The 55,350-nt window shown below is 42.3% G+C and overlaps 1 protein-coding gene across 1 annotated transcript; it reads right to left on the bottom strand.

Moving 5' to 3' along the window:
• Window positions 1–11,989: 11,989 nt before the first annotated feature.
• On the bottom strand, window positions 11,990–26,061 carry LOC123994978 (zinc finger protein 664-like). Its single transcript, XM_046298150.1, has 2 exons — window positions 25,398–26,061; window positions 11,990–14,615 (listed from the first exon to the last, which is right to left on the bottom strand). The coding sequence occupies exons 1-2, from the start codon at window positions 25,753–25,755 to the stop codon at window positions 13,738–13,740; spliced, it is 1,236 nt and encodes a 411-aa protein (XP_046154106.1). The 5' UTR covers window positions 25,756–26,061; the 3' UTR covers window positions 11,990–13,737.
• Between the last annotated feature and the right edge of the window lie 29,289 nt (window positions 26,062–55,350).

Below are 55,350 nucleotides of genomic sequence, written 5' to 3'. Positions count from 1 at the left end.
CAGGGGCAGTCAAGAAATGGAACGGCAAGGCCACAGAGCATGACATAAGCAGAGCTGTGGGAGACCACCTCAAGGCCTTGGTAGAGCTGGGGGTGGTGTATACCACGCCACCACATCTTCAGCAGGCTGGAAAAGTGGGATTGATACTGTTTTTCATACTAAGAGGGACCAAGAGTCTGTTGATTGGTCAGTCGTTGGGTTCATTTGTTGAAATCAAATCAAGCTTTATTTATACAGCACATTTCAGACATGGATGAAACACAATGGCTTCACAGGAAAAAAACTAAATGAAAATAAACAAAAATATTTAGTACACAACAAACAGAAGATTATCAACTGAAAGACTAATGAACATTAAGGAAATTCCATTGATTGAAATATTAATGCAATATGCAATATCCAACCCAAAATATTAGCTTGTTTTTTAGGAGGGCTCTGAAAGACACTATGGGGGTGTTCAATGGAAGTTGAATAGTAACAACAACTGGGTCATGAAAGACACCTACCATGAGACCCACTAAATCTGCCCACAACAAACTTAAAGACAGGAAGTAAACCAAAAAGGTGGATAAAATAATTTATTTACAATCAATACCATTCACACTTTACAAAATCATATCTCTCATTCATTCTTAATTACTTATATTTACAAAACCAAATGACCAAACACCAAACAAAAACAAACCTCAGGGGAGCATCGTCCCTCCCCGTCATACCTAACCAATACCTAACCCTTTCCCTATCTCCCCTTCCCTAATCTATCCCCTTACCAAACTCACTCTAACACTCCCAGCCCTAAACCCCCTTTCCACCTCTCCCGTGGCCGCATGCTTCCCCCACTTCCTCTCCTCCCTCTTCATCCTCCCCCTCAAATCACCTTCCACCCTTCTCACTATCCCTTCCACCCCCCAATCTCTCCCTGTCTTGACTAAATTCTTCCTGGCTTCCCACAGTCACTTTTTAAAGAGACTCATGAGAAGCCAGAGCAGAAACCTGTCCCTATCCGTTCCCTTTGCTCTCCCTACGCCTCTCTCTAGCCTATGTCAAAACAAAATCACTCCTAACCACACCTAGCATCACCCGTGCCCTAGCCCAGACTAGTCCGGCAAAGGCACAGTCCCAGAAGGCATGGCGCACAGTCTCCTCCCTGCCACAAGAGGATCTTGGACAGGTGGGGGATTGCACCAAACTATACCGGTACAAGATGGAAAGTACCGGCAAACGCTTATGAAGGCTCAACCAATTTAGGTCCTTGAGCCCGTTGTCCAGGCCCCGCGCCTGCACTCCCTCCCAGACCACTGACGAGATGCCCGCTACGGGCGCAGGACTCCCTGCCTGCCTGACCTCCTCGTACAGGTGCCTGTGGTCTAAACCTACTCGGGCAACTTCAACCTCGGGGTGCGCACGCAGCCACTTGGCCACATGACCAAAGTGCCACGGCAGCTGTTCCGCCCGAGGACCCGTGTTAGACCACACCATTACGCTTCTCGCCTGATACGAGAAGAACACCCGCAGGAGGTAACCATACGGGTGTATCACTGGCTGAGCAAGCTCCGCTAACAAGAAAGAAACAAAAATTGAGTCCAGCTTGAGGGGGAAATATGGTACCCCCCCTACCTCCCTCCCCGATGGGACAGATCATGCGTTCCCTGGCGACCCACTCGCACCAGCCACTCCACAGAAACTGAAACACAAGCCTCACTAGAGGCCTCCTCAGACAAGCCGGCAATGGGTAGATGTATGCCAAATACAAAAGAGACAGCAACACATCCACCTTTAGGACCAGGACTTTGCCCATAAAAGACAAATACCTAGCCTTCCACATTGCTAGCTTCCTCTGTACCACTGCGATACGCATGTTCCACCTCCCTCCTTTCCTCCCTTTTTTTCCTTCTACAATATCCTATTATAAAAGCCCTTATCCTCCCCTTAACTAAATCCCACCACTCTAACACCCCCTCGCACATAGACCGGAGGCCGTCAAGCCTCCGAAAGAAACAAAAAAATGCGTCAACGAAAGCCTGCTCCTCCAGTATATCCCGATCTAACTTCCAGTACCCCCTACCGAAGAGGCAGACTGGCGACCCCACCTGCAGGAACACCCCGTCGTGATCCGTGAAGAAAACAGGCAACAGCCGCCCAGACAACTGACCCAAAGACCTGGATACAAAAATGTAGTCGAGCCTCCGCGCAACCCCCCTGGAGTTGCGCCATGTAGGACCGACTATTGCCGGAGTAGTGTGCAGGCCACCATCAACCAGACCATGGCAAGCCATTAGCAAGCCATTAGCCCAGTGATGGCACCTGCACTGCTATCACCACCTACCCCTAAATCTATATTAAAGTCTCCTCCTATCACCAAGTGTAACACACAGGGGCGCCAGACAGTCCACCATCTCCCTCCTGTCTGCCGCCACCTGTGGCCCATACACCCCAATTAACCTATATCTAGCTTCTCTAAACTTAACATCTATCCCCAAAACTCTACCCTGCATTATTACAAAAGTGTTCTCTATTTTAACCTCTCTATGCCCACACAAAATCCCTACTCCTGTTGAGTGCACCCCTCCTATGCCCCAAAAAGATTCCCCCTTATCCCACTCCCTCTTAAATCTACACACATCCCCACCATCCCTCAGGTGAACCTCCTGTAAAAAAACAGAAATCAAACCCCACACCCTCTAAATAACAAAAAACCACCCTCCTTTTAACATTATTCCTTATCCCCCTAACATTTAGACTAAAAAAAGAAACAGAACTATTCATTTAATTATTAACAACAAATAAAAAATAAAAAACCAAAGAAAAAACAGGAGACTCACCCGATGCTCCCCTGGTCCATCTCCACCGGCGGGGACGTCCTCTCCACTCCTGACGCCCCCCCGTCCTCCATCCCAACCCATGACCCAGGCAGTGTGTTGGGTCCTCCCTCCCCACCCACCATCCCCCTCCCTGTTTGCCTCGGGGCTGCATGTAAGGGACCCCATCTCCTCTAACAGGAGTTGGGATCCCTCTAGCAAACAGCCCACCGACCCCTCACTGGAGTCATCCACTAAAATGCAAGGGGCTGAGGCAAACCGGGAGGACAAATTACCCCCCGCCACTCTCTTAGCCCCCCTCCACAACCCCCTCCCTCTCACTTCCTGCCAAGCTCCCCCTCTTCATCCCTTTCTTCTTTGGTGAAGGAGGTAGCGGGGAGACAACGTCCCATCCCCGCTAAATCCTCCACCAAATCCCTATTTCGACCTCGAGGAAGCCTGGCAGGCTGTCCCCCACTCCTTTCCCCCATCTCCCCTCCCCTCCCATCTCCACAACTCCCTCCGTCCCAGTCACTGTCACCGCTCCCTCTTCCACTCCTTCTCGCACCACTGTCCCACTCTCCCTCTTCTCCGCTCCTCCCCGTTCTTCCGCCTTCTTTTTCTTCTCTCCTTCTTTTTCCTTCTTTCCATCTTCACTCCGCTTTCTTTTCGCCTCTTCCTTCTTCCCTTCTTCGTCCTTCTCCGTCCTTTCCCCTGTGCCATCCGCACACGTCCTTTCTTTTCTCCCCCATCCCCCGCTCCCCCCCAGCTGCAGACGCGTATGACCTGTGACGAGCCAGGCAATCACGCCAGAGGTGTTCTCTGGAGCCACACCCGTGGCAAGCCTTGGGCTCGTCACACTCCCTGGCCTCGTGCTCTTCCGACCCACAAAACCGACACCTCTTGGCGCTGCACGAGGCCAGGGTATGGCCGTATGCCATACAACGCCTGCAGAACGGGGGCTGACGTGCATAGTAGAGTGTTCCCCTGTCAGCCCCCAGGGAGAACATCGCCGGAGGATGGAGGTAGCCATCCACACTCTTCGGGGACTCCCTGAGTAACGCCTGGAAACCTCTCTTTCCATTCCAGAAACCCAGGGAGTCCCTGAGGTACCTCAATGAGGAGACATTGTCCATATATCTCCCCAGAAAGGCCCTCACCTCTTCATCCTTCACATGCGGATTGTACATGGTTACGGTGACCACCCTGAAGTTGTTCCTTGCCAGGCTGGTCACCGTGTAATGGCACAGGGGTTTCGCTCCTTTTCCTTCTCTCACCTTCTTCATAACTTCGTCGTGTTTTTCTTCCACTTGTAACGTCACATCATATCCTTTCTCGATGGGATTCCCTTGAAGGCATAATACATCTTTTACTTCCAGCTGTAGGCATCCCATCAGAACATTTCTCCCGAATGTCTCTCTCCCCCAGGGCTCCTTCTCCTTATCTGTCCAAGAGAACCTCACGGTATTAACCAGACCAATCCCAGGTACCCCTATGTGGGGATTTGTCTGTGCCATCTTCTCAAAAAACGCTCTCTTTTACACAGAAGCCAATAGAAACAAAAAATGAAATATCCGATAAAAATCAGATTTTTAAAATGGAAAAACTCTCCCTCCTATCCTACCTTCGACCTGAAATGAAGACATCTTTAATAGGAAACGGTGGAGCAACTAAAGGTGTTGACTCTCCACATCTATCAAGACAACTGGAGCACTGGGCCAGACACTCTTAAATAGATCCTGGACCAGCTCAGGTGAAACACCTTCCCACTAACGAGATGGACAAGCCAGGACAGGTGTAACACATACTGACTAACGAGGTGACACCAATCAGTGCTAATGCGCTACATGTGCTAAAGTCCAACATCAAAACATAAATGAAAAACCAAAGCCTGGAACACCTTCCCCCTAAAGACAACAAATATATCCTATATTTTTGTTGGACAAGTTTGCTCACCACCAACAGAAAACAACTTCCATTTCACATTATAATCAACTACAATGCTTCACCAATATAAACAAGAAAAAACACCTATTCCTAAATAATAATAAGCAATCGTATTATTTTTTTCTCATTTAACTTTCTATAGAATTCTAAAACTCACTAGCTTCTAGAACTCTCGTCCCCTTGGAACGAGCCCAAAGAAAACTCAAATCAAATTGCATTAGTCACATGCGCCTAATACAACAGTGAAATGCTTCCTTACGAGCCCCTAACCAACAGTGCAGTTTCAATACGGAAAAAATAAGAGACAAAACTCCAAATAAATTGTGATCATGGTAACACACTAGTTAAACGCAAAACACAAATCTTTTTGACTGCCTACCCCAGAGATAATCAGCAACCAAGTTTTCCTTACCACAGACATGTCTGATTTCAAGAGGAAACTCCTGCGATATCCGTGGTAACTTTCCACCTCACTGCAGAGCTTCTCTCTCTTTTCAGGCATGTTGTTGGATCGGGGCCTAGTCCCCAATATCATGCTCAAGTACATTTGGTTTGGCACATGTGAGAATTAACCCTGATATTCTAAAAACAGGGCAACAATGTCAAGATAATTGTACCAAAACATTGTCAGTTGGTTGCATGAATAAATATCACTACCAAATGTTACATGAAATGTAAATATGAAATATTTGATTGCATAGTCTTATTTTCAACATCTTTTCAATTACGTTTTGCTTGGTGGGATAGCCCAATGTCAAAACAGTTTTAACGTGTCCAAATCAATAACCAATATGCAGAAACAGTTTGGGATAAATTGAAAACCTAACATGTGCTATATACACAAACATCTGCCACAATAATCACATTACTTGTATTTTTTAAAAGAAGCTCTTTATAAACTGCACACGCACCAGAAACACTGTTGTTTTGACAAGTAGCAATAAAACACTGATATTGATTAGGGGGGAAATTGGGTTGTATGTGCTGTTGAAACTCACACAACATAAAAAACACATGGAAATGGGAGATATTTTACCTCACTGGTTAGAGGACAACGTACAGAAGACAGTCAGCTGCAGTTGGAGTGATGCATTTAAATTTAGGGGTCGCTAAACAAGGGAATGCAACACTTATTTGTCATCACTCATCGATATCATGCTAAAATCATTTGTGCGAGAGGAGAGAGATTATGTTGCATGTCGTGTTAAAACGAACAGCTCAAAAACCACACGGAATCTGGGAGTAATGTGTACATCCCTGGTTAGAGGACAATTTGTAGAAAACAACTAGGTACATTTTGATTCAAGTGGGTCGCCAACGTGGTAAGTGTAACACAACTCCTAATTGTCCCAAGAATTTATAAGCAAACAGCTGGAGGCAGGGCTTTCTCCTATAGAGCTAAATTTTTATGGAATGGTCTGCCTACTCATGTGAGACGCAGACTCGGTCTCAACCTTTTAAGTCTTTAGTGAAGACTCATCTCTTCAGTAGGTCCTATGATTGAGTGTAGTCTGGCCCAGGAGTGTGAAGGCGAACGGAAAGGCTCTGGAGCAACGAACCGTCCTTGCTGTCTCTGCCTGGCCGGTTCCCCTCTCGCCACTGGGATTCTCGGCCTCTAACCCTATTACCGGGGCTGAGTCACTGGCTTACTGGTGCTCTTTCATGCTGTCCCTAGGAGGGGTGCGTCACTTGAGTGTGTTGAGTCACTGATATGATCTTCCTGTCTGGGTTGCCACCCGGCACAGCCAGAAGAGGACTGGCCACCAATCTTAGCCTGGTTCCTCTCTAGGTTTCTTCCTAGGTTTTGGCCTTTCTAGGGAGTTTTTCCTAGCCACTGTGCTTCTACACCTCCATTGCTTGCTGTTTGGGGTTTTAGGCTGGGTTTCTGAACAGCACTTTGAGATATCAGCTGATGTAAGATGGGCTATATAAATACATTTGATTTGATCTCTTATTTTGTTTGTCAATTTTTGTTAAATCACATAAATAGTACTCTTCCATTTCAGAGCCGGGATTTTTCGCCTGGATTTCCCCCGGGGCAAACGTTTAGGCTTCTAAATTGTGACATCATTAAAATACTTTTACTACATTGTTAAAACATTCTACATTGTGACATGAAATCATGAATCAACTCCTTCATGTATGTCTTTTCTAATATTCAATCAGAGATCCTTTATCAGATTATCTCTGGTCACAGCTATGAGATTTCTCTCCTGTGTGTATTCTCTGGTGCACGGTCAGCTCTCCAGATTGACGAAAACTATTCCCACAATGACCACAGATGTAAGGTTTCTCTCCTGTGTGTATTCTCTGGTGCACTGTCAGATGGTTAGATGTAGCAAAACTCTTTCCACAATGATCACAGTTATAAGCTTTTTCTCCTGTGTGTATTCTCTGGTGCACGGTCAGCTCTCCAGATTGACCAAAGCTCTTCCCACAATGACCACAGCTATAAGCTTTCTCTCCTGTGTGTATTATCTGGTGCACTGTCAGACGGTGAGATGTACCAAAGCTCTTCCCACAATGACCACAGCTATAAGATTTCTCTCCTGTGTGTATTCTCTGGTGCACGGTCAGCTCTCCAGATTGACCAAAGCTCTTCCCACAATGACCACAGCTATAAGCTTTCTCTCCTGTGTGTATTATCTGGTGTTGACTCAGACTGCCAGATAAAGCTAATCTCTTCCCACATTGATCACAGCTATAAGGTTTCTCATTTAAAATATGATCAATACAGGTTGATGATGTGGTATCAGACTTAGTGAACATTGTGGTTGGTTGTGTCACCTTGGGTTATGTTACAACCATTGGCCACAGAAAGAAGCTTATTCCTCAGTGGACAGTTGGTGGTAAACCAGTCAATGTTCAAATCACCCTAAAAATACATTACCCTGTTTTCATCAGATACTTTATCCAACATTTGACAGATTCCATCAAGATATTTCCCATCAGCACAAGGAGGCCTGTAGCAGCAGCCAACTAGTATATGTTTCATATGTGGTAAATGTACCTGGAACCTCTATTTCATTCAGCACTAAAGGTGCAACGTTTGTGGAAGTTAGATGAACTACAACTAGTCTGCATTCCAAACTCCCCCATCACACTTCCCTGTAACATGGTGAACTGCAACAACTAGTCTGCATTCCGAACTCCCCCCCATCACACTTCCCTGTAACATGGTGGAGAGGTCAGTGGGGTAGGGAAGTATGAAGGTTCTCGGATAGCATGGACTATAGTGGAGACTATTTTACTTTCAGTTTCATCCACCAACTTCAAACAGCCAGAAAAACTTTTTTTTTAATTGAAAATATATTTCACAGCGATTTAGATGGTACAATGATTCCCTACACTATTCAGTACTTGTTTTCTCACAAAAAAAAACTGAAATTGATTGAAGAGTATAGATTTCTACATTGGCTGCTTGCCCCAGCCTGCCATTGTTGGTTGAGAAGGAGATGACCACGTCTTTTAGTGACACCATGTCAGAGAGGGAGGGTTTTCCCATCTTGACAACAGAAGCCAGTCTGGCATTTGCTGTCAAAGAGAAAGAGATTTTGACACAAAATAAAATAAGAATGTGAAGGAATATTGTGAAACATGATCATTCCACTATTCATGTTAATATTATGGAAATTTTATTTATAACATTTAATTAAATTATAATTGATGCTCCTTTAATTTAGACCCAAAATGTATTTGCTATAATGTGGGCCATTGCCCGGCTATTAAAAGGGACAGGCGACTATTTGAGACAGCCTTTAAATGAAGTTTTATGGAATGTTAACTTTGATTGTCTTCAATGAAAATGATAGACCTTTCAAACATGGAATGCTGTATGCAGCATTATTGTCAACTGACTTGATGTCTACGTGTCAAAGAGATTTATAGTTGGGAGTTCGATCCTGGGCTGTACCACAACCTTGCCGTGGTCGGGAGTCCAATAGGGCGGCACACAATTGGCCAAGCGTCGCCCAGTGTTTTCTCCTACACATTGGTGCAGCTGGCTTCCGGGTTAAGCGGGCATGTGTTTAAGAAGCGCAGTTTGGCGGGTCATGTTTCAGAGGACGCATGACTCGACTTTCGCCTCCTGAGGCCGTTGGGGAGTTGCAGCGATGAGACAAGATTGAAATTGGGGAGAAAAAACGGGGAGAAATTATAAAACATGTATTAAAAAAAAGGACAACGAACAAAGGTTGCATCCCGAAGTGTCAATATACAGAAGGCAAAGTGACCGTGACATGACAAAATTAACTCAAACGTTTTACCATTGGAACACTTGATGTAATTGAATCAAACGTTTTACCATTGGAACACTTGATATAGCCTCCATTCACATTCTCCATGGTTGTCTCTAGCATGCTAAAGCGTTCACAGCTGGCAATCCCTCATTGTGATTGGTTATTCCCCACCTTTTACAACATCGTCACTGAGCACCATCACTATCTTTCCTTCATGGATCTCCTGCATGTTTACATATCTGGCATTACTCATCTCATATGTATATACTGTATTCTATACTATTCTACTGTATCTTAGTCTATGCATTACTCATCTTATATGTATATACTGTATTCTATACTATTCTACTGTATCTTAGTCTATGTATTACTAATCTCATATGTATATACTGTAGTCTATCCTATTCTACTGTATCTTCGTCTATGATGCACTGACATCACTCGTCCAAATATGTATATATTCTTAATTCCCTTCCTTTAGATTGTGTATTGTTAGATATTATTTGTTAGATATTACTGGACTGTTGGAATTAGCAACACAAGCATTTAGCTACACCTGCAATAACATCTGCTAAACATGTGTATGTGACAAATAAAACGTGATTTGATGTATATACAGTTGAAGTCGGAAGTTTACATACACCTCAGCCAAATACATTTAAACTCAGTTTTTCACAATTCCTGACATGTATTCCTCGTAAAAATTCCCTGTCTTAGGTTAGTTAGGATCACTACTTTATTTTAAGAATGTGAAATGTCAGAATAATAGTAGAGAAATGATTTATTTCAGCTTTTATTTCTGTCATCACATTCCCAGTGGGTCAGAAGTTTACATACACTCAATTAGTATTTGGTAGCATTGTCTTTAAATTGTTTAACTTGGGTCAAACGTTTCGGGTAGCCTTCCACAAGCTTCCCACAATAAGTTGACAGACTTTTGGCCCATTCCTCCTGACAGAGCTGGTATAACTGAGTCAGGTTTGTAGGCCTCCTTGCTCACACACGCTTTTTCAGTTCTGCCCACAAATTTTCTATAGGATTGAGGTCAGGGCTTTGTGATGGCCACTCCAATACCTTGACTTTGTTGTCCTTAAGCCATTTTGCCACAACTTTGGAAGTATGCTCGGGGTCATTGTTCATTTGGAAGACCCGTTTGCCACTAAGCTTTAACTTCCTGACTGATGTCTTGAGATGTTGCTTCAAAATATCCACATCATTTTGCTCCCTCATGATGCCATCTATTTTGTGAAGTGCACCAGTTCATCCTGCAGCAAAGCACCCCCACAACATGATGCTGCCACCGCCGTGCTTCACGGTTGGGATGGTGTTCTTCGGCTTGCAAGCATCCCCCTTTTTCCTCCAAACATAACGATGGTCATTATGACCAAACAGTTTTATATTTGTTTCATTAGACCAGATGACATTTCACCAAAAGGTATGAACTATGTCCACATGTGCAGTTGCAAACCGTAGTCTGGCTTTTTTAAGGAGGTTTTGGAGCAGTGGCTTCTTCCTTGCTGAGCAGCCTTTCAGGTTATGTCGATATAGGACTAATTTTACTGTGGATATAGCATCTTCACACGGTCATTTGCTGTTGTTCTGGGATTAATTTGCACTTCTTGCACCGAAGTACATTCATCTCTAGGATACAGAACGCATCTCCTTCCTGAGCGGTATGACAGCTGCGTGGTCCCATGGTGTTTATACTTGCGTACTATTCTTTACGGTCAGATGAACGTGGTACATTCAGGCATTTGGAAATTGCTCCCGAGGATGAACCAGACTTGTGGATTTCTTTTGATTTTCCCATGATGTCAAGCAAAGACGCACTGAGTTTGAAGGTAGGCCTTGAAATATACCCACAGGTACACCTCCAATTGACTCAAATGATGTCAATTAGCATATCAGAAGCTTCTAAAGCCATGACATAATTTTCTGGAATTTTCCTCTGACCCACTGGAATTGGGATACAGTGAATTATAAGTGAAATAATCTGTCTGTAAGCAATCGTTAGAAAAATTACTTGTGTCATGCACAAAGTAGATGTCCTAACCGACTTGCCAAAACTATAGTTTGTTAACAAGAAATGTGTGGTGTGGTTTAAAAACAAGTTTTAATGACTCCATTCTAAGTGTATGTAAACTTCCAACTTCAACTGTATTCTATACTATCTACTGTATCAGTCTTTGCTGCTCTGACATTGCTCGTCCATATATTCTTATTCCATTACTTAGATTTGTGTGTATTAGGTATTTGTTGTGAAATTGTTAGATATTACTGCATTTCGCTACACCCGCAATAACATGTATGTGACAAATAACATTTGATTTGATTTATTATGAAGGTCACTTGTGTCAAATGTACTTTTCCCCACTCATGTCTTTACATTGCTTATGCATATTTGGTGGCCTGACTGCATCCAGACTATGTCAAAGACCCATCCTGGAAGATCTGAACCTAATGCAGCTTGGTGTGATCAGATGACAGAAGTCCCATTTAGGTGCAACTGAGGCCATAGATTATCCATTACTTTGAGTGTTTTATCAAATATAAATAAATGTGTTTACTTCTGTGTTGCAGGGGCAGTCAAGAAATGGAATGGCAAGACCACAGAACATGACATAAGCAGAGCTGCGGGAGACCACCTCAAGCCCCTGGTAGAGCCGGGGGTGGTGTTTACCACTCTACCACGCCTTCAGCAGGCTGGAAAAGTGGGATTGATCTGTTTGATCCATTTGTTTATTTCAGTTCTCAGTAGTTGAAACCTTCGACATATTGTTGATTTCAAAGATTTTCATTTTCAACAAATGCACTGGGTTGGTTGAAAAGTGATATGAAACGTACATACCATGCACTATATTGATATAGTGGAACATATACTGAATTTATACTGTTTTTCATACTAAGATGGACCAGGATATGTGTTGCTTTTGCACATATTTGTTAATTGGTTTTGCAAGAGTCTGTTGATTGGTCAGTCATTGGGTCCATTTGTTTTGCAATATGTTCAAATCAAAACAAGCTTTATTTATACAGCACATTTCAGACATGGATGCAACACAATGGCTTCACAGGGGGAAAAACCTATGAAAATAAAAAAAAACTATTTAGTACACAACATACATAAGGGGATAAAAAACAGAAAATTAACAACTTAAAGACTAATGAGCATCCTAAGGAAAATGCCATTTGATTATAATATTATCAGAACAGGTGTAACACATACTGACTAACGAGGTGACACCAATCAGTGCTCCCTACGTGCTAACGAGCTATACGTGCTAACGTTCAACCTCAAAACATAAATGCAAAAACCAAATATTTTTGTTGGACAAGTTTACTCACCACCAACAGAAAACAACTTCCATTTCACATGATAATCAACTACAATGATTCACATTCTACAATATGGCTGTCAACAATTAAAAACACAACACAAAAAGTGTTTTTTGAAAAACTCACTAGCTTCAAGAGCTCTCAGTCAGTTGGTTGCATAAATAATTAGGATTAAATGTTACATGAATTGTAAATATGAAGTATCAAAACCAAATGTACACCCCTTTGTTAATATGTATTGGCTATAATTCACTTAATGGTGAGGCATGGAATAATACAAATGTACATTTTGTCGGGCTGAATATTTTTGATTTGAGTCATGCTTCTTCAGTAGTGGAATAAAGACAATTAGCATTTGAATGTTGTCAAGAAATACTGGAGTGATGTAGGGTTGTTAATAAAATTGATTACAGACCAATTCTTTACACTGTGTCCATGTGTATAAGCTGCAAGTACTTTGAAATTAATTTAAAGTCATTGACAAAAATCATCTTTTCATCTTTTACTTTCAACTACAACCGAACCGAATATTGGACATCAGGCATAGTCTTAATTTCAATTACATTTTGCTAGGTGGAATAACCCCAATGTCAAAACACTGTTTTAACATGTACAAATCAATAAACAAAATGCATAAACAGTTTGGGATATATTCAAAACCTAAACGTAAAATGTGCTATATACACAACATCTGCCACAATAATCATATTACTTGTATTTTTTAAGCAAGCTCCTTAGACTGCACAAGCACCAAAAACACTGTTGTTTTGACAAATAGCAATAAATCACTGATATCGATTAATTGGGAAATCAGGAAACTAACGCAACAAATAAAAAAACAAACATGAAAGACAGTCAGCTACATTTGAGTGATGCATTTAAATGTAGGGGTCACTACACAAAGGAACGCAACACTTATTTGTCATCACTCATCGATATCATGTTAAAATGATTTGTGCGAGAGGAGGGAGATTATATTGCATGTCCTGTTAAAACGAACAGCTCAAAAATCACACGGAATCTGGGAATAATGAATACATCACTGGTTAGAGGACAATTTGTAGAAAACAGCTAGCTACATTTTGATTCGTGGGTCACCAACACTAAGTGCAACACAACTAATTTTTTGTTAGTCACTTTTTGTTATACCACATAAATAGTACTCTTTCAATTCAGAGCCTGGATTATTCCCCTGAGGCTAATATCCATATCATGTTGAAATCAATAGAACAGGGGACAAATATTTAGGGTTCTACATTATGACATCATTAAAATACTGCTACTACAATGTTAAAACATTCTACATTGTGACATTAATTCACTGATATCATGAAACAACTCCTTCATGCATGTACTTTCTGATATTTGATCAGAGATCTTTAATCAGATTATCTTTGTTCACAACTAAGAGGTTTCCCTCATGTGTGTGTTCTCTTGTGTACAGTCAGCTGCCCAGATCGACCAAAACTCTTCCCACATTGATCACAGCTATAAGGTTTCTCTCCTGTGTGTGTTCTCTGGTGCACTGTCAGATCGCTAGATTGACCAAAACTCTTCCCACAATGACCACAGCTATAAGGTTTCTCTCCTGTGTGCGTTCTCTGGTGTAGAGTCAGATTGCTAGATGCAGTAAAACTCTTCCCACATTGATCACAGCTATAAGGTTTCTCTCCTGTGTGTGTTCTCTGGTGCACTGTCAGATCACTAGACTGACCAAAATTCTTCCCACAATGACCACAGCTATACGGTTTCTCTCCTGTGTGAGTTCTCTGGTGTAGAGTCAGATTGCTAGAATCAGTAAAACTCTTCCCACAGTGACCACAGCTATAGGGTTTCTCTCCTGTGTGTATTCTCTGGTGCACTGTCAGATAGCTAGATTGACCAAAACTCTTCCCACATTGACCACAGCTGTAAGGTTTCTCTCCTGTGTGTGTTCTCTGGTGTACAATTAGATAGCTAGATGTAGTAAAACCCTTCCTACATTGATTACAGCTATAAGGTTTCTCTCCAGTGTGTGTTCTCTGGTGTGATATCAGGCTGGTTGAACGAGTAAAACTCATCCCACATTGAGTACAGCTAAAAGATTTCTCTCCTGTGTGGATCCTCTGATGAATTTTAATGCCTGATGAGGAGGGGAATCTCTTCCCACAGTCAGAGCAGCAGTGAGTTCTCTTCCCTGTGGATCTCTGCAGGTCTTTCTTGAGGTGTTCTGATCTGGAGAAACTCTTCTCTGCCTCTTCAGCATCATGAGGTTGTTGAGGCTCCCCAGAGGATCCATGATAGTCACATCTCTCTCCTGTGTGAACAACAAGTCAGACAGATGGTTAAAGGCCCACAACAGCGGAAATCCACTGTAAAAGGTGATGCCAGCAGCGTAGCCATGATGTTGTATAACAATTGAATGTAAAAATGATTTGTCTTAAAATTAGCAAGAAAAGTCATATTTTAGTAGTAACATCGATGATTGTAGGCTAGAAATAAGTTATTCATGTTGTTGAAACTCTAAGCAGTGTGCCAGACGACTTTTGGTCTCCAATATAGGCCCCTTTCTGTGTTTAATAAAATTGTCACGAGGGCGATGCACAAGCAATTTGGTTGTAGAAACTCCTTCCTGCTGATGAGGAAACCGATGGTTATGGATGTAGTATATCTGCCTGGAGCAAAAAATGGTGAGCAAAATGTTTGGTTTTCACAATGTATTCGGAATATGTATAGGGGAATACTCAGGGGAGTAACCTCCATTTCCAGGTTGCTTATGAGTACATTTCACACTACTTTGGATTATAATTGTAAGGCTCATTTGAATGTCCTGCTTAATATAATGTTTGTGTCATCCTCGCAAATCAACTGCTTTATACTTAAAATAACATTTCAACCAGTAAAATGCTCTTTGGCTAGCTTTGCCATCAGCCTGACAATGAGGGTTTGTAAACTAAGTGTTTGCCAAATTGGCCCATAACTTCACCTACCAATAACATAGACCTACTGTAGAACCCATAATTTCACTTAACAACAAATGTCATGTTGTTTGCCATTTGACTGGCATTCAGAAAACAATTTCCTGGATCAGCTGATGATAGTTGAACACGTGACTAACTAAACAGCTACAGTATTAAGAATTATATGTAATTATTGAAGAACCACGTTAATGACAGTATCCATTTGGGTGTTGTCAATCAACTTATGACTCAGTTAAAACCATTGGATTTAGCAAACTGAAATTATTTCGGATTTCTGTGCCCACGAAAACTGTTTTCCCAGTGTAACAAAAGAAGCCACTAAATGTTATAGTTCGAGTGCATTTCAGAATACAAAAAAAAAACTGTCCGACAGCAAGATCCCGTATTTAAGTTGAAGCTTATCATATGACAAGCGTAACGTTATGACTATAACTAATGTTCCCTGAAGGAGGGAAACTAGGTACAACATACAATTAAATCCGCGCCTCACGGGAAGCTCCACCTTCCACAGGTGGATGAGCGTGTGGTATGGACTTATTCCTTAAATTTAATACCGCTTTTCCCTGACCCAGGAAGGGGTGGGGCCAAACAGATGTTGTACCTCATTTCCCTCCTTCAGGGAACAGCAATTATAGTCAAAGTTACACTCCCTTTCAGTCGGTCAACATTGGTATAACATACTATGGGGAAATAGAATCAAACGGACACTAAATGAAACGGCCCCTGGCAGACCACGCAGACCATGCAAGATGGGGCTGACAGAGATGGTCGCCTCGCTTCAGGTCCTTAAACTATGCAGTTATTTGTTGTTTTATGTATTATTATCGCAGGAGAGGCAGACGGAGCGGCCCACTGGTCAGACTCAGAAGGTGAGCACACCATCCACCGCTTCAGAGCATATTATTCGCCAATGTCCAATCTCTAGACAACAAGGTGGACGAAAGTAGGGCATGAGTTGACTTCCAGAGAGACAGAGATTGTAACATTCTCTGTTTCACGGAAACATGGCTCACTCGGGATACGTTGTCAGAGTTGGTACAGCCACCCGGATTCTTCATGCATTGCGCCAACAGAAACAAAAATTTCTCCAGCAAGAAGGGAGGGGATGTATGCCTTTTGATTAACGACTCGTGGTGTAATCATAACAACATACAGGAACTCAAGTCCTTTTGTTCACCGGACCTTGAATTCCTTACAATCAAATGCCGACCGCATTATCTTCCAAGAGAATTCTCTTCGATTACAGTCACAGCCGTGTATATCCCTCCCAAGCAGATACGTTGTCAGCCCTGAAAGAACTTCACTGGACTCTATGGAAACTGGAAACCATACATCCCGAGGCTGCGTTTATTGTAGCTGGGGATTTTAACAAAGTTAACCTGAGAACAAGCGTTCCTAAATCCTATCATCATATCAACTGCGCGACTCGAGCTGCTAGCATTCTGGATCACTGCTACTCTAACTTCCGCGATGCATAGAAAGTCCTCCCCTGACCTGCCTTCGGAAAACCTGACCATGACTCCATCTTGTTGCTCCCAGCTTATAAACAGAAACTCAAACAGGAAACGCCCAGTCAGGTCTATTCAACCCTGATCTGACCAATCAGATTCCATGCTTCAAGATTGCTTCGATCACGTGGACTGGGATATGTTCCGGATAGCATCGGACAACAACATTGATGTATACGCTGACTCGGTGAGCGAGTTTATTAGCAAGTGCATCAGAGCTGTCGTACCCACTGTGACTATTAAAACGTTTCCTAATCAGAAACCGTGGATTGATGGCAGCATTCGCGCAAAACTGAGAGCGCAAACCACCGCTTTTAACCATGGCAAGGCGACCGGAAATATGACCGAATACAAACACTGCAGCTATTCCCTCAACAAGGCAATCAAACAAGCAAAGCATCAAACAAGCAAAGCGTCAAACAAGCAAAGTATAGGGACAAAGTAGAGTCTCAATTCAACGGCTCGAACACGAGACATATGTGGCAGGGTCTAGAGTCAATCACTGATTACAAAAATAAAACCAGCCCCGTCACAGACATTGATGTCTTGCTACCACACAAATTAAACAACTTCTTTGCTTGCTTTGAGGACAAAACAGTGCTACCGCCACGGCACGCTACCATAGACTGTAGGCTCTCCTCCGTGGCTGACTTAAAACATTTAAACGTGTCAACCCTCGCAAGGCTGCCGGCCCAGACGGCATCCCTCGCCGCGTCCTCAGAGAATTCACAGACCAGCTGGCTGGTGTGTTTACAGACATATTCAATCAATCCCTATCCCAGTCTGCTGTCCCCACATGCTTCAAGATGGCAACCATTATTCCAGTTCCCAAGAAAGCTAAGAACTAAATGACTATTGCCCCATTGCACTCACTTTCATCATCATGAAGTGCTTTGAGAGACTAGTCAAGGAGCATATCACCTCCACCCTACCCGATACCCTAGACCCACTCCAATTTGCTTACCGCCCCAATAGGTCCACTGATGATGCAATCGCCATCGCACTGCACACTGCCCTCTCATCTAGACAAGAGAAATACCTATGTAAGAATGCTGTCCATTGACTACAGCTCAGGATCTGACACCATAGTACCCTCCAAACTCATCATTAAGCTCAAGACCCTGGGTCTTGACCCCGCCTTGTGCAACTGGCTCCTGGACTTTCTGACCGGCCATTCCCAGGTGGCGAAGGTAGGAAACAATATCTCCACCCCGCTGATCCTCAACACTGGGTCCCCATAAGGGTGCATTCTCAGCCCTCTCCTGTACTCCCTGTTCACCCATGACTGCGTGGCCATGCACACCTCCAACTCAATCATCTACTTTGCAGATAACGCTACAGTGGTCGGCTTGATTACCAACAACGACGTGACAGCCTACAGGGAAGAGGCGAGGGCCCTCGGAGTCTGGACTTCAGGAAACTGCAGAGTGAGCACCCCCCCCCCCCATCCACATCGACGGGACAGTAGTGGAGAAGGTGGAAAGTTTTAAGTTCCTCGGCGTACACGTCACACAAGCTGAAATGGTCCACCCACACAGACAGTGTGGTGAAGAAGGCGCAACAGTGCCTCTTCAACCTCAGGAGGCTAAAGAAATTTGGCTTCTCACCTAAAACAATCACAAACTTTTACAGATGCACAATTCGAGAGAATCCTGTCGGGCTGTATCACCACCTGGTATGGCAATTGCACCTCCCTCAACCGCAAGGCTCTCCAGAGGGTGGTCCGGTCTGCACAACGCATCAACCGGGCAAACTACCTGCCCTCCAGGACACCTACACCACCCAATGTCACAGGAAGGCCAAAAAGATCATCAAGGACAACAACCAGCCAAGCCACTGCCTGTTCACACTGCTATCATCCAGAAGGCGAGGTCAGTACAGTTGCATCAAAGCTGGAACCGAGAGACTGAAAAACAGGTTTCTATCTCAAGGCCATCAGACTATTCAACAGCCATCACTAACATAGAGAGTACACCGCTAAGTGAAATAGTACACCGCTAAGCTCTGTTCTAGGCCCTCTCCTATTCTCGCTATACACCAAGTCACTTGGCTCTGTCATAACCTCACATGGTCTCTCCTATCATTGCTATGCAGACGACACACAACTAATCTTCTCCTTTCCCCCTTCTGATGACCAGGTGGCGAATCGCATCTGGCAGACATATCAGTGTGGATGACGGATCACCACCTCAAGCTGAACCTCGGCAAGACGGAGCTGCTCTTCCTCCAGGGGAAGGACTGCCCGTTCCATGATCTCGCCATCACGGTTGACAACTCCATTGTGTCCTCCTCCCAGAGCGCTAAGAACCTTGGTGTGATCCTGGACAACACCCTGTCGTTCTCAACCAACATCAAGGCGGTGGCCCGTTCCTGTAGGTTCATGCTCTACAACATCCGCAGAGTACGACCCTGCCTCACACAGGAAGCGGCGCATGTCCTAATCCAAGCACTTGTCATCTCCCGTCTGGATTACTGCAACTCGCTGTTGGCTGGGCTCCCTGCCTGTGCCATTAAACCCCTTCAACTCATCCAGAACGCCGCAGCCCGTCTGGTGTTCAACCTTCCCAAGTTCTCTCACGTCACCCCGCTCCTCCGTTCTCTCCACTGGCTTCCAGTTGAAGCTCGCATCCGCTACAAGACCATGGTGCTTGCCTACGGAGCTGTGAGGGGAACGGCACCTCAGTACCTCCAGGCTCTGATCAGGCCCTACACCCAAACAAGGGCACTGCGTTCATCCACCTCTGGCCTGCTCGCCTCCCTACCACTGAGGAAGTACAGCTCCCGCTCAGCCCAGTCAAAACTGTTCGCTGCTCTGGCCCCCCAATGGTGGAACAAACTCCCTCACGACGCCAGGACAGCGGAGTCAATCACCACCTTCCGGAGACACCTGAAACCCCACCTCTTTAAGGAATACCTAGGATAGGATAAGTAAGATGTAGATGCACTATTGTAAAGTGACTGTTCCACTGGATGTCATAAGGTGAATGCACCAATTTGTAAGTCGCTCTGGATAAGAGCGTCTGCTAAATGACTTAAATGTAAATAGGGCTCAATTAGCCATTTTCCCTCCAAAGTGTCAAGTGATTCGTTATTGTTATAAAGGTCTCAGGTGTGAATGGGGAGCAGATGTGTTAAATTTGGTGTCATCGCTCTCACACTCCCTCATACTGACTGGTCACTGGAAGTTCAACATGGCACCTCATGGCAAAAAACTCTGAGGATCTTAAAAAAATAATTGTTGCTCTACATAAAGATGGCCTGGGCTATAAGAAGATTGCCAAGACCCTGAAAATGAGCTGCAGCACGGTGGCCAAGACCATACAGCGGTTTAACTGGACAGATTCCACTCAGAACAGGCCTCGCCATGGTCGACCAAAGAAGTCGTGCTCAGCGTCATATCCATAGGTTGTCTTTGGGAAATAGACGTATGAGTGCTGCCAGCATTGCTGCAGAGGTTGAAGGGGTGGGGGGGGGTCAGCCTATCAGTGCTCAAACCATACGCCGTACACTGCATCAAATTGGTCTGCATGGCTATGGTCCCAGAAGGAAGCCTCTTCTAAAGATGATGCACAAGAAAGCCCGCAAACAGTTTGCTGAAGACAAGCAGACTAGCGACATGGATTACTGAAACCATGTCCTGTGGTCTGATGAGACCAAGATAAACGTATTTGGTTCAGATGGTGTCAAGTGTGTGTGGCGGCAACCAGGTGAGGAGTACAAAGACAAGTGTGTCTTGCCTACAGTCAAGCATGGTGGTGGGAGTGTCATGGTCTGGGGCTGCATGAGTGCTGCTGGCCCTGGGGAGCTACAGTTCATTGAGGGAACCATGAATGCCAACATGTACTGTGACATACTGAAGCAGAGCATGATCCCCTCCCTTCAGAGACTGGGCCGCAGGGCAGTATTCCAATATGATAACGACCCCAAACACACCGCCAAGACGACCACTGCCTTGCTAAAGAAGCTGAGGGTAAAGGTGATGGACTGGCCAAGCATGTCTCCAGATCTAAACCCTATTGAGCATATGTGGGGCATCCTCAAACTGAAGGTGGAGTGCAAGGTCTCTAACATCCACCAGCTCCGTGATGTCGTCATGGAGGAGTGGAAGAGGACTCCAGTGGCAACCTGTGAAGCTCTGGTGAACTCCATGCCCAAGAGGGTTAAGGCAGTGCTGGGAAATGGTGGCCACACAAAATATTGACACTTTGGGCCCAATTTTGACATTTTCACTTGGGGGTGTACTCACTTTTGTTGCCAGCGGTTTAGACATTAATAGCTGTGGGTTGAGTTATTTTGAGGGGACAGCTAATGTACACTGTTATACAAGCTGTACACTCACTACTTTACATTCTAGCAAAGTGTCATTTCTTCAGTGTTGTCACATGAAGAGATATACTCAAATATTTACAAAAATGTGAGGGGTGTACTCACTTTTATGATATACTGTATCCTACATAACTCATCTCATATGTATATACTGTATTCTATACCATTTCTGCATCTTGCCTATGATGCACGGCCATTGCTCATCCATGTATTGATATGTACATATTCCTTACATTTGTGTGTATAAGGTAGTTGATGTGAATTTATTAGATTACTTGTTAGATATTACTGCATTGTCGGAACTAGAAGCACAAGCATTTCTCTACACTTGCATTAACATCTGCTAACCATGTGTATGTGACCAATAACATTTGATTTGACCCCGCAAGATTTGTCAGTTTTGTCAATTTATTCATTATCTTTTGTTTGAAACCCTCCTGTCAATGTTGAGTAAGGATACACACCCGATTACCCATTTAGAAGTAGGATTAGTCTACCGGACAATAGTTCCTCAAATTATTTTAGTAAAATATTTCCAGCTCTCACCCTTTTGATAACCACTCAGCATTGAAAGGGGAAAATGTATTGCTCTGATCCAGTGGAAATATCATAAAATACCTGATTACTTCTTATTCTTTGCACAAATAGCCGACAGCTGTGTCTGTCTCGAAGTCACTGGCGCGGGAAACTGAGGGCACAGAATATTTTATACAATGTTGCAAGCTTGCTATCTCCTTTCGGGCTGACCCAGTTGATAGTTGATACAATGTTTCCAGTTTGTTGTAGACAGGTCATTCGCAGCCAATGTGATTTAGAGGATATTTATTTTTATCCGGATATTTTCTACCTGCTGGCTGCAATGTTTATTTGTTGGCTTTATTTAGGCTATTTTTTACAATAGTTGGCAAAGGCAATAAAAGTTACTTTTAGGTTTGTATAATTCTTTATGTAGATTTAGAATGTAGCTTAGTCACAGACAATGATTTTGAGATACTATTTTAAATTAAATTAAACTGTTCCAAGAAAATGTGCATATGAAAATCATAACTGGCACACAGATTGGTAGAAATTGTCAGATAAATTGGCACTCCAACTGGAAAAGGTTGCAGTTGCTGTAGTCTATTACTGAAAACTAAATTAAACTGTTTTCTATTACTGAAAACTTCAGGAGCAAAACGGCAGAATTGACAAAGTCAGGCAGCGGGAAGAGGGGGGGGTGGGGTTTCCTTCTAGTTAGTTTATATTGATGACTGGAACCCTCTAGTTATGACTTCGAGTCATTTGTGTGTCTTAATTATTTAATCAAACAGCATGCAAACAGTATCAATTAAAATGTATTTATAAAGCCCTTCTTACATCAGCTGATATCTCAAAGTGCTGTACAGAAACCCAGCCTAAAACCCCAACAGCAAGCAATGCAGGAGTAGAAGCATTGTGGCTAGGAAAAACTCCCTAGAAAGGCCAGACCTAGGAAGAAACCAGGTTGTGAGGGGTGGCCAGTCCTCTTCTGGCTGTGCCGGGTGGAGATGATAATAGAACATGGTGTTCAAATGTTCATAGGTGACCAGCAGGGTCAAATAATAATAATCACAGTGGATGTCGAGGTAGCAACAGGTCAGCACCTCAGGAGTAAATGCCAGTTGGCTTTTCATAGCAAGATCAGACAAGATCAGTACATATAGTTGATTTTATAAAAACACATGGGGCGATTGGTAGAAAGAACAGATGACTCTTGTTTTTTTTAGTTGGGGACAGCACTAGAACATGATTTTGGGGCACCAGAGTGGCACAGCAGACACTGCATCTCAGGGCTTGAGGCGTCACTACAAAGACCCTGGATCAAATCCAGGCTGTATCACAACCGGCCGTGATTGAGAGTTCCATAGGGCGGCGAAACAATTGGCCCAGCGTCATCCGGGGTAGGCAGTCATTGTAAATAAGAATTTGTTCTTAACTGACTTGCCTAGTTAAATAAAGGTTACATTTAAATAAATAAAAGTGTTTTATGACAAACCATTTTTTACAAATCCGTCAAGGCACCAACTTTAAGAAGAGTTTAAAACAAAGGTTTCAAACCAATTCATGAATGTAACTGAATCTAGGTATGTCTTGCCTTTAATGTAAGGGCATGAAATATATATATAGAATATATTTTTTATATATACACTGCTCAAATAAAATAAAGCGAACACTAAAATAACACATCCTAGATCTGAATGAATGAAATATTCTTATTAAATACTTTTTTCTTTACATAGTTGAATGTGCTGACAACAAAATCACACAAAAATGATCAATGGAAATCAAATTTATCAACCCATGGAGGTCTGGATTTGGAGTCACACTCAAAATTAAAGTGGAAAACCACACTACAGGCTGATTTAACTTTGATGTAATGTCCTTAAAACAAGTCAAAATGAGGCTCAGTAGTGTGTGGCCTCCACGTGCCTGTATGACCTCCCTACAATGCCTGGGCATGCTCCTGATGAGGTAGCGGATGGTCTCCTGAGGGATCTCCTCCCAGACCTGGACTAAAGCATCCGCCAACTCTTGGACAGTCTGTGGTGCAAAGTGGCGTTGGTGGATGGAGCGAGACATGATGTCCCAGATGTGCTCAATTGGATTCAGGTCTGGGGAACGGGCGGGCCAGTCCATAGCATCAATGCCTTCCTCTTGCAGGAACTGCTGACACACTCCAGCCACATGAGGTCTAGCATTGTCTTGCATTAGGACCAGGGCCAAAGGCACCAGCATCTGGTCTCACAAGAGGTCTGAGGATCTCATCTCGGTACCTAATGGCAGTCAGGCTACCTATGGCGAGCACATGGAGGGCTGTGCGGCCCCCCCAAAGAAATGCCACCCCACACCATGACTGACCCACCGCCAAACCGGTCATGCTGGAGGATGTTGCAGGCAGCAGAACGTTCTCCAAGGCGTCTCCAGACTGTCACGTCTGTCACATGTGCTCAGTGTGAACCTGCTTTCATCTGTGAAGAGCACAGGGCGCCAGTGGCGAATTCGCCAATATTGGTGTTATCTCGCAAATGCCAAACGTCCTGCACGGTGTTGCCCCCCCCCCCCCCGTGGATGCCGGGCCCTCATACCACCCTCACGGAGTCTGTTTGAGCAGACACATGCACATTTGTGGCCTGCTGGAGGTCATTTTGCAGGGCTCTGGCAGTGCTCCTCCTGCTCCTCCTTGCACAAAGGCGGAGGTAGCGGTCCTGCTGCTGGGTTGTTGCCCTCCAAGGCCTCCTCCACGTCTCCTGATGTACTGGCCTGTCGCCTGGTAGTGCCTCCATGGTATGGACACTACGCTGACAGACACAGCAAACCTTCTTGCCACAGCTCACATTGATGTGCCATCCTGGATGAGCTGGGTTGTAGACTCCGTCTCATGCTACCACTAGAGTGAAAGCACCGCCAGCATTCAAAAGTGACTAAAACATCAGCCAGGAAGCATAGGAACTGAGAAGTGGTCTGTTGTTATCACCTTATTGGGGGGTGTCTTGCTAATTGCCTATAATTTCCACCTGTCGTCTATCCCATTTGCACAACAGCATGTGAAATTTATTGTCAATCAGTGTAACTTCCTAAGTGGACAGTTTGATTTCACAGAAGTGTGATTGACTTGGAGTTACATTGTGTTGTTTAAGTGTTCCCTTTATTTTTTTGAGCAGTGTATATATATATATATATATATATATATCCTAGAAACCTGGTTAAACTATCATTATGACACCATGGATGAATTCTATAATATACTATATATCCTAGAAACCTGGTTAAACTATCATTATGACATAATGGATGAATTCTACAATATACTATATATCCTAGAACCTGGTTAAAGTATCATTATGACATCATGGATGAATTCTACAATATACTATATGGGCTAGAAACCTTGTTAAACTATCATTGTGACATCATGGCTGAATTCTAGAATATACTATATGGCCTAGAAACCTGGTTAAATTATCATTATGACATCATGGGTGGCCAGTCCTTGTATTCACAGTGTAGTGAATTCAGGGGGTAGCCCTGAGCTGAACTCAAACCTGGGTCCAGCGACTGTCAAGCCAAAACCTTATAACTGTTACGTTACATTTCTCCAGCCCCCATCCTTCAGCTGTTTACCAAACCAAGACTCTGGCCAGCCATTTTGTTGCTGTTTAACAACTAGGTTTCCCCTTTAAAAACCCACACATCAATCAACCAACCACACATCAGTTAAACAACTGCAGAGTTTGTGCCTCTGTATTTAATTAAGACAGTACTTACTAGTGTTAATCAGGGCCTGGTTTCTCAAAACTATCTTACGGCTAAGTTCATCATTAGAACCATTGGATGCCTTAAGATGCGTTTGAGAAACAGGGACCAGAAATCTAGTTTCCTCCTTTTTGCATGTGACAGTCATCTCCCCATCCTCCTCCTCTTTCACTCGGAACGCGTCCTCCTCTTCTTTCACTGAAACATCTTTCTCTTCTTCTTTCACTGTAATAGCCTCACCCTCTACTTGTTTTACTGCGACATCCTCTTCTTCCTCCTCTTCTTTCACAATAACGTTCAACCAAAGACCTTTCTCCGTCCAGCAGACCTCCTCTTCTGTAGCAGGAGGAGAGAACCTTAGTGAGCTCATGGTAAGGAATGTTAGCTAGCTAGGCTAATACTACCCTTAACCAGCACGCTAGTTGACTAACAGCAGCAACACCGTAAATATGAAATGAAATCGGATAACTAACTAGACGACAGAATTGGATTTAAAACACAGTGGCTAATATACACGAAAGTGTCTAAAGAGCTTTATTGGTTCGGCTATTTTGTCTAGCAAGCTACCGAGGTGGCTGACTAAGTGTTGCTTGCTGTTTAAAGAAGCGTTCCGTCCACTAGAATACACGTCACACTAGCATCATTGCCTTAAAGTCGCACATGGTCATCTGCTGACTGGAGTGGGTAACGCAGTTGAGTAAACATGTTTATTTTATCTTCAGACAAGTTAAAGTGTAGGAAGCATGAGTTTTTTTCTCTCACCAGAGTAACAATACAGTGTGGTTAAAGACTTATTAACTGAGTTGTAATAACGATATGATTACCTATAAGCACAAATAGTTATGTTTTTGCATGATTTCATATTTATTCACTCATTTCCAGATATCTGCTAAACTACTAATGCACTATTTCTCAACGTAATATGGAGGATCTACTCTGTGCTACGGAGTTTGTATGCTAGCTCAAACTTGCAAAAGTTAGCCACACCTCATGCTTTCATATACTGCATGGTTGTGATATCTAGTGGGAACGCATTAGAACGGTAGGCCCCGGTGACTTCTTGCCTGTAGGGATGTTACTTTTGATACCGGAGCTACGAGACATGCGTCGAAATCGCTTAGCAGTATATTTCAAAGCTGTGTGCTGATGCCTGTATCACTTTATCAGCAGCACGTGATCAATGACGTCTGAAGCTTCATTTCATCGAACAACCACCAGATTGGTTTGGTATTGGACTTGTTCGACACTGCAGGCGACTGCCAACTGACTACATGACTGTAAGTCGCTTTGGATAAAAGCGTCTGCTAAATGGGATATATTATTATTATATTATTATTTATAAATCAGTCAGCCAGTGACCATTTACCCACAATGCAGCATGGATTTGATGCTCTCGAACATGGCCAGTGGTTTAGTAGATGACATAAAGGCGATGCTGCGCACGTGCTACGGTGTGGGACGTCATCTATAATAATGACATAAAGGCTATGCTGCGCACGTGCTACGGTGTGGAATGTCATCTATAATAATGACATGAAAGCTATGCTGCTACGTGCTACGGTGTGGGTTGTCATCTATAATAATGACATGAAAGCTATGCTGCTACGTGCTACGGTGTGGGTTGTCATCTATAATAATGATATAAAGGCTATGCTGCTACGGTGTGGGATGTCATCTATAATAATGACATAAAGGCTATGCTGCTACGGTGTGGGATGTCATCTATGTGGTTGTTATAAATTCTATGTTTCTCAAAGCCTTGAGTAATGAACCTATTTTTGACACAATTGCCTGGAAAGCGTCAATGCTTTAGGAATCTTTGTTCCCCCATCACTACTTTTCAGAAAATTCTCTGTGAAGTAGACTATGGGAGTTTTGTAACTTTTACAACCGTGGCTTACTGCTAGAGCACTAGCTGACTCACATCTGGAATCTATTTTGGATTTGGGGGACTTTCCCTGCCATCAATCTGTGTCTGCTCTTTTGATCTGCAGTCATGTTTTAGTTTGGTTTTGTTAATCGGGTTCTAACTGGTCTCCGGTAGTTGCTGACCATAGCTAGTTGGCTATATAGCTAATGTTAGCTGGCTGACTAAGATAACTGCATATACAGTGGGGCAAAAATGTATTGACTCAGCCACCAATTGTGCAAGTTCTCCCACTTAAAAGAATGAGAGAGGCCTGTAATTTTCATCATAGGTACACTTCAACTATGAAACACAAAATGAAAAAAAAATCCAGAAAATCACATTGTAGGATTTTTTATGAATTTATTTGCAAATTATGGTGGAAAATAAGTACTTGATCACCTACAAACAAGCAATATTTCTGGCTCTCACAGACCTGTAACTTCTTTAAGAGGCTCCTCTGTCCTCCACTCGTTACCTGTATTAATGACACCTGTTTGAACTTGTTATCAGTATAAAAGACACATGTCCACAACCTCAAACAGTCACACTCCAAACTCCACTATGGCCAAAGACCAAAGAGCTGTCAAAGGACACCAGAAACAAAATTGTAGACCTGCTCCAGGCTGGGAAGACTGAATCTGCAATAGGTAAGCAGCTTTGTTGGAAGAAATCAACTGTGGGAGCAATTATTAGGAAATGGAAGACATACAAGACCACTGATAATCTCCCTCGATCTGGGGCTCCACGCAAGATCTCACCCCGTGGGGTCAAAATGATCACAAGAACAGTGAGCAAAAATCCCAGAACCACACGGGGGGACCTAGTGAATGACCTGCAGAGAGCTGGGAGCAAAGTAACAAAGCCTACCATCAGTAACACACTATGCCGCCAGGGACTCAAATCCTGCAGTGCCAGACATGTCCCCCTGCTTAAGCCAGTACATGTCCAGGCCCATCTGAAGTTTGCTAGAGAGCATTTGGATGATCCAAGAGAAGATTGGGAGAATGTCATATGGTCAGATCAAACCAAAATATAACTTTTTGGTAAAAACTCAACTCGTCGTGTTTGGAGGACAAAGAATGCTGAGTTGCATCCAAAGAACACCATATGTACTGTGAAGCATGGGGGTGGAAACATCATGCTTTGGGGCTGTTTTTCTGCAAAGGGACGACTGATCCGTGTAAAGGAAAGAATGAATGGGGCCATGTATCGTGAGATTTTGAGTGAAAAGCCTCCTTCCATCAGCAAGGGCATTGAAGATGAAACGTGGCTGGGTCTTTCAGCATGACAATGATCCCAAACACACCGCCCGGGCAAAGAAGGAGTGGCTTCGTAAGAAGCATTTCAAGGTCCTGGAGTGGCCTAGCCAGTCTCTAGATCTCAACCCCATAGAAAATCTTTGGAGGGAGTTGAAAGTCTGTGTTGCCCAGCAACAGCCCCAAAACATCACTGCTCTAGAGGAGATCTGCATGGAGGAATGGGCCAAAATACAAGCAGCAGTGTGTGAAAACCTTGTGAAGACTTACAGAAAACGTTTGATTTCTGTCATTGTCAACAAAGGGTATATAACAAAGTATTGAGATAAACTTTTGTTATTGACCAAATACTTATTTTCTACCTTCATTTGCAAATAAATTCATTAAAAATCCTACAATGTGATTTTCTGGATTTTTCCCCCCTCATTTTGTCTGTCATAGTTGAAGTGTGGGTGAACTTGCACAATTGGTGGCTGACTAAATACTCTTTTGCCCCACTGTAGCTAACCCCTAACCTTAACCCCTACCGTAACCATTTTAAATGTCAACTTCAATGGGCAAGGGATGTCCCAAGGATGTATCTCTACCTGAAAATGCATGATCTAAGTGATGGATAGTTGGTATTCAGCAGTCATAAAGCCTTATTTACTTTAATGAACTATTAAAGTTGTGTTTTGTCAGACAGCAACTCTACACTTTATTGACTGACTGATCCATCCCTCCTCAACCTTCCTCTCTTCTGAAGACCCAGTGAGGTTTGAGCTCAGTCACAGAGCTGTTGAGGGACTGGTTAGGAAGAACACTTCTACAGCCAGAGAGGTGAGAGGTCACACATGGTTTAGATGGTAAATATTTATGCCCCCTTAGCGGTTCATCACATAAGCAAAAGGGAATATGTTCCCTTATTTACTTTAATGAACTATTAAAGTTGTGTTTTGTCAGACAGCAACTCTACACTTTATTGACTGACTGATCCATCCCTCCTCAACCTTCCTCTCTTCTGAAGACCCAGTGAGGGTTGAGCTCAGTCACAGAGCTGTTGAGGGACTGGTTAGGAAGAACACTTCTACAGCCAGAGAGGTGAGAGGTCACACATGGTTTAGATGGTAAATATTTATGCCCCCTTAGCGGTTCATCACATAAGCAAAAGGGAATATGTTCCATCTATGTTTATTTACATTAGTGCAGATTCCCCCCAGGCACACACATATTTGTTCTTTGTTATTACCTGAGCCACTGCCTGTTCACCCCGCTATCATTCAGAAGTCATCCTTTTTCGTTGTCTGTTTGTTTTGTCTTATAAGTTTCACCTGTGTCCTGTTGTATGTGCTTAATGGGCTTCCTTATTTAAAGTACGTGTACCCGCCCTTGTTTTGTGCGGGATTGTATTCATGTTACGTGTGTGTGTTAGGTAGAGGTGTTCTTGTTTCTGGACGTGGCACCCTGTGTTTTGGGTAGTCCACATTATTGTCCGCGCCTTGTTTTTTGGGCTTGGTATTTTGGTGCCGCATTAAAGTGCACCTTTTTCCCAGTGGAACTCTCTGCGCCTGATTCCTTCCTCACCCACCTAGTCCCGCGTGACAAATGTTTTGTTTTCGAAATGATCGTTTACGGATTTTACCATATTAATGACCGAAGGCTCGTATTTCTGTGTGTTATTATGTAATAATTAAGTCTATGATTTGATATTTGATAGAGCAGCCTGACTGAGTGGTGGTTGGCAGCAGCAGGTTCGTAAGCATTCATTCAAACAGCACTTTTGTGGGTTTTCCAGCAGATCTTCGCTGTGCTTCAAGCATTGAGCTGTTTATGACTGTTTGTGCCTATCAACTCCCGAGATTAGGCTGGTGTAACAGATGTGAAATGGCTAGTTAGTTAGCGGGGTGCACGCTAATAGAATTTCACTCGGTGACGTCACTCGCTCTGAGACCTTGATGTAGTTGTTCCCCTTGCTCTGCAAGGGCCGCAGCTTTTTTGGAGAGATGGGTAACAATGCTTCGAGGGTGGCTGTTGTTGATGTATGCAGAGGGTCCCTGGTTCAAGCCCAGGTAGGGGCGAGGAGAGGGACGGAAGCTACTGTTACATTAGCACAGCTGAAAACTGTTGTTCTGATTAAAGAAGCAATACAACTGGCCTTCTTTAGACTAGTTGAGTATCTGGAGCATCAGCATTTGTGGGTTCGATTACAGGCTCAAAATGTCCAGAAACAAATAACTTTCTTCTGAAAATCGTTAGTCTATTCTTGAAATTGCCAAGAAACTGAAGACCTCGTACAACACTGTGTACTACTCCCTTCACAGAACAGCGCAAACTGGCTCTAACCAGAATAGTAGGAGGCCCCAGTGCACAACTGAGCAAGAGGACAGGTACATTAGTGTCTAATTTGAGAAACGGACGCCTCACAAGTTTTCAACTGGCAGCTTTATCAAATAATACCCGCAAAACACCAGTCTCAACGTCAACAGTGAAGAGGCAACTCCGGATGTTGGCCTTCTAGGCAGAGTTGCAAAGAAAAATCCATAACTCAGACCGTTTTTATATATATATTTTTTAATAACACAGACATTGGGCAGAGGAAGATTGGAAAAAAGTGTTATGAACAGACATTCGTGAGATGCAGAAAAAATGAAAAGATGCTGGAGGAGTGCTTGACGCCTTCTATCAAGCATGGTGGCTGATAATGTGATGGTTTAAGGGTGGTAAAGTAAGAGATTTATACAGGGTAAAAGGAATCTTGAAGAAGGAAGGCTATCACTCCATTTTGCAACACCATGCCATACCCTGTGGACGGCGCTTAATTGGAGCCAATTTCCTCCTACAACAGGACAATGATCCACAGCACATCTCCAAACTATGCAAGAACTATTTAGGGAAGAAGCAGTCAGCTGGTATTATGTATATAATGGAGTGGCCAGCACAGTCACCGGATCTCAACCCTATTGAGCTATTGTGGGAGCAGCTTGACTGTATGGTATGTAAGAAGTGCCCATCAAGCCAATCCAACTTGTGGGAGGTGCTTCAGGAAAAATGGGGTGAAATCTCTTCAGATTACCTCAACAAATTGACAAGTAGAATGCCAAAAGTCTGCAAGGCTGTAATTGGTTTAAATGGAGGATTCTTTGACGAAAGCAAAGTTTGAAGGACACAATTATTATAGAAATTATAAATAATTATTTATAACCTTGTCAACGTCTTGACTATATTTCCTATTCATTTTGTAACTCATTTCATGTCTGTTTTCATGGAAAACAAGGACATTTCTAATTGACCCCAAACGTTTGAACGGTAATGAAGGTTCAACAGGTTTGAGCAACACGGAATTTAGAACAGTCACATTATTATAGATGACGTCCCACATGCCCTAGAGCGTGCACAGCATCGCCTTTTTGTCATCTACTAAACCACTGGCCATGTTCGAGAGCATGAAATCCATGCTGAATTGTGGGTGACTGGCTGACTGATTTATAAATAATAATGAGTAGTTATTTATGATGCAAGGTGATCTGTAGATAAGTCAGTTGGCAGTCGCCTGCAGTGTCGAACAAACCCAATACCAAACCAATCAGGTGGTTGTTCGACGAAATGAAGCTTCAGACATCATTGATCACGTGCTGCTGATAAAGTGATACATGCATCAGCACACTGCTTTGAAGTTTACTGTTTAGCAATTTCGACGGATGCCTCGTAGCTCCGGGATCAAATGTAACATCCCTACCGAAAAGTTGACAAAACAAAAAGGAGCAAATGGGTATGATTTTCTCTTTCCTTTTGAGCCCACGGCAAGAAGGCACCAGAGCCTACCATGCTAACGAGTTCCCACTAGATAACACAACCACACAGTTCATGAAATGTATGAGGTGGGGCTAATGTTTGCAAGCTTGAGCTAGCTACCGACCGAGCTAGCATACAAACTGTAGCACAGAGTAGATCCTTCATATGACGTTGAGAAGTAGTGCATTGTGGGTAGTTTAAAAGATATCTGGAAATAAGTGAATAAATATGTAATAACGCAAAAACATAAATGTTTGTGCTTATAAGTAACCAGATCTTGAATACAACTAAGTTACTAAGTCTTTAACCACACTGTTTTGTTACACTGGTGAGTAAAAACTCATGCTTCCTACACTTTAACTTTTCGTCTGAAAATTAAATATACATTTTACTCAACTGCGTTACCGACTCCAGTCAGCAGACGGCGGTGTAGGAATTTAAGACAATGCTGTTGGTGTGAAGTTTAATCTAGTGGACGGAACGCTTCTTTCAACAACAGCAACAGTTAGTCAGCCACCTCGGTAGCTTGCCATCCAAAATAGCTGAACCAATAAACCTCTTTACACGATTTAGTGTATATTAGATACTGTTTTAAACCAACTTCTGTCGTCTAGTTAATTATCCTATTTAATTTCATATTTACGGTGTTGTTGTTATTATTCAGCTAGCGGGCTGGTTAAGTTAGCATTAGCCTAGCAAATATCCCCGATCATGCAGTTACTAAGCTACTCTCCTGCTAAAGAAGATGAGGTCTGCTGGACGAGAAAGAGGGTCTGTGGCTAAACGTTGTTGTGAAAGAGGAAGAGGAGGCTGTTACAATACAAAAACAATGAAAGAATGAAACTGGATATCTGGGCTCGGTTTCCCAAAGGCATGTTAAGGCATCCAATTGTTCTAACGATGCATTTAGCTATAAAGTGCTATTGGGACACCGGGCCTGATTAACACTAGTAAGTACTGTCTTAAATACAGAGGCAGTTGTTGAACGGATGTGTGGTGTTAAAGTGAATATATGCAATTGCTACATCCATATTTAGACTTTTAAAATGATTTATTCATAGCCATTGATTCTTGAAGAATATTACACATGCCTCCTGAGCTTAGTTCAACTGTTGTATCCTATCAGAACCCCAAATAAGCTTTTTTTACTCCAATGTTTAGAAACAATGTAAAGCAACAATGTTTGCCTCAACATGGTTAAAACTACAATGTTGATATCATGGATGGTCAGTCCTTGCATCCGTAGGTCTGTCTATGAATTTCTTATTACCAAACTAGTGGTGGAATGACAGTGTTATTGTATGAACTGCAGATTGGTTACCACAAGGACAAGTTATAAAGTAAATAACTGCCTTAGTGGAGCACGTAATAACACCTTTGATTGGGATCGATTTCCCTGTTTGTGGGTGTTTGAAGGATCTACATTTATAAGTGCCATTGCATTGAGCACAGCCATTACATTTGTAATTTCCATCCAGTAGGGGCGCAAATAGACGTTGTTCAGGAATATCTTGGGGTGGTAAAACAGAGTTTACCAATTGGTCTCTGAGGTTTCTGCCTCGCGAGAATACGACCAAGGGAAGGTCCGAAAACACATTACCGAGACTATCATCGGATTTTAGGATGTGCCAATGTTTGTGAACAATTCCCTTAATTTCTTCAGAGCACTTTGAGTAGCGGGTAGTTAGAACGCAAGAATGCGTATTTTTGCGAGACTGTCATTGAAAAAGGTCATGTCTCGTTTTGTCTTGAATTTTCTCAATGGCAATATTAATCTGATCATTCTTGTAGCCCCTCTCCTTGAACTTTCTTTGCGTCTCAGCCATATTTCTGACGAAATCATATTTCTGACGAAATCTGCATATTCTTTTGATTCGACAGAATTGGCTGTAGGGCAAACTATTTTTAAAGGGAAGTGGGTGACAACTATCAGCCCTCAACAAACTGTTATGATCAGTAGGCTTCCTGTAAAGATCAGTGTATAGAACATTATCTTCACACAAGATCAGAAGATCTAGAAAACTGATTTGATGTGTATCAGATTGCATAGGAAATCTCAGATGCTCAGAACGGGAGTTAAGAAAAGCATGGAACGCTTGGAGCTGTTTTGCATCACCCCTCCATAGAACAAAAATATCATCAATATACCATTTCCAAATAATGATGTGAGGCAAGAAATAATTTTTGAGAGGATTGAAAATAGACTGTTTCTCCATGTAACCCACATACAAATGAGCATAGTTAGGAGCCATGGGGGATCCCATAGCAGTACCTTTCTTCTGAATAAAGAAATCATTTAGAAACATGAAATAGTTATGCGTGAGTACTATTTCAGCCAATTTTACAATGCATGCACTGGAAGGTAGTTCATTAGGGTCACATTGCAGAAGAAAATGTTCCATAGCTTCAATACCGTCCTCGTGTGGAATATTAGTGTATAATGACTCACCATCAAAAGTAACTAACAAGGTATTCTCAGGGAGAGGATCAAGAGATTCAATGATAGAGATCATACTGCTGGTGTCCTTTACAAAGGAGGGGAGCTGTTCTGTGAGTGGTCTAATAAAAAAGTAAACAAAAGTAGATAGAGGGGCCGTTACTGCATCAATGCCCGCTACAATACGGCGCCCTGGAGGTTGTGTAACATTCTTGTGTAATTTCGGCAAAGTATAGAAAGTGGCAATTTTAGGGTGTTGAATAGCCAAAAAAGCATGTTCTTTTGACACTATAAACAAGTCATCCCACAGTGTTTGCGACTATACCCTGATGAAGACAGCTTGGCTGTCGAAACATTGATAATTCAATTATTGCATCTGAGCTCCTAGAGTGTGCGGCTCTCTTTTATTTTCAAGTGATGGCTGTTTAACAGTCTGATGGCCTTAAGACAGAAGCTGCTTTTCAGTCTCTCGGTCCCAGCATTGATGCACCTGTACTGCGTTGTTGCGCCTGTGTGAGTCTGTGTGAGTGGACCATTTCAGTTTGTCTGTGATGTGAACGCAGAGGAACTTAAAACTTTCCACCTTCTCCACTACTGTCCCGTTGATGTGGATAGGGGGGTGCTCCCTCTGCTGTTTCCACTATCATCTCCTTTGTTTTGTTGACGTTGAGTGTGATGAAATTTTCCTGACACCACACTCCGAGGGCCCTCGCCTCCTCCCTGTAGGCCGTCTCGTCGTTGTTGGTAATCAAGCCTACCACTGTAGTGTCGTCTGCAAAGTTGATGATCGAGTTGGAGGCATGCATGGCCACGCAGTCATGGGTGAACAGGCGAGTACAGGAGAGCGCTGAGAACGCACCCTTGTTTGGAGGATACTATGGTGTTAAATGCTGAGCTGTAGTCGATGAACAGTATTCTGACATAGGTATTCCTCTTGTCCAGATGGGTTAGGGCAGTGTGATTGCGATTGCTTCGTCTGTGAACCTATTGGGATGGTAAGCAAATTGGAGTGGGTCTAGGGTGTCAGGTAGGGTGGAGGAGATATGATCCTTGACTAGTCTCTCAAAGCACTTCATGATAACAGAAGTGAGTGCTACGGTGCAATAGTCATTTAGCTCAGTTACCTTAGCTTTCTTGGGAACAAGAACAGTGGTGGCCCTCTTGAAGCATGTGGGAACAATAGACTGGGATAGGGATGGATTGAATATGTCCGTAAACACACCAGCCAGCTGGTTTGCGTATGCTCTGAGGATGCGGCTAGGATGAGGTTTGGGCCGGCAGCCTTGCGAGGGTTGACACATTTAAATGTTTTACTCACGTTGGCTGTGTTGAAGGAAAGTCCGCAGGTTTTGGTAGCGGGCCGTGTCGGTGGCACTGTACTGTCCTCAAAGCGAGCAAAGAAGCTGTTTAGTTTGTCTGGGAGCAAGACATCGGGGTCTGCGACGGGGCTGGTTTTCTTTTTGTAATCCGTGATTGACTGTAGACCCTGCCACATACCTCTGGTGTCTGAGCCGTTGAATTGCGACTCCCCTTTGTCTCTATACTAATGCTTAGCTTGTTTGATTGCCTTGCGGAGGGAATTGCTACACTGTTTGTATTCGGTCATGTTTCCGGTCGCACTTGCAAATTATTATTTTTATTTCACCTTTCTTTAACCAGGTAGGCCAGTTGAGAACAAGTTATCATTTACAACTGTGACCTGGCAAAGATAAAGCAAAGCAGTGTGACACAAACAACAACACAGAGTAACACATGGAATAAACAAACATACAGTCAATAATTCAGTTGAAAAAGTCTATATACAGTGTGTGAAAATGAGGTAGGATAAGGGAGGTAAGGCAATAAATAGGCTATGGTGGCGAAGTAATTACATTATAGCAATTAAACACTGGAATGGTAGATGTGCAGAAGATGAATGTGCAAGGAGAGATACCGGGGTGCAACGGAGCAAGATAAATAAATACAGTAGGGGATGAGGTAGTTGGATGGGCTATTTACAGAAAGGCTATGTACAGGTGCAGTGATCTGTGAGAAGCTCTGACAGCTGGTGCTTAAAGCTTATGAGGGAGATATGAGTCTCCAGCTTCAGTGATTTTTGCAGTTCGTTCCAGTCATTGGCAGCAGAGAACTGGAAGGAAAGGCAGCCAAAGGAATAATTTCCTTTGGGGGTGACTAGTGAGATATACCTGCTGGAGCGCGTGCTACGGGTGGGTGCTGCTATGGTGACCATTAAGCTGAGATAAGGCGGGGCTTTACCTAGCAGAGACCAGTCTGGCACACTGCTTAGAGTTTCAACAACATGAATAACTTATTTCTAGCCTACAATCATTGATGTTACTACTAATGTGAAAACAAGACTAAATATGACTATTGTTGCTCATTTTAAGACAATCGGCAAATAATTTAAACATTCATTACAGACGTCAAATGTTGTACAACATCATGACTACGCTGTTGGCATTGCCTTTTACAGTGGATTTCTTCTGTTGTGGGCCTTTAACCATCTGTCTGACTTTGTTGTTCAGACATGAGAGAGAAGTGACTACTGTGAGTCCTTTAAGGAGCCTCAACAACATCATGGTGCTTACAGGGCAGAGAAGAGTCTCTCCACATTAGAACACCTCAAGAAACACCCACGGAGACCCACAGGGAAGAGAACTCACTGCTGCTCTGACTGTGGGAAGAGATTCACCTCCTCAGCAGGCATTAAAATTGTACTCAATGTGGGAAGAGTTTTACTCGGTCAACCAGCCTGATATCACACCAGAGAACACACACAGGAGAGAAATCTTTAAGCTTCTCTAACTGTGGAAAAAGTTGAGTTCTCAGGACAATTAAAATCACACCAGACAACACACACAGGAGAGAAACCATATATAGCTGTGATGAATGTGGGAAGATTTTTGTTCAATCTGGCAATCTGACAGTACACCAGAGAACACACACAGGAGAGAAATCTTAAAGCTGTGATCAATGTGGGAAGAGTTTTGTTCAATCTGGCAATCTGACAGTACACCAGACAACACACAGGAGAGAAACCTCTTAGCTGTGACCAGAGATATTCTGATAAAAGATCTCTGATCAAATATTAGAAAATACATACATGAAGGAGTTGTTTCATGATATCATTGAATTAATGTCACAATGTAGAATGTTTTAACATTGTTGTAGGAGTATTTCCATAATGTCACAATGTAGAATGTTTTAACATTGTTGTAGGAGTATTTGAATGATATCACAATGTAGAATGTTTTAACATTGTTGTATGAGTATTTTAATGATGTCACAATGTAGAATGTTTTAACATGGTTGTAGGAGTATTTTAATGATGTCCAAATGTAGAATGTTTTAACATTGTTGTTGGAGTATTTTAATCATTTTAATGATAATGTTGCAGGAGTATCCTCTTGAAATCAAATGTCTGTGGTGAGGACAACTTGTTTGCTGATTGTCTCAAGGGTGGGCAGTCAAAAAGATTTGTGTTTTGCGTTTAGCCATTGTGTTGATATGGATCACAATCTATTTTGACTGCACATTTTTCCGTATTGGAGATGAGTTTTGTTTGGGCTCGTTCCAAGGGGACGAGAGTTCTAGAAACTAGTGGGGAAAAATGTTTTTTTTTCTTGTTTTTAATTGTTGACAGCCAGTAGACGCCATGTTTATATTGGTAAAGGTGAAGCATTGTAGTTGATTATAATGTGAAATGGAAGTTGTTTTCTGTTGGTGGTAAGCATTCTCTTATGGGTAAAGGTGTTACAGTCTTTGGTTCTTCCGTTTATGTTTTGAGGTTGGACTTTAGCACGTAGGGCGCACTGATGTGCTGGCTTGTCCATCTCGTTAGTGGGAAGGTGTTTCACCTGAACTGGTCCAGGTTATATTTAAGAGTGTATGGCCCAGTGCTCCAGTTGTCTTGATAGATGTGGAGAATCAACACCTTTAGTTGCGCTACCGTTTTGGTTTGCGTCCTGTTTTTAAGTTTGGTGTGGGTTTTTCTTTTGCTTGCCTCTTCTTGGGTAGATTTAGTGTGACTCATGGTGGGTGACTTTATGTCCCAGTTGTTGTTACTAGTTAACTTTCAGTGGACACAGCGAATCTGTAAGATTGTTATAATACTTTTATTGCATCAAATGGTTGTTTTAAGCAACAGAATAGAGTGTTCTTAGACCTATTGTGTCTGTGTTCTACTGAGGATGGGACTCTGGGAGAACACTGACAGGAGATTAACAATGTATTTTGGGTGATAAAACCTAAAGAGACTGCATTCCAGAGGATGAGTTAATGTTTCTGCTCTATATGGTACCAGGGAGAGATGACCTCAGGGCCAGACCCTGGTCTCTACACAAAGAGTACTGGTTTTACAGCAGATACTTATAATTCTCAGCAGACAGTATCTTTAATACAAATCTTAACCTTTCAACCTGTTCTATACAGCTATTCGTCATGTAGGTTGAAAGGGGTGTATCTTGGCTATAAAAGACCTTTACTTTTGTCTCGGGGCTCTCAACGAATCATCTGGGGGTGATTCGTCGACCATCCATTTATTGTAGAGCACTCAATTGATTCACTTTGTGTACGTTGTATTGCCCTGCTCCCTTAAGTGAATAAGGATTTAGTTTATGTAAAGCTCTGACTTGTGTGATAAGTTTGTCTCATTTGATATTAAAGAAATTAACAACCACATTTGGGGATGTGAATCTTGACTTGGAGACAGACGACCTGGGTAAATGACCTGGCTCCTGATGACCTGGGTAAATGGTGCATGAGGGATCCCTTTAACTTGGGATCTCAGAGAGACCACACTTCGGGAATGGAGCAGATGAACCCACCATTGATCGGAGTGGATACCACAACTCAAACCTAGTTTCAAAAAAGGAGTTGCGCGAAACACGGAAAGTGTCGTTTTTTTAGAATAGCGTGTGTGTTCCTGTGTGAGGGGGGCACCTTGGAGGTCTAAACAGGGCCCAGTCAGTAGGCTCTGAGTGTGTATTCCTGTGTGGAGGTGTAAACTGGGCCCAGTCAGCTATCTGTGTGAACTGGATGAAAACTAGAATCTGTGTTTACTAGTTAAGACTATTTATGATATAGTATAAGCTAGTAAGGTGCACCTGTAATTATTTGAAAAATGTGATTGTTTTAAACCTGTACCCCATTTTAGAAGTATTGAAAGATGTAAATGTATGAGTTGCATTATCCTAGGAACTAACCATGACATAGAAAACCAACTAATTGATTAGTTATGTTTGAGAATAGCATGTTGAAAACCAACTAATTGATTAGTTATGTTTGAGAATAGCATTGTGTGACTGTGATATGAGAGTTGTGTGACTGGGGAAATGAGTCTTAATCTGTCACACCCTGACCTTAGTGTTTTTTGTTATTATTATTCTGTAGTGTTCACGTTTATGGTCTTATTAAACATGTTGAACTCTAACCACACTGCGCTTTGGTCTGATCCTTCGTCCACAGAAGAAAGCCGTTACATAATCTGACGTTTGGATAGTAACATATTGAAATATGCTTAATCAGATGATTGAAATTTGGATAATAAGTGTGATGATATTTTAGAAAGCAGCGGAAGGTCTACAGTTCCTGGGAGGCTGATTTTGCTCTGGTCTCTGGGAATTTAGAAAACTGTTGACGATCCGGTCATTGTCCCGTAAACAAACATATTTTTTTGGTTCCGCTGGGAGTATGTTTGGAGAGCTGCTTTGTAGCTATGGAGACTCCTTGAAAAAGCAAATGGAATGGTTGTCCTGAGTACCTAAGAATGTCTTATTTTTTATATGGATTCTGTGAATATATGAAAATATGATCAATTGTATGTGTGTATAAACGATTACTAGAGATTGGATAAAGTAATACTGAGAATGTAATTAGATACTATTTAAACAACCCATATGTAGAAGAACGTAGGTTTTGAGTTGGTATCTTTAATGGATAATTTGATAAAGATGAGGGTAAGCATTATTAAACAGTCTACAAAGTCTGGCCAATTGTCTCAGAAACTGATGAGACTGTGTCCAATTTAGGGTAAATTACTCTAAGGATGAAACTATAAAACGCTCATTGGATTTCCTCCTATCGGGTTCTACAATTGAAATAAAACTGCCCGTAAGCATTGAATTGTTTGGGCATGGACCTGGAAAGTATGACAGAACTTTGCAGGCCATCTCCGCAGTAGATTGCAACTCCTCCCCCTTTGTTATTTCTATCTTGATGGAAAATGTTCTAGATGGGGATGGAAATTTCAGAATTTTTGGTGGCCTTCCAAAGTCAGGATTCAGACATGACAAGGACATCAAGGTTGGCAGAGTGCTAAAGCAGTCAGTAAAACAAACTTAGGGAGGAGGCTTCTGATGTTAACATGCATGAAACCAAGACTTTTACGGTTACAGAAGTCCACAAATGAGAGCACCTGGGGACACACAGGGCCTGGGTTAACCTCTACATCACCCAAGGAACAGGAGTAGGATGAGGGTTCGGCTAAAGGCTATCAGAACTGGTCGTCTAGTGCGTTGTAAACAGAGAATAAAAGGAGCAGACTTCTGGGCGTGTTAGGATAGATTCAAGGCATAATGTACAGACTGGTATGGTAGGGTGCGGGTACAGTGGAGGTAAACCTAGGCATTGAGTGATGATAAGAGAGGTTGCATCTCTGGAGGCACCAGCTATGCTAGTTGAGGTCATGGCATGTGTGGGAGGTGGGACAAAAGAGCTCTCTGAGGCATGGTGAGTGGGACTAGGGGCTCCGTAGTAAAATAAAACAATGATAACTACCAAAAAAACAGTATACAAGGCATTTTGACATTAGAGAGACATAAAACGAGGCAGGAATCCGGTGATGTAGTGGCTTCTAGTCGTCTTGGTGAAGAGTCTGGGAGGCATCAAATGTGTAGCCGAGTGATCATAGGGTCCTGACCTCAATCCTATAGAACATTTGTGGACAGAACTGAAAAAGCGTGTGCAAGCAAGGAGGCCGACATCCTGACTCAGTTACACCAGCTCTGTCAGGAGGAATGGGCCAAAATTCAACTTATTATGGGAAGCTTGTGGAAGGATCCCCAAAAACATGTAACTCAAGTTAAACAATTTAAAGGCAATGCTACCAAATACTAATTGAGTGTATTTCTGACTTCTGATATGTTCTCACCATCACAAGTATATATACCAAACTTTGGACACCTTCTCTCCAATCCTTACATCTCCTGGTTCCAGAGGAAGAGGGTAACAAGACACTAAACCCTTATTACTCCCTTTAGGGGATCTGACCTGACCTCCTGACTTCAACCCCTCCTTTGCCTTATCCACAGGATGTCCATCCGCTTCCCTTATAGCAATCCTGTGATCTCCTCCCGTCCACCCAGCACATTCCACAGCCACTCGGTCTTTCTACAGATCTCACTCCTTTATATACTCTGTGTCTGAACTAGCATGTCTTTAATATCTCAATGTTCAAAGTTTAGAATCCAACAATAGTCATAAAGTTACACTCCCTTTCAGTCGGTCAACTTCGGTAAAACATACTATGGGAAAATACAATCATTCCCCATTCCGACCCAATGGGATACTAAATTAAACGGCCCCTGGCAGACCACCCAGACCTTACCCTGCAAGATGTGCCAGTTTTGTCTTTTGTTTGAAACACCCCTGTCAATGTTGTGTAAGGACGCACACCTAATTACGCATATAGAAGTAGGACTAGTCTACCTGGCCTGTGTGCAAATCTAGGCCTATAAATGTGCCCATTTGGGGATGTCTGATAGTATTTCTAATTGTCTTAATGCACCATCAGTAATGAGTTGTGGAGTTTCTCAAAGTAAATATTTCTTCACCTCAAACAGCAAGTAAACTAAGTAATCAAAATCAATTACGTACGCCAATAGTTCCTCAAAGCAATTTCGTTAAATATTTCCACTCGGCATGAAAGGGAAAACTGTAATGCTCTGATCCAATGGAAAAGTCATAAAATACCTGATTACTTTTTATCCTTTGCACAAATAGCCGACAGCTGTGTCTGTCCCGACCTCACTGGCGTGGGAAACTCTTGAGGGCCTAAAATATTTTATACAATGTTGCATGCTTGCTATCACGTTTCAGAGGACCCAGTTGATAGTTGATACAATGTTTCATGTTGTTGTAGACAGGCCATGTGCAGCAAATGTGATTTATAGGATATTTTCTACCTGCTGGCTGCAATGTTTATTTGTTGGCTTTATGTAGGCTATTTTTACATAGTTGGCAATGGCAATAAAAGTTACTTTTAAAGTTGTATAATTTTCCTTTAGATTTATATAGAATGTAGCTTAGTCACAGACAATACTTTTGAGATACTATACTATTATAAATTAAATTAAACTGTTCCCCGAAAATGCATATGAAAATCATAACTGGCACACAGATTGGTAGAAATGGTCAGATAACTTGGCACTCCAACTGGAAAAAGTTTGACGACCGCTGGTGTAGTCTATTACTGAAAACTGCCTGGAGCAGAACGGCAGTCAGGAAGAGTTTTTCTCCCTCTAGTCAGGTTATATTGATGACCGGCTCCCTCTAGTCAGGTTATGTTGATGACTGGCTCCCTCTAGTCAGGTTAGGTTGGCAGCGTAGCCTAGTGGTTAGAGCGTTGGACTAGTAACCGGAAGGTTGCAATTTCAAACCCCCGAGCTGACAAGGTACAAATCTGTCGTTCTGCCCCTGAACAGGCAGTTAACCCACTGTTCCTAGGCCGTCATTGAAAATAAGAATTTTCTTCTTAACTGACTTGCCTAGTTAAATAAAGGTTAAACAAAAATAAAATACTGATGACCGGCTCCCTCTAGTCAGGTTATGTTGATGACCGGCTCCCTCTAGTCAGGTTATATTGATGAACGGCTCCCTTTAGTCAGGATATGTTAATGACCGGCTCCCTCTAGTCAGGTTATGTTGATGACAGGCTCCCTCTAGTCAGGTTATGTTGATGACAGGCTCCCTCTTGTCAGGTTATGTTGATGACTGGCTCCCTCTAGTCAGGTTATATTGATGACCGGCTCCCTTGAGTAACTTGTGTATCTGTAATTATTTAATGAAACAGCATGCTCAAAGCATCAGACAAGTTACGTACATATAGTTGATTTTATCAAAACACATGGTGATTGGTAGAAAGAACAGATGACTTGGTTGACCAAGATTTATTTTATGGTGATTGGTAGAAAGAACAGATGACTCTTTATTTTAGTTGGGGACAGCAATAGAACATGATTTTGGGACTCCCGAGTGACGCAGCGGTCTAAGATACTGCATCATTGGGGCGGCAGGGTAGCCTAGTGGTTAGAGCGTTGGATTAGTAACCGGAAGGTTGCAAGTTCAAATCCCCGAGCCGACAAGGTACAAATCTGTCGTTCTGCCCCTGAACCCACTGTTCCTAAGCCATCATTGAACATAAAAATTTGTTCTTAACTGACTTGCCTAGTTAAATAAAGGTAAAAAAGAAAATATTGGTGATTGAGGCGCCACTACAGACACCCTGGTTTGAATCCAGGCTGTAACAACATGTTTCAAGCAGACCACCATAGTCCCTGTGCCCAAGAACACGAAGGCAACCTGCCTAAATAACTACAGACCCGTAGCACTCACGTCCATAGCCATGAAGTGCTTTGAAAGGCTGGTAATGGCTCACATCAACACCATTATCCCAGAAACCCTAGACCCACACCAATTGGCATACCACCCAAACATATCCACAGATGATGCAATCTCTATTGCACTTCACACTGCCCTCTCTCACCTGGACAAAATGAACACCTATGTGAGAATGCTATTCATTGACTACAGCTCAGCATTCAACAACACAGTACCCTCAAAGCTGATCACTAAGCTAAGGATCCTGGGACTGCAACTGGATCCTGGACTTCCTGATGGGCCGCCCCCAGGTGGTGAGGGTAGGTAGCAACACATCTGCCATGCTGATCCTCAACATTGGAGCCCCCCAGGGGTGCGTGCTCAGTCCCCTCCTGTATTCCCTGTTCACCCATGACTGCATGGCCAGGCACAACTCCCACACCATCATTAAGTTTGCAGACGACACAACAGTGGTTGGCCTGATCACCGACAACGACGAGACAGCCTATAGGGAGGAGGTAAGAGACCTGGTCGGGTGGTGCCAGAATAATAATATATCCCTCAACCTAACCAAAACTAAGGAGATGATTGTGGACTACAGGAAAAGGAAGACTGAGTACGCCCCCGTTCTCATCGACGGCGCTGTAGTGGAGCAGGTTGAGGGCCTCAAGCTCCTTGGTGTCCACATCAACAACAAACTAAATGGTCCAAACACACCAAAACAATCGTGAAGAGGGCACGACAAAGCCTATTCCCCTTCAGGAAACTAAATAGATTTGGCATGGGTCCTCAGATCCTCAAACTGACTGGTTGCATCACTACCTGGTACGGCAATTGCTAGACCTCCGGCAGCAAGGCACTACAGAGGGTAGTGTGTACGGTCCAGTACATCACTGGGGCTAAGCTGCCTGCCATCCAGGACCTCTACACCAGGCGGTGTCAGAGGAAGGCCCTAAAAATTGTCAAAGACCTCAGCCACCCCAGTCATAGATTGTTCTCTCTACTACCACATGCCATGCGGAACCGAAGTGCCAAGTCTAAAACAAAAAGGGTTCTCAATAACTTTTTACCCCCAAGCCATAAGACTCCTGAATCAAATCAAATCCAAATTGTTTATTTTTATTTTTTAAATATTTTTTATATAGCAATTCGTACATCAGCTGATATCTCAAAGTGCTGTACAGAAACTTAGCCTTAAACCCCAAACAACAAGCAATGCAGGTGTAGAAGCACGGTGGCTATTACCTGAACAGGTAATCAAATGGCTACCCCGGCCTATTTGCATTGTGTGCCCCCCAAAACCCTATTTTACGCTGCTGCTACTCTCTGTTTATCATATATGCATAGTCACTTTAACTGTACATACTACCTCAATTGGTCTGACCAACCAGTGCCCCCGCACATTGGCTAACCGGGCTATCTGCATTGTGTCCCGCCACCCGCCAACCCCTCTTTTACACTACTGCTACTCTCTGTTCATCATATATGCATAGTCACTTTAACCATATCTACTACATGTACATAGTACCTCAATCAGCCCGACGAACCAGTGCCTGTATGTAGCCTCGCTACTGTTATAGTCTCGCTACTGTTATAGCCTTGCTACTGTATATAGCCTCGCTACTGCTATTTTTCACCTAATACCTTTTTTTTGCACTGTTGGTTAGAGCCTGTAAGCATTTCACTGTAAGGTCTGTTGTATTCGGCACACTTGACAAATAAACTTTGATTTGATCACAACCGGCAGTGATTGGGAGTCCCATAGGGCGGCGTACAATTGGCTCCCTGTCGTCTGGGGTAGGCAGTCATTGTAAATAAGATTTTATTCTTAACTGACTTGCCTAGTTAATCAAAGGTTACATTTAAAATAAATAACAAATAGTGTTTTATGGCAAATAGTTTTTTACAAATCAGTCAAGGACCCAACTTTGAGAAGGGTTTAAAACAAACGTTTTAAACCAATTCATGAATGTAACTGAATCTAGGTATGTTTCGCCGAGACCTTATAACTGTTAGACCAAGATGTCTGAACTTCTTGACGAGGTCGCTAGGTGTTGGGATAAGGTTGATACAATAGCTTTCTCTATGAATTTGAGAGTGGTTACATTTCTCCAGCCCCCATCCCTCAGCTGTTTACCAAACCAAGTCTCTGGGCAGCCATTTTGTTGCTGTTTAAAAAAACTCACATCAATCAATCAACCAATCTGCAGTTCAAATACTGTTTTGGTAATAAGATGATGGATGGGGATGGATGGGGCTGGAGAAATGTAACTACTTTCAAATTCATAGACAGACCTATGAATGAAAGGCCTGACTATCCATGATATCAACATTATAGTTTTAACCATGTTGAGGCTATACAGTGTTGATTTACATTGTTTCTAAACATTGTAGTAAAAAAAGCTTATTTGGAGTTCTGATGGGGTACAAGAGTTGAACTAAGCTCATGAGGCATGTGTTATATTCTTCAAGAATCAATAGCTATGAATAAATCATTTTAAAGTCCAAAAATTGATGTAGCAATTGCGTATTTTCTCTTTAACACCACACATCAGTTCAACAACTGCAGAGTTTGTGCCTCTGTATTTAAGACAGTACATACTAGTTTTAATCACGGGCCGGTTTCTCAAAAGTTCACCGTTAGAACCATTGGATGCCTTAAGATGCGTTTGGGAAACCAGGCCCAGATATCCAGTTTCCTCATCTTCTTCCTCCTCCTTTTTCGATGTGACAGTCATCTCCCCCTCCTCTTTCACTCCAAAAACTGAATCCTCCTCTCCTTTTACTGTAATACCCTCCTCGTCTTTCACTCTGAACGTATCTTCCTCTTCTTTCACTGAAACGTCTTTCTCTTCTTTAAAAAAAAACTCTAACAGCCTCACTTACTACTTTTTTTTACTGTAACAGCCTCCTCTTCCTCCTCCTCTTTCACGAGAGCTTCTTTCTCCGTCCAGCAGACCCCCTCTTCTTTAGCAGGAGGAGAGTAGCTTAGTGACCTCATGGTTGGAGACGTTAGCTATCTAGGCTAATGCTAACTTAACTTAACTTAGTCCGCTAGCTGACTAATAACAACAACACAGTAAATATGAAATGTATTTGGATAACTAACTTGACGACATAAGTGGTTTTAAAACACAGAGTCTAATATACACTAAAGCGTCTAAAGAGCTTTATTGGTTCATCAATTTTGGCTAGCAAACTACCGAGGTGGCTGACTAACTGTTGCTGCTGTTGAAAGGAGCGTTACGTCCACTAGATTATATGTCACACTAGCAGCATAACCTTATAATCCCACACCATCATCTGCTGACTGGAGTGGGTAACGCAGTTGAGCAAAATGTATATTATAATGTTCAGGCAAAAAGTTGAAGGGGGTAGGAACTTCCTGAATTGGAATTATCCCTCTACACCCTTTACACGTGTACTGCACTGGAATTATCCCTTTACATTTACATTACATTTAAGTCATTTAGCAGACGCTCTTATCCAGAGCGACTTACAAATTGGTGCATTCACCTTCTGACATCCAGTGGAACAGCCACTTTACAATAGTGCATCTAAATATTTTAAGGGGGGGGGGGTGAGAAGGATTACTTTATCCTATCCTAGGTATTCCTTAAAGAGGTGGGGTTTCAGGTGTCTCCGGAAGGTGGTGATTGACTCCGCTGTCCTGGCGTCGTGAGGGAGTTTGTTCCACCATTGGTGGAAAAACTTTACACATGTACTGCACTGGAATTATCCCTTTACACATGTACTGCACTGGAATTATTCCTTTACACATGTACTGCACTGGAATGATCCCTGTACACATGTCCTGCACTGGAATTATTCCTTTACACATGTACTGCACTGGAATGATCCCTGTACACATGTCCTGCACTGGAATTATCCCTTTACACATATCCTGCACTGGAATTATCCCCTTACACATGTACTGCACTGGAATTATTCCTTTACACATGTCCTGCACTGGAATTATCCCTTTACACATGTACTGCACTGGAATTATTCCTTTACACATGTACTGCACTGGAATGATCCCTTTACACATGTACTGCACTGGAATGATCCCTGTACACATGTCCTGCACTGGAATTATCCCTTTACACATATCCTGCACTGGAATTATCCCTTTACACATGTACTGCACTGGAATTATTCCTTTACACATGTACTGCACTGGAATTATCCCTTTACACATGTCCTGCACTGTAATTATCCCTTTACACATGTCCTGCACTGGAATTATCCCTTTACACATGTACTGCACTGGAATTATCCCTTTATACATGTACTGCACTGGAATTATCCCATTGGCTGGCAGAAACATGCAGTTAAATTTTTATTAAGCCATCAAAGCTTTCTTAGTGATTTTTGTGATTGGTTACATTTCAGTCATATGTGCATACGGGAGAGTGTCTGATGTCTGCAGGTCAATGCAATTGAGAAATATGATCCTTGTACTTATATTATTCTATGTGAATATCAGTAGTGGTAATGATTGTAAAATATTTTGTTCATTTCATGAGAGCAACATGATAAATAATGATTTCTGAACAACCATTTTTTATTTAATGACTATTAAGAGTATTTTATCAACTTTATTTTCACTTGGTGATGTTTCATTATAGAGAGCATAACATGACAATACATGACATCTACAGTGGCAAGAAAAAGTATGTGAACCCTTTGGAATGACCTGGATTTCTGCATAAATTGGTCATCACATTTGATCTGATCTTCATCTAAGTCACAACAATGGACAAACATAGTGTGCTTCAACTAATAACACACACACTATTGTATTTTTCTTGTCTATATTGAAAGCTAATTGGAGTCTGGAGTGAGCTTACATGGAGTCCAATCAAGACGAGATTGGAGATGTTGGTTACAGCTGCCTTGCCCTAGAAATAATACTCACAAAATGTGAATTTGCTATTCACAAGAAGCATTGCCTGATGTGAACCATGCCTCGAACAAAAGAGATCTCTTGTTGACTTGCATAAAGCTGGAAAGGGTTACAGAAGTATCTCTAAAAGCCTTGATGTTCATCAGTCCACGGTAAGACAAAATGTCTATAAATGGATAAAGTTCAGCACTGTTGCTACTCTCCCTAGGAGTGGCCGTCCTGCAAAGATGACTACAAGAGCACAGCACAGAATCCTAGAGTGTCAGCTAAAGACTTACAGAAATCTCTGGAACATGCTAACATCTCTGTTGACGAGTCTACAATACGTAAAACATTAAACAAGAATTGTGTTCATGGGAGGACACCAAGGAAGAAGCCACTGCTGTCCAAAAAAAAACATTGCTGCAAGTCTGAAGTTTGCAAAAGTGCATCTGGATGTTCCACAGCTCCACTGGCAAAATATTTTGTGGATACATTAAACTAAAGTTGAGTTGTTTGGAAGGAAAACACACCACTATGTGTGGGGGGGAAAAGGCACAGCACACCAACATCAAAACCTCCTCCCAACTGTAAAGTATGGTGGACGGAGCATCATGGTTTGTGGCTGCTTTGCTGCCTCAGGGCCTGGACAGCTTGCTATCATCTAGGGAAAAATGAATTCCCGAGTTTATCAAGACATTTTACAGGAGAATGTAAGGCTTTTTGTCCGCCAATTGAAGGTCAAGTTGGGTGATGCAACAGGACAACGACCCAAAACACAGAAGTAAATTAACATCAGAATAGCTTAAACAGAAGAAAATACGTTTTAAGACTATTGGCAATCTGTCAAGTAAATTAAGTGATAAAAACAAACAAAAATAATATTACAAAGTAAATCTGCTGAACGATACATCATGTAGCCTCAGAAATAGTGTCTCATTATTGATACTCATTCATAGGTGTAAAGGCCTGTTGGTTAAGAGTTCAGAAATGTCTGCTCCTTCTTTTTTTCATGTGTCCAAAGAGGACACATCTGGTGTTGTGTCAGGTTCCTCAGGGAAGCAAAGCTCTTCCCACCGTCAGAGCAGTGGTAAGGTTTCTCTCCTGGGTGTGTTTGCTTATGTTCAGTCAGATAATAAGTTCAACCAAAGCTTTTCCCACATTGATCACAGCTATAAGATTTCTCTCCTGTGTGTGTTCTCTGGTGTCGATTCAGGCTGTTTGACTGAATAAAATTCTTCCCACACTGATTACAGCTGTAAGATTTATATCCTGTGTGTGTCCTCTGGTGTCCTTTAAGGTGGTCTATCCGAGAAAAGCTTTTCCTACATTGCTCACAGCTATATGGCTACTCTCCTGTGTGTGTTCTCTGGTATGTTACCAGCTTGCTTGACTGAGTAAAACTCTTCCCACATTGATTACAGCTATAAGGCTTCTCTCCTGTGTGTATTTGCTGGTGTTTTTTTAAAGTTCTGATGAAGATTTGAAACGTTTCCCACAGTGAGAGCAGCAGTGAGATTTCTTTCCTGTGGGTCTCTGATGGTGTTTCTTGAGGTGTCCTGATCTGGAGAGACTCTTCTCTGCCTCTTCAGCTTCATGATGTTGTTGAGGCTCCCCAGAGGTTCCATAATAGTCACTTCTCTCTCCTGCGTGAACAACAAAGTCAGACAGATGATTAAAGGCCCACAAAAGCATAAATCCCCAGTTTTATTTTAGGTAAAAGGTGATGTCCAGAGCGTATCCATGAAGTTGTACAACAATTGCTGTCTTAAATTCAAATACAAATCTTGAATTGTCTTAAGACAGTCAAATGAGCAACAATAGTCATATTTGTCTTGTTTTCACATTAGTAGTAACATTGACGATTGTAGGCTAGAAATATGTCATTAAAGTTGTTGAAATCCTAAGCAGTGTCCCAGACGACTTTTGGTTTCCAATATAGGCTCCTTTCTGTGTTTGCTAAAATTGCAGCACAATGGCGATGGTCACGCAATTTGGTTGTAGAAACTCCTCCCTGCTAATGCGGAAAACACTAGTTATACCAATACCATAGACCTACTGTAGGACCCATAACTTCACCTAACAACAACATAGACCTACTGTAGGACCCATAACTTCACCTAACAGCAGGACTATAAATCATTTAATATTTCAGGTGAAACATGGAAACTAAAATGTCTTTGTCGTGACATTTCATAACCTGATCACCAGATAATTTTGTGAATAATCCCACTAGGCTACTCTGTAATGTGTTGTCATTCTAAATGTCCTGAATTAAGGAAAATAGCTATGTGTGTTGTATAATAGCCTATCCATCAAGGAACAGTTCTCTACACATTATGAGCTAAGTATCTCTGTGTCCAAACTGACTAACGAGACCCGACAGTAAATCAAGCAGACAATAACATTATAAACATCAATTTGTTAGGGATTTGAATCCAACGTGGAGCACAGCATAACTGTCTTTACCAGAGTAATGAATGAAGAAGCACTTTGGTTGTTGTTGCATGTCTTGATGTTAGTCATTCGACTGGCATCCAGAAAATGATTTCCTAGATCAGCTGATGATAGTTGAACATGTGACTGTAACTAAATTGCGACAGTATTAAGAATTATGTGTAATTATTGAAGAAGTGCGTTAATGACAGTATCCATTTGGGTGTTGTCAATAAAGTTAAGGGGACTCAGTTAAAACCATTGGATTTTGCAAACTCTGAAATTATTTTTAATTTCTGTGTCCATGATTTCCCAGCATAATATAAGGAGACACTAAATGTTACGTAGGTAGAGTGCATTTCAGAGATCTGAATACAAAAAACTGTCCGACAGCAAGATCCAATATTTAAGATGTAGTTCATCATATGACACGCTTAACATTATGACTATAACTACTGTTCCCTGAAGGAGAGAAACGAGGTACAACATACTATTAATCTTGCTTCTACCTGGCACGCAGGCGTCCCATCTAGAGCTCTGGAAATGCAAATGCGCTACGCTAAATGCTAATAGTATTAGTTAAAACTCAAACGTTCATTAAAATACACATGCAGGGTATTGAATTAAAGCTACACTCGTTGTGAATCCAGGCAACAAGTCAGATTTTTAAAATGCTTTTCGGTGAAAGCATGAGAAGCTATTATCTGATAGCATGTAACACCACAAAAGACCCGCAGGGGACGTAAACAAAATAATTTGCATATTCGGCGCTACACAAACCGCACAATAAAATATAAAACATTTATTACCTTTGACCATCTTCTTTGTTGGCACTCCTAGATGTCCCATAATCACTATTGGGTCTTTTTTTCGATTAAATCGGTCCATATGTAGCCTAGATATCGTTCTATGTAGACTGTGTGATAAATGAAAAAAAATAGCGTTTCATAACGTAACGTCATTTTTTAAAATTTAAAAAGTCGACGATAAACTTTCACAAAACACTTTGAAATACTTTTGTAATGCAACTTTAGGTATTAGTAAACGTTAATAAGCGATCAAATTAATCACGAGACGAAGTGTTTTCTATAGGGATCCATCTTGAAATACTGTCCGTCTATTTCTCAACCAAAATATCCGGTCGGAGACCGGAAGAAATGGGCTGTCTCTTGTTCGTTTGACCAAGAAACAAATCCTAGGCAAATGACAAGACTGCTGACATCGTGTGGAAGCTGTAGGTACTGCAACCTCAGCCATATTTAATGTCTTTCGCCCATAACAATGGGTTGAAGCGGCAGATAGATATATTTTTCCACTTTCAGTGATCAGATTTTCCTGCACTTTTCAATGAAACGCACGTTATGTTAAAGCAACAGCCGTGATTTAACCAGTTTTATAAACGTCTGAGTGTTTTCTATCCACACATACTAATCATATGCATATACTATATTCCTGGCATGAGTAGCAGGGCGCTGAAATGTTGTGAGATTTTTAACAGAATGTTCGAAAAAGTAGGGGGTAAGCTTAACAGGTTAAAGCCACATGTTATGACTATAACTACTGTTCCCTGAAGGAGGGAAACTGGGTGCAACATACTACTAAATCCACACGTTATGACTATAAATACTATTCCCTAAAGGAGGGAAACTAGGTACAACATACTATTCAAATCCGTGCCTCGCTGGAAGCCCCGCATTCCACAGGTAATGATCGTGAGGCTTTGATTCATTCCTTCAATTTAATATCGCTCTTCACTGACCCAGGAAAGGGCGGGGCCAAACAGATGTTATACCTTGTTTCCCTCCTTCAGGGAAGAGTAATTATAATCAAAGTTACACTCCCTTTCAGTCGGTCAACTTCAGTACAACATACTATGGAAAAATAGAATCATTGCCGACCCAAACGGACACTAAATTAAACGGCCTATGGAAGACCACCCAGACCTGACCCCGCAAGATGCGTAATACATTTTGTAAATGTATTCAATGTCTTTTGTTTGAAACACTCCTGTCAATGTTGAGTAAGGATGCACACCTGATTACGCATATAGAAGTAGGACTAGTCTCCCTGGCCTGCGCACAACTGTAGGCCTATAAATGTGCCCATTTGGGGATGTCTGATAGAATTTCTGATTGTCTTAACGCACCACGACTAATGAGTTGTGGAGCTTCTCAAAGTCATTTTTTCTTCACCTCAAACAGCAAGTAAACAAAGTCTAATCAAAATCAATTGCAAATGACAATAGTTCCTCAAAGTATTTTCGTTAAATATTTCCAGCTCTCGCCCTTTCGATAACCACTTGTCATAAAAGGGGAAAATGTAATGCTCTGATCCAGTGGAAATGTCATAAGATACCTGATTATTTCTTATTCTTTGCACAAGTAGCATAGAGCTGTGTCTGTCCCAAACTCACTGGTGTGGGAAACTTTGAGGGTCCAAAATATTTTATACAATGTTGCAAGCTTGCTCTCTCGAGTTTTAGGCCGACCCAGTTGATAGTTGATGCAGTGTTTCAAGTTTGTTGTAGACAGGCCATGTGCAGCAAATGTGATTTGTAGGATATTTTCTACCTGCAGGCTGCAATGTTTTTATTTGTTGGCCTTATGTAGGCAATTTTTACATAGTTGGCAATGGCAATAAAAGTTACTTTTAGATTTGTATAATTTTCATTTATATTTAGATAGAATGATTTTGAGATACTATTGTAAATGACATGAAACTGTTCCATGAAAATGTGCATATGAAAATCCTAACTGGCACGCAGATAGGTAGAAATGGTAAGATAACTTGGCACTCCAAATGGAAAAGGTTGCCGACCGCTGGTGTAGCCCATTACCGGAAACTTCAGGAGCATAACGGCAGAATTTTTCTCCTTCTGGTTAAGTTATCTTGATCTCTGGCTCCCTCAAGTCATTTGTGTGTCTTAATTATTTAATCAAATAGTGTGCTTAAAGCATCACACCAGTTCAGTACATATAGTTGATTCATTAAAACACATGGGGTGTGTTTATATATGGAAAACCACACATAACATTTCAACCAATCGATTGGTAGAATGAACAGATGACTCTTGGTTGACCAAGATTTATTTTAGGTGGGGACAGCACTAGAGCATTATTTTGGGGCTCCTGAGTGGCGCAGCGGTCAAAGACACTGCATCTTAGTGCTTGAGGCGTCACTACAGACACCCCGGTTTGAGTCCACAACCGGACGTGATTTGGAGTTAAATCAAGGTTATATTTTTTTTAATGAAATAAAACAGTTCATTCAGGATGTTCAGACCCCTTCTGTTTTTCCACATTTTGTTACGTTACAGATTTATATTACAATTGTTTTTTTAAGAGAATCCTCATTAATCTACACACAATAATGAAAATGTGAAAACAGGCAAAAAACAGAGAAACCTTATTTAGAGTTGACAGAGCATGTCAGAGCAAAAAACAAGCCATGAGGTAGAAGGAACTGTCCGTAGAGCTCCAAGACAGGATTGTGTCGTGGCACAGATCTGGGGAAGGGTACCAAATCAAATTCTGCAGCATTGAAGGTCCCCAAGAACACAGTGGCCTCCATCATTCTTAAATGGAATAATCTTCCTAGAGCTGGTCACCTGGCCAAACTGAGTGATTGGGGGAGAAGGGCCTTGGTCAGGGAGGTGACCCAAAACCTGATGG

The sequence above is a fragment of the Oncorhynchus gorbuscha genome, linkage group LG14 (genome assembly GCF_021184085.1).
Source record: "Oncorhynchus gorbuscha isolate QuinsamMale2020 ecotype Even-year linkage group LG14, OgorEven_v1.0, whole genome shotgun sequence".
Classification (NCBI taxonomy): Eukaryota; Metazoa; Chordata; class Actinopteri; order Salmoniformes; family Salmonidae; genus Oncorhynchus; species Oncorhynchus gorbuscha.
Note: the sequence above shows the minus strand (reverse complement) of the source record. Positions and strands in the feature narration are given on the sequence as shown.

What these genes read in the sequence shown, in the direction of transcription:
- LOC123994978 (XM_046298150.1), bottom strand. Translation starts at nt 25,755, where the DNA reads ATGAGCTCACTAAGGTTCTCTCCTCCTGCTACAGAAGAGGAGGTCTGC. An exon ending in CCAGGCCCTGATTAACACTA is followed by an intron (nt 14,616 to 25,397) that starts GTAAGTACTGTC and finishes TTGTTCACACAG; the next exon opens with GAGAGAGATGTGACTATCAT.